Consider the following 72,089-nt stretch of genomic DNA (forward strand, 5'->3'; position numbering starts at 1 on the left):
TAATATTACACTCCTGGAAAGCAAGGAACTCTTGTTTCATATAACTATCAGTATCACAACTGCCTGGAATTCTTTCAGTATCAATTTTCTTTTAGCACCAATATTTGGAGTTATTTGAGCCAAATGTCTCTCCTGCCTAAACAGGACTTCATTTCTATAGCATTTTGTTGTGGAGAAAAAAAAAAAAAAAAAAAAAATTCCAAACATACAACAGACTTATTGCTTATACTAGTTTTGTGTTTTATTTCTTCATTTTTACAGTGATAATACACTTTATTATATGAATATAATCCACTTTTAATATTAAAAATTTTCTATTGTTCATCTGTTAGAGAATGCGTAAGATTTTCAAAGAATCACAAAATGGTTTGGGTTCGAAGGGACCACGAAGATCATCTAATCCCAACCCCCCTGCCACAGGCAGGGATGCCACCCACTAGATCAGGTTGCCCAAAGCCCCATCCAACCTGGTTTTGAACACCTCCAGGGATGGAGCATCCACTACCTCTCTGGGCAACCTGTTTCAGTGCCTCACCACCTCTGAGTGAAGAATTTCCTCCTAACCTCTAATCTAAATCCCCCATCTTTTAGTTTAAAACCATTCCCCTTGTCCTGTTATTATCTGATCGAGCAAAGAGTTGCTCACCATCTTTTTTGTTTTGTTTACATATTTCTATGCCCCCAGCTTTTGGAGTAGCTGAGCACTTCACATTAATTACATTTAGCCTAGCAAACATTGGAAATGATGGAGTTCTAGCAGTCCTCCTCTACTTTATTTTCCCAATAGATACGGACCCAGTCCCAGACAAACAAAAGTTTTTAAGAAACTTAACTGCTCTTTGAAGTGGATTTCCTCTGCTTTCAATAGAAGCATCAAGCCTTTGTGGGTCTGGGCCTGTAAGTCTTATCCAGGACAACATACAAAACCTGTAACAGTTTGCTATAATGCTATGCTATGCAGGCTATGCTGTATGGTACAATGCAGGCTGGTATCCTAATGATTTGGATATTCATCAGCTTTTCCAAGACCTGGAAGTTAAGGTTGTTTTGCAAGTTTGGTCATCGATCTGCATACTGTGATAGGCAGACAATTATTCCCTATGCAGGGAAAAAAAGGTGTCTGTTTCAAAAAAGATAACACATTTTAGACACTGAGCAGTACCATTCATCATTTTTAAACCTGGCATGGCTTAAGATTTCAGCATTAATCTTCTTGCCAACGTGTGATATCAGACAGTCTCTTATGCCCTGTCTGATTGCTTAAAATAACACATTGCCATTCCTTTGGGGTTACACAGTTACTTAATGTTGGTATAAATAATGGCTGTGGTTTAGGCTTCCACGTAAGATGCTCCATAAAGCTCCCTAGGCCTAATTTCATAAACATCTTCAGAACAGCAGCACCAAAACTGAATAAGACGCATCTTCTTCTCCCCCTAAAATGTCAGTGTATTTGTCAGAGGAAGTGTGGTCAATGGAAAGCATATCTGCACGTTAGGAGGCTGAATTTCAATATAAGGATGTCACTACTACAGCTGAAGAGAGAGCATCTACTGGACTAAATAGCATTACATGGAGATACTTACGGATTAACCTCCTGTTTCACACTGCCTAAAGCTTTTGCTCTCAGGCCAGCTTTTAGTCCTGGTAGTTTCTGCTTAGAACTGCATTATTTCAGAGTGTATTCTAATTCACCTAGCAGATACATGAATAAATGTACTGCATATTAGGCAAGGCTTTCACGGTAACAGACCACATAGCTGAATATGGGCAGTAAATATTTCTTCAGTCCAGAAAAGCAGTTTTCACTGGTACAGATTTGTCCAGCACATTTCCCAATCTAATCAGCAAACTCAGTATTTTAGTTTGCAAGTGTTCTATTCTGTTTTGGCGAGGTCAGAAAATTCAGCCCATTCGAATTAGATCAGAGCCAGGACTCCGCTACTGCAGAAGAGATGACACTGCTGAAGGACAAGCTGGTGTCTGCAAGAGCTGAGGTTGCTCAGTAGGCTTCCAGCAGAGTTCAGCTGTTTCCAATGAAGTCTAGCATCTACAGGACACGGTAAATAATATGCTATGCTACTCAATATTAAAGTTTTATAAAAAGAAGGAACAACTGAATACCAAAATTAATGCCAAAAAAAAAAAAAAAAAAAGAACCAACAGATGCCTGGAGGTGAATTCACAGGAAATATCACCAATTAACATCCATCAGACTCTCACACTGTATATTCAGTTCTACACATATGATGTCTGACAGCTTTTCAGGGTACAAACAGAGCTCATATTTCTGCACAGATGTATGAAATGTCCCTCTGTACTGAAAGGATTTTATTTTTAGCAAACCAGTAGTTTACTATTGAAGCAAAAGGTTTCAATCAAGCAAATTAGACATTCATTCAAGATGCCAAATTGGAAAAAAGAAGCAGAGAGACAAAAAGTTTCTTGTTTGGATGAATTTCCAGATGATGCTATTACAATGTTCTCCTCCAGATTTTGTTACTTAACTACTTCACTATTCAGTTCAAAAAGTATTTCCTCACCATTTTGCATAAACAATTCCTGGTCCTAGAGTCAGTGTAATCCCAACTAACAGAAACAATGACAACAACAACAACAACAACAACAACAACAACAACAACAAAAACACAGTAATGCAAAGGTACCTTTAAAGCTGCTATAAGCTTCCTTAAACAGTGGACAGCAGTGGAGAATTTTACCTTACATCTTGTTTATTGATATGGAAGTGCTGACCTCTGTAAAATAATGTATCTATGACTACAAATTCCCCTGGTGACAAGAAACTCCTGGAAGGTGAATCCAGGTAATTCTATTAGACTAAATTCAGTTCTGTTGTTAAGTGGGGACACACTAATAATTTGTCAACAGTTCTCTATTCATAAAGAAGAAAGTAAAGATGTATGATTATGCCTCAAGCAAATGAGAGTTATTATTTCTTATAGAGGTTCAAATGTAATTGTACAGAAATTTATGTCTCATGTGGTCTTTTAGCTTTGATTTCAGTGCTTATGTTCTCTACAAGCATGTTGTTTCATTCATCCAAGCAATTTTCTCAAGTAGTGAGAAGCCTCCCGACTTTAATTTTATTTAAGCAACATTGGAAATAATTTTTCCATGTCAAGAAAACTGTCATTTTTAAAGTCTTCCTATTAGTTGGGGACAAAAAGGAAAAATCTCTGTAAAGAGACAAATACTTTTAAAAAGCTGAAAAAATGAAAATCAACTTAAGCATCTTATTTAGTAACTGAAAAACATTTCATATTAAACTTGACTTTTTATTTTACTAATTTGAAGCAAAACAGTTTCAAAGAAACCAGATTTTCATCTAAGAAAGTTCTACTTCCAGTTTTAAAGCAAAGGAAGCATATTTTGAATGGAAAAAAAAAAAAAAAAAAAAAAGTTCAAATATTTTCTGTCACGAAGCTGGATTTTTCCCCTAGTTAATGTTTATTTTCTGACTGAAAGACCTATAACATTTCATTCTAATCCTATGGCTCAAATAACTTTCCAAAATAAATGTTTATATTGTCTTCCAAAATCAGCTGTAGGAAAAATTAGTACCAATCCTGTCTCTCGTCTTCTCAAACTGTACCTGCCATTCCAGCAGGAACAAGTAGTCAGTCTCATCTTAAAATCCCTTTTCCAGATTTGCATTTTCCTAGAAAAGTCTCTTCTTCTAGACCAAAGAGCAGAATAAACCTCAAATGATTCCACATTTTGAAGTAAGACATTGCTTACCTGCTAGTTGAAATAAATGAATAAATTTACCTGAAAGTATAGATTTCATATATCTTTGCCTTCAGTTTGAGAGGGCAGTCAAATAATATTTGTAACATTTTTCTGTACTTTCAGCAGATGGTTACCCTCAGGTGTGAAGTTACACTTAGTTGTTAACAACTGCACTAGATAAATTGCTATCTAAGTTGGATCATACAGAACATTACTCAGTATTATTAAGGATATAGAACTTCAGGAACTATGGCAGAGGCTTGTGCTTATACATAACTTTTGGGTTAACTAAGTGATTTTTTTTTAAATATATTTAATTAAACTAATACAAACATCAGATAGCTAATCTATGTAACACAAACTTGCTTGTACGTGCTCAGGACTGTAAGGATTAATCAGACTCTAAAACTGATAAGTGTCGTTGTACAGAGGCAAAGAGAGCAAGAAATCACACTGATTTACTGCCAAAACGTTGTCTCTCCAAGTCAAGGCTGAAGTCCAGGAGCAAAGGATACTTTGCTTTTTCACGCCTGGAATGCATGTAGTTCCCAAGGATTACACTTTAACAGAGTTTATTAAATAAATACATACATACATACATCACTTAGCATTTATTTAGAAAGTAGTTTTACCACAATCGTCCTATTTCAGAGGGTATGATGCTGACTGCAGTTTAAACCAGAATTTAGAGTACAGGTTAAAGGATGCGAGAGGTCTGAGGACTGCCAAATATTGGGGTGGATTGACTAGTATGGGACATAGACTGAATGTATCGTTTGATTCTGTATGAGTAGTAACGTGTGTTACTTTAATTCAGAATATTTGGTAGAATGAAATACCTGATAGAAGGAAAAAGATTCTTCTTGAAATTACTCAAAATGTAACATTTCTGAATAAGTAGAAGAAAAAGTATCACAGAAGTATGGATGCAACTTCAGCTTTTCAGGGCAATATTGTTGCAAGATTTTATTTGCAGAAGAGACAACCACAAGATGGCTCCTTTCATGTTATGCCAGCTGGAACAGAAACCTATCCTGATAACGTAGGCTGCTTCGTCTTTTCACTCTTTCACGAAGAATTTAAATGCCAGGCACCATCCTCTCTTACAAAAAGCCGGTGCTACAACTGCATGATTAAATCACGGTTTAGAGAGGAGCACGCTCTTTCTTGAATGAGTAAGGACCAAAACCCTCAAATGCAGCACCTAATCTCACTGAGCAGGTTGAGGGTTTCAAGAACACTTGCCAGGCTCAGAAACAGACATTTCACACACTTCACCTTTCTCAAGATTTTTGTTTGTTCTCTTTGTAAGAGCAAATGACATTTTTTCCCTTTATTTATTTATTTATTTATTTATTTATTTATTTATTTATTTATTACCATGGAAAGATTTCCAGATTATTGAATTGTAAAATTATAAATTGGTTTATTACCTCCACATCTGGGTAAAAGCAGTCAGTTCACGGGTTTGTTTGTTTCATTTAACATTTAAATAAAAATCAGGTAAACGCTTCAAGCTTCCATCCAAGTACAAATCAAAACAGTACGTAGAGTAATTAAGAAAATGTTGTTCTTGACGTAGGAAAGTTTGTTTGGTGTGAGAGGTTTATTATGCCTAATTGCACAGACTCCATGCCAGCAATGATGAATTCCAGGAGTGTAATGTGCAATGCTCCATGGTATCCTTCCTCTGGATGCAAGAGATGAAATTTTCGTGCAGTCCTTAGCATTCTTCAATCTCAAAATGCTGCAGAGCACAACTCAGGTAACGTGTACAGGTTGCTTCCCCCATCTCTGAACCACAGGAAGCTACTCACCATTGCAAGGGAGGAAGACAGCATCTCTAATGAAATACCAGGAGGAATTCAGGGAGTCATCATGTGAATTACTTAAAGAGCAACTTGAGCAACACTCCTCCACACAGACATGCATTTTTTTTCAGATGAAAGATCATTCCTGCATGTAAGTACTCAGGAATTCACTTTTATATTCATCCTAAATGTAAAGATAAATAGAGACATCGTGATCTTTTTATTACTATTATTATTATTTATTTATTTTTAAGACAAGGACATTGAAGGACCTTTCTATTTCTGTCGTTTATGCTCATTATAAATGGAAATGGTTTGATGCTGATTTCTTACAGAATTATGTTTTGTTTTGTTTTGTTTTTTACTACAGTGCTGGTATTTGGTCTCTCAAGAAACCTTAACTTTCAGTTAAATCTCATAAGGAATGTGGAAAAATGAAGGACAGTTTGTCAACAAGCCAAAAAACATAATTAAATCCTTCACTTGTTAGGCACTAGACCTCTGTTAAGCATGGCCCAGATGAGTCACACGTATCAGGAAGAGAATAGTTGCGTGGAGGCAGAATTGACAAAGCCTTATGATGAATAAGGTCACTCTTCCCAGGCTCATAAAAGATGGCAACTTTACAACTGTAGCATAACAAATCTGTTTTTATTTATTACCAACAAAATCACATCGTTTCCTAAGTAGTGAACTTTTTTTTTAAAAAAGGCTTCTTTATGCATGAGTAAATGTTTTTCTAATGAAATCTTGATATGTCTTGCAACCCAACCCTAGTTTGTTTAATAGTGAGATAGCTTTTCTCCAGGGAAAGCAGTAAGAAATGGGGGATGGGAAAGGGAGAAATTGGCTCTGGCTACAACGAGCAGCTGCTCTTGCTACTTGCCTGCAATGGAGTAATACATCAGTAATTATTTGAAAGTCAGACAGATTCCCTGCTTTCCTTGCCAGACAAAACTCTGAGAACTGAAGACTGGAAAGGAGGATAAAGGACTTTCAGTTTACTGTTTTTCCACTCATGGCTTTTTTTTCCATGTTAGCAGCTACTGCTGCTATTAATTTTCTGGTCTTTGTGCCCTGAGAGGCCTCACATACTATGCAAACTTAGTTTTAGCACTTGAGCACTAATGCTTTTATGTTTATTAAATTAACTTTTACAAAACATTCCAGCTGTTTCTACCATTAACTTCCATCTGAAAGAATAATGTTTATTTCCTATTCTATTTTAGGAATGATCCCAACAAAACAGTTGGTCTTCATGGAAGAAAGGTGAAAATAGCAAAAAAATCCACATAAGAAAACATTTCAAGTGGTACACCACTCAGCTGTGGTTTCCCGTGCAGGCAGAAACAGGAAGTAAAGCTAATCTTTGAACTAGTCCCTGAAGATGATGAATCAGACTCTATTTACACTAGGAAAATGATGGAAAGCTTCTCACCGTTGCTAAAACAAATTCATGGCATCCAAAGAAATGTCACATTTTCATCACGGTTGACAGAGATCCAAAATAGAATGAATAATGAGTAATGTCTGAATTAGTTTGTCCTTTTGCAAAATCCCCCTCTTAGATTCCCGTTAGGTGAACAGAAGGAAACATAATTAGCTAGTGTAATGCCCCACTGACCCAAAACTGGACTTGGGCAGCAAGGAATTCATTGCCCAACAACCTCCTGCAAAGACAGGCTATTTTAAGGGGTTTGGGACCAGATAAAACGTGAGGAACTCCTCGTGCAACTAGGACGGTCAAAGCAAATTATATTTATGGAGGATCTGCTTGTCAGAAAATACGTGCCTAATGTAGCCTAAGAAGCCTGTGGACTTCCAGGATAGATTAGGTCTGTACAGGCACGGCAAGGGACCTGTGTAAACTGATCACTTTTTGCTGCAGCAGCAGCTGAACACAGAAGAACACTCTTGGGCATCTCAAATGGAACTAGACTCACATGCACGAGCATGTAAATAAAGCCCTAAATGTTAACCAAGGCAAGTTTGCCATAGCAAGGAAGGAGGGATTTGAATGGTACTATGTATTCAATGAAATTCTAAAGCTGGGGGAGAGGGTTGTGTGGCTTTGCTGTGGTGGTGGCTTTTTTGTTTGTTTGTTTGTTTTTAAGAAAAATACCTGACATCATTCTGCATGAGTTGTCATAAAATGCTCCATCTTCAACCTTTCTGCAAAGAAAAATGGGCAAATATAATTTATTTGTATCAGAATGGCAAAGAGAGGACACTGAGTACATTACACAGTTGTGTAAAACAGCAAATCATTTTTCACACAACACTTTAAAATAATTTATTTAGTGTCTGAATGTATACTTACTAGACTCTATTGAAAATTCAAGAAGTCCTCATTTACAGACTATTTTCTTTCTTAACCTTTAGCCAAAAGAGAACAGAAAAGCAAGCTTACCTAAATTAAAACCAATCTCTTCCTCCACCCTGCTTTGCCTATAAGCTCTTCCGTGTCTTTTTCAGTTTCTTTCTTAAGGGAAATTTAGTTCTGTTTCATTCCTCAGCAAAACATAAGACCCTTGGACTGACAGAAACTGAAATAAAGCTTCTCACTTCCCTTAAAAGACCAGGAATAGAACTGAGGACAAAATTAATGCAAATAGGCCTGCAAATAAGGTGTGTCTTTTTTTCTTTTCTTTTCTTTTTTTTTTTTTTTTTCTGAAATACACAAAAATATGGGTGACTAAACATAGTGGATGAACACTTCCAAGTCATAACAATTAGGAACATATTTTGTTGTGTATATAATACAGTAAGCATACTAGCTATTGTATTCCGTTAAAGAATTCTAGTTTATAAAACACACTAAATGCTAAAATCTGTCCTCAGACAAACCAGAATATGCAATGAACCTGACACATTTTTATATATTAATGCTTCCTTTTTTTTTGTAAAGGAGTGTAAATTACAGTTTAACCCACGACCATCGATTTCCTGACTCACTCTACATGCACACAGACAGTAACAGCAGCTATATATGTCAGGGAAACCACACCCATCATCTGGAAAGAAGTTGGAACTACATACAGATTCATATTCTCTTTACCTGAACTTTTGCACGGAAAGATTGTCAAAAATATGTTTAAGACTTGTACTGTTCAGTACAGAGGGTAACTAGGGTAATGATAGAGAAAAGAATGAATTAGAATGTAACTGTAATGAAGAGTAAAAAAAAAAAAAAAAAGTTAAAACCAGAATTCCCATGTCCCATTTCACAACATATGACAGCAGTTAAAGAAAACATTTTTAATTACAATTTAATTAAATTTCATTTAAAATTAATTATCCTATGAAGCCCATTGCCAAAATATATTACAGAAGTCAAGAGGAAAGCAGAATATTAAAAATGACCTATTTTTATATTTTAATGGATAATTAATCACAATAAAAAAACAGACAGCTATGAGTCTCCAAGTTATATGCAAACTACAAACTGATTAAGGAACCAGTATCATATGGTGATTACTACAGTTGTCTATTTTGGAATATCTGGTGTAGATGACTAGCAAGGAGATAAAAAAGGTTGACCTCATAACAAGGAATCTACTCATGAAACTTGAGATCAGAGAATCCCAGAACTGTTGAGGCTGTCAGGGCCCTCTGGAGGCCCCAGCCCTGCTCCAGCAGGGCCACCCAGCGCAGGCTGCCCAGGCCCATCTCCAGGCAGCTTTGGAAGGCCTCCAAGGAGGAGACCCCACAGCCTCTCTGGGCAGCCTGTGCCAGGGCTCCTCACCCGCACAGCACAGAAGTGCTCCTGGGGCTCAGGGGGAGCCTCCTGGGGGCCACGTTGTGCCCAGGGCCAATGGTCCTGGCACTGAGCACCTCTGAAAAGAGCCTGGCTCCGTCCTCTCAGCACCCTCCCCTCAGACATGGATGAGATACCCCTGAGCCTCCCCTTCTCCAGGCTGGGCAGTCCCAGCTCTCAGCCTCTCCTCACAAGAGAGGTGCTCCAGCCCCTCCATCATCTTGGTGGCCTCCCTTGGACTCTGTTCAGCATGTCCATGTCACTCTTGTACTGGAGGACCCAGAAGTGGACACAGTGCTCCAGAAGTGGCCTCACCAATGCTAAGTGGAGGGGAAGGATCACCTCTCTTGACCTGCTGGCAACATTTTGCCTAATGTGACCAAGAATACAGTTAGCCTTCTTAGCAGCAAGGGCACATAGCTGGCTCACGTTCAACTTCTTGTCCACCAGGACCTCTAGCTTCTTTTCTGCAGAGCTGCTTTCCAGCTGGGTGGCCCTTCTCCTTGTTAACTTCATGAGATTCCTGTCAGCCTGTCGGGGTCCCTCTGGACAGCCACAAGGCCCTCTGGTGAGCAAAGATGCCAGAGCTCAGTTCCACCAGCAGGATTTCTGCATGTCGCTGTTAAAGCCACTTCCCCTCACAGTGTTACACTTCCCCATTTGTAAGAGATATAACAGCACACGACTATCTTGCAGGCAGTGCTGGAAAGTAAATACGTTAATGACAGTGTCTATAAGGAAATTAGACAGACCGCTGTCTTTATTTGGTATGGCAGTTTCCACATGACAGTAAGAAACAAAAACCACATGCAAATCTTGAATATGAATCTTCAGTAACGCAATATTTAATTTTTGCTCATCTTCCCCATAACCCAAGTTTTAAATATTCATCAGTTTTTATGACAGTTACAAACAATACACGAGTGACTATAAATGTCAGTGCTTGTACACAGCGCAGTGAAAAACAGCTTGCCTGTTTTCAAACTAAGAAACTGTTTTCTTTAATACCAGCCATTCTGGTAACGACCATTTTTATAACGTAAGCTGTTGGTTTTTTGCTTCCTTCTTTCAACTGTGCTATCCTATGGAACCTTTGTTATTTAGTCCCAAAACAAGTCAAATGGTTAGCATCTGCCTAGAGAAGTTTGATATGGGAAATAAAAATCCACATAACCCAGAAACAGAAGTGTCTATAGGATGGTAAACTCTTAGAGCTTCAGCTGAACGTTTTTGAAAGGCAAAAGGTGAGGGACTGAACTGAAAATTGCTGTAGCTGGAAGTACTCCCTCCCCTGGACAAAGCACTGAGCTTTTTGTGCTTCAGTGTAACCAGCTACAAAAGGGCTCGTTTGTAATTCATCCTCCTCTACACATTATTCTGACATTTATAACTTGACAGCCTTGTAGAAATATAGTATTTTATTTTGGTGAGGTACACACAGAATAGCTAAAAGGTGTTTGATGATCAATTTCACTTGATATTAAAGAAAACCCTTTAAAATTGTATAGGCCTCCTGGTACTTTTAACAAAAATTGATTTGCAGTTCGTTTGCCTCAGGACATGATTCCTGGCTTGCATCGTTTAATAGTGTGTACTGAAAGAGAAGTATCCGTCGATTTTGGGGGGATAAATGAATCTACTTGGATTTACACAAACAAATTACCATCAATTTGAGTTTACTACTGCCTGAAAAGTGTCTTGCAAATACTTTTGACAGAAAATAATTGGGAGCAACAAACAAAAGTTTCCTAAGGCTTCTGTGGCGTCAGTTACTCAAGGACTGGTTTCAAGTTGCAAGTAAAAATTTGGCACCATCCCTCGACTCGGCCCCTAACGAAATTATCCTTTGTTTTGCAACCCATTACGTAGCACAGATCCACAGCCATCTCCGAGCGCTGGAGAGCACTGAAATCAGCCAGAACGCGCTTTCTGCTGGGGATGTGGCGTGAAAACACCACCATACCTATATATCCTGTATACAGGTTATATACACCATACCTATATACCCTGTATATATATACCCATGGCAGGGGGGTGGGACTAGCTGGTCTTTAAGGTCCCTTCCAACTCGAGGTGTTTTGTGGTCCTGTATATCTGCGACTAGGTGATCTTTAAGGCCCCTTCCAACCCAAACCATTCCGTATATATTCCTATACATTGTCCTGGCAGCCCAGCGCCCACACCAGCAGCCCCGCTAGGGGTCGATGAGGCACGGCTTTGCCGCAACCTGCTTCAGTGAGTACTCGGGGGGGGGGGGCATTTTGGGGGGCAATTCTGAAAGGGAAGGGAAATCGGGGGCACAAAGAGGGGGGTGAAGGGATGAGGGGAGAAGGAGGGGACTCCTGCCCGCCTGGCTCCTGCCCGTCCCCGCCCTCCAGGGGCGGTGCTGGCCGCGGGTGCCCGCCCCGCCGCCTTTGTGCTCGGTGTCTGCCGGCCGCCGGCGCCGCTCCCCGCCCGCTCCTTCCTCCTCTCTCTCTCCCCCTCCATCCCGCTCCCCCCCTCCCCTCGCCCCCCGGCGCCGCTTCCCCCTGCCCTGCCTCGCCCGGCTTCTCCTCGCCCTGCCCGCCATGTCGCTGGGCGCCGGCCCCGAGGCGGGTTTCTCCAGCGAGGAGCTGCTGACCCTGCGCTTCCCCCTGCACCGCGCCTGCCGCGATGGGGACCTGCCCGCCTTGTGCGCCCTGCTCCAGAGCTCGCCCCGCTCCGACCTGGCCGCCGAGGACTCCTTCTACGGATGGACGCCCATCCACTGGGCCGCGCACTTCGGCAAGGTGGGGCCCGGCGGGGGGGAAGGAAGGGACGGGAGGGATGGAGGAGGAGGAGGAGGAGGAGGAGAGGGATGGCGGCAGCCCGGCTGGCGCGCAGCGCATCGCGGCGCCATCTTAGCCCCTTGCGCGCCCGGCCGGGAGGCGCCGCCGCCGCCCCGCTCCCCTCACAGGGGCGGCCGCCGCCTGCCCTGGGGCATCGCCCTGCAGCCCCCCGAGAGCCCTGCGTGAGCCCCCCAAGCCTCCGAGCAGGGGCTGCGGGCTGCTGGAGGAGGCTGCTGGTGCCTTTACGAAAATAAACGGGTTTATAAATAGCCCTCGTGGGATTGACGCGCTCAAATAGCTGCGAATCGCCGTCTGCAGGAAGGGGCACGCGCGAGGAGCCGGCTACCAGATTTTTTCCTAACCACCTTTCTTTGAATTATCTTCGCCTTCAAATCTGAGTGGTGTCTTAATTTCTTCGCTTTACATATGCTTTGTCTATTTATAACGCTGTGAGCGTGCCAGCCCGTGCAGGATTCAGGCCTGGAGGGTGTTTTTTTTCTTCCTCGGCGATGTCTCATTTCTGATTTTTGAGGGCCTTTTGTTCTCGTTCTCCCTCCCGGTCACAATATATTTCTATTTATGTATTGATTGTCTGCCAGGGAAGGAAAATGAGGGTTACTTAGGCGGACATAATGCAAGTACATTAAGAGATGCATTTTGTACCCTGAGTGATTTGATCTGCGGTACCCAGCGAACATTTTAGAAGCACGGCCGAGCAATCCTCTGGTCTTAAACACCACCACAGCAACAAACAAAAAACACCTTTCTCTCTATCAGAAGCTAATCTTCTGTGTTCAGAAATGGGGTGCCATAAATTTTGACCTGAAGTAAGCTGATACAAAACGTGCAGATATTGAATTGGCATCAAAGCTTTCTGCCTGTCGTGCATTTATGGTTCCGGTTTCCTTTAACCATTATCATAGGATTATTTTTTTTTTGCATGCACGTGGGAGTCTTGCTTTTGTCCTTCAAGCATGTGCCTTGTTTTGTTTTGTTTTCCTCGAGTATTTTTAGCTTTCTGCCAGCCGTGCTAGGATACGTGAGCGCTTGTGCACGTTCTCTTCCCGTCAAAGAGACTCTTGCAGAAAAAGCTGCTGAAGGGAGCGAGTCGTTTTGCAAGCTTGTGTTTGTTCTTAGGTATCCTCATCAAATTTGATCTGTGATGTTGTTTTGTTGCTGTCGCATGTGAAATGGGCGGGAGCGTTTTTCAAGTGAAATGAAACTTGTAAAGACGACACCGGCTACAAACGTTTCGATATCACTTTGCATATACGTATTTTTAAAAAGCTTTGTGGCTGAGCAGCTTCAACGTACGAAAGTCATCTGCACGTTTTACAGTCTTGTTAGGTAATGTTTTCCTTTGAGGCAGGGACTGTGCAACAGAACCCCAGAGCGGCCGAGGTGGGCAGGCACCTCTGGAGGCCGCCTGCTCCAGCAGGGCCACCCAGCGCGGGCTGCCCAGGCCCACCTCCAGGTGGCTTTGGAAGGTCTCCGAGGAGGAGACCCCACGCTGTTCCAGTTCTCAGTCACCCTCCCAGTGAAAAATGTGTTTGCCGATGTTTGGGCGGAACCGCCAGTGTTTCGACACACTTGAAAAGTTCCAGGGTTGTAATTGGATCTCAGACTTGACTTACTTTGTGTTCGTTTGGCGTAGTCATAAATCAACCTTTCACAAGCTAAGGGGCGATTGCCAAAAGTGAAACAATAGCTGCTTTTAGTGGACATCCATATGCATGTCTTTATGTTCTTATTCATTGTTTTTTTGTTTTTTTTTTTTTTTTCAAATTAAGATTGATCATAATTGCAAACAGAAAGTTTTCCTGCCTCTTCAAATATCAGGGTCTTACAACTTTAACTCCTAATGAACGTTTCAAAAATTACTGAACAAGATTCTTTTGCTGCAGTAGTGGTTCTTTGTTGTGCTAGATTTTTTGGGGTTTGCACTTGGTTTTCTTTGCCTGCAAGAAATTAAATGGCACCAGAACTTCATTGCTGCTCTGGTTTAGGACACTTCAGCAGCATGGTCCATCAGACACGAATGTTTCTAACTGCATCTCTGTAAGAGACTGAAATGACAAAACTAATTTAGCTATTTTTGGGAAGAAGTACTTGTGGAACAACTTGCCTCAAGCAAGTCTAAAACAATTCCTACGCATAGACGTGCATGCACACAGAGCATCAGTCTAGGGTTGGTGACCTTTAGCAATCTGTGGATGTTTCTTCACTTCTTTCACAAGCTGTATGTAGAGGAAAGCCCCCCTTACATCAAAGGACAACGCAAAATCACTTATAAACAAAGCTGTAGAACTGCCCTCCTGCACACGGTTGCAGATGTGCAGATAGGGAAGTAACAACAAAAGTTCCATTGGAGATGAATATGCAAAAGATAATACAGCTTTTTATTGGGGAAATACTGATCTAATACTAGTCAACAAAAACATGGTATCTTAAGACTAAAAAAAGACAGTATTTTTCAATAATTATATAGCTTACTGTGAAACAGACCTGTAGACCTTACAAGTAATAATTAAAATACCATCAGTGTCCATTAAAAATAGTAGGTAAGAATTCCTGGTTGCAATATCTGATGTTATGGTGACAGTGTGGACCTCTGTCCATCCCCTCCTTCTGGAAGATAGTACGGATCATAGATGGTAGCACGTCCAAATGTACTTGCCGAGTTGAGTATCTGTGGTGGAGTTTACATTTTCAGGGTTTTTCCTCACTGCAGAGAAGTGCTTATATCCTGAGAAGTAAATTAATTCCCATTAGAGCTGCTGTGTTCAAATTAGAGTTAATTATATAGCGCCCTAAATTACCCTGATGTTATGCAGATTTTCGAGAAGATGGGTCAGAATGTAAAATGGTTAAAAAGCTACCAGGGAGGTAGAAAATAAAGGGCTTGTGTTTAAAGAAAAAAAAAAGTCACTGCTGATTCACTTTGTTTTATGCTTATTTTCATTTCATTTTTCTCATTAACTGCTCGCACGTGTAATTTTTGCTTCCTTTGATTATATCTTCTGGCTCGTGCTCTTCTCCTACTCTTATTTTTGCCGTTTGACTGTTTACATTAAAGGAAGCAAAACAGTAGTAAGTACATTCTGTTTCTTGTGGAACAAAAGTAGCGCAGATAAAGCACACGTTTCTTCCTTGGTACTGTGCCAGCATTGTGGCCTATATGGAGGCCCGTCCGTTGTCTCCGTTCAATCAGCTTAACCTCCAATTTAGGTAAAACAATACAGTGGAAAAAATCTTCTGAAACGTTATTCAATGAGAACGGACTTGCGTGTCCTAATCTGAAGCATAAGTATTCTGGCGGGGCATTGCCCTTAGGTATGTTGCCTTTTTCTGTCCACAGAGTAATTTGTAATTTGCCTCGTTTTTCAGTAGCGTAGAAAGAAGCAGGCGTTTCTGACAGCCACTGTGCAGAAGAACCCTGCTTCGGCTTTTAATGGGAGGAAGCCTTATCTTCAGTGTTAAAACCCCGTAGGAGGTGGAGAGGTGGAGATACAACGGAAAAAAAGAAATTAAACGTGAAGTTAAAAATTTAAACTCCAAGTCCATGGTGACGCATAGGCGTTTCATAAAGCAGCTTCAAACAGTGCAAGATGAGACAGGGGCACCAGTTCCAATATTTTTCCCCTCGTAACTGGCAAGCCGTGATGTCCGTGTAATTAGGGAAGCTGATGCAGCCCAGTTTCTGTAGAGGATGTATTCTTCCCTCAAGCTGCAGCGCTTTCCTGAAAGCGTTTGCAAATGAATTATATTGAAAGATTATTTTTTTAGAAAACTGTCTGAATTTTACTTTTGCTTGCAGTTATAGTAGAGAAACACTTTGGTATAGAAGGTACTTTTTTATCACATCACTTATTAATGATTACAATTATTAGTAATTATTAAGGGTTAACAGCAATATTAGGGTGCTAACTTGTAAGCATGAAGCCTTACGGGTATCAAATACGAAGTTTATTTGGGTAATTTAGCATTGGAATTACAAATTATCTTGCACCATTTTTACTGTATTCTTTTATGTGTGTATATATATACATTTTTTTCTCTTTTTTTCAGCAAACTTACTTGTTTGCTTTTGAAAAGATACTTTTTTCTTTGGTAATGTTGAGATTTATGGAGCCAGAGCTGTTAGCATTGTGAAATCTCAGTTCCCCTCCCCCTTGGACACTTAATCAATGGTATGTTAATGGTACTTTTACATCAGGTCCGTTACTGTCCAAAAAAAAAGTGGTTTTGTATATGCTGCAGGATAGAGTTCATATCTGTGTGTTTGAACTATACAGGGGAAAAAAATACAGCTGAGGTGCACAATGTAGCTGAAAAACTATCAGAAAATACTGCTGTGGTTGGTCCTGTGCATGTAACTCATCAGCGTCAGGAAGTTACAGGTTAAAAAAAAAAAAAGGACATTGTACAGAGGCAGAGAAGAACGCTGAAATGGTGATGTTCGTGCCTCTACCCATAATCAAGCTGCCAGCTTGCTTTTTGATGCTTTGTCATCACTTCTTCATGAACAGATTATTCCCTTGCAGTCCTATAGCTAACAAACCTTTCCTTTAATTAACCATGCGAGGCTGACCAGGAGATTTTCATTTCACGAAAGCAGTGCCCGGAGTCAGTGTGGAGCTTCTTTGTTTTCACTGCCGCATGTGTGTGCGGGAGGGGGGCGGGGGGGTGTTTGTTTTTTGCCCACAATAAATGGAAGCCTAGACTAAACTGTTTGTTTTTTAGCATAGTGCGTTCCTTTTCCTGTCAACAAAAGGGCAATGGTGCTGTGGGACAGGAAGGGAGCTTTGTGTTTTTGGCTATTTTTGAAAGTTGAGCTCATCACGGCTGCGGTTCGCTCAGCTTCTACAAATGTTATGGTGCAAACACTTAAATATAGTAGCTGGGTATCGGATACTTCTGGTTAGCAGGGTAGGAAAATAAATCGGAATATAGTGTGACAAAATACTCTTTTTCCTTTTAAAAAAGGAAAGAGTATAGCTGGTTTTGGTATAGCCACAGAAATGCATGCTGCTTTTAACAATCCTTCAGCTATAATAGCAGGAAAACAGTCAACATAACGTACTTCATGTATAGATTTAGCATAGTAGTAATGATACTGGTTATTAATAATCAGGTTCTTCTGTCACTTTCAGAAGATACTAAAGAAATTTTAAAATCTTTCTTGCGTATTCTGGTTTTCTTCCCTCTGAACTCTCCTGAAAATAGGTCTGCGTATCTCCTAACAACACTTTTGTTTTGGCAAACATTAGCTAATAATGTCTGTTTAGTATCATGTTTGCTGCTTTGCCAGATCAGAAACTTTCTGCCTAACAAAAGTGAGCCAAGTAGCTCTTCTGGTTGACACTGAGGTATTATTTGTACTCTCTTCCCCATCCCAAAAATAAATGTCACAATCCCAAAAATAAATGTCAGAATTCAGTGCTGGGGATGAGAATTTAATATTTTTCAGGTACGATCTGTGGCTGGGGGTAGCAGGAATAAGGAGGAAGGGGAAAATCCAGTGTTCATGTTCTCTCTTGTTTTGTGTCCACTTAAATTTTGCTAGTAAGCTTAACTTTTTGGGGTTTTATTTATTTAGCATGTGCTAACCGTGTCATAGCATACCTGTGTAACATTTTTTGGGTTTTATTCCCTCATGTCTTTAAAGCTGGAGTGCCTAATACAGTTAGTAAGAGCCGGAGCTTCTGTAAATGCCAGTACAACACGTTTTGCTCAAACACCAGCCCACATTGCTGCTTTTGGAGGACATCCACAGTGCCTGAATTGGTTGATTCAAGTGGGGGCCAACATAAACAAACAGGTATGGTTTAATGTGTATTTCATGTCTGCATATAATTTTGGAAGAAGTGTCTTGGTCCTGTTTTACAGTGTGTATGATCCTTACGTTCACATACAGGTAAAACACTTTTAACATCCCCTGAAGTCAAATAACTTAATTGTTGGGTACAGGGCTTTGTGATTATTGCAGAGGTAGGGCTAATAATTACTTTAGGCCACTAAAGGTTTGGAGAACGTTTGGTTGAGGAGCTGACATCTTTCTCCCTGAACAAAATGGTACCACGCTGCTCTGATGCTGGCAGCATTACCAAATGCTCTGGTATTTTAATGCATCTTTAGGGGAAGGAAAAAGAGAGTAGTGAGAAACATCTTACTTAATATGTAAGAATTGGAAAATGAGCCAGTGAATTTGCCACTGCCTACAGAACCACGAGACCTTTGTGGTCCTTGATTTAGTCATACGTCTAACTAGTAAAATCTAGTAAGACGTGATTTATTTTAAGATGCATTTGGTTGCATCCTTTTTTCTTTCTTAGATTATTTCCAAAGCTTTTCTAGTAATTTCCTACAAGTAGATCAGAAACATGTACTTGACTAACAAAGAGAGAATGGGGGGTATTTGTTTTTTTAATTGATAATTTCCCCTTACTGTTACCATGGGTATAGATATCAATTTATTTTGTAATATAGAGTATATTAATACAGTAAAAAAGCACGTAAAGGACTGTTACACTCTGGTATGGTAACAGAATCAAGTGCTTAAAAACATGCATTTGGAGAAAATGTTTCCAGTACTGAACGGATCTATTATGTGTGCTGTGCATACATGATTTATTCCCTTACAACAGTACTTCAAAATATGATTTATGATGTCCTCTAAGAGTAATTATTACTGGAGCATATGCATTTACTAGAGCTGTAGTACAGCACAGCATCTGTAAAATCTGTTTTGCTAAACTTACATCATACTTTTCCTAAAATATTTAATGGCCAGAGTGTTTTAAATGCAGTAGAGTTAAGCTAAGACTGCTGAAGAACTTGAACTTTTGCCTTTCTAGAGTTGTTTTTATATATTTTTTTTTAAGTTATGCAAAAAATAAGAAATGGGGAAGTTTGTGTTGAGTTTTCAGACAAGAAGGCTGGTGCATTGAGAACAGCTGTGAGACACCAGGAGAATTATAGAAACAATGAAGGTGGCTGGATGCAGAGGCTATAGATCGCATCTTCTCCTTGATACCTGACAAAAGTAACTTACACACTAAGTTATTGCTGCCTAGTGGTAGAATCATCAGAAGAGAAAATACAAGAACTAGAAATGCATCTGGAGCCCAGGTAAGAACGTAAAGAAACTGTGATTAGAGAGGAAACATGGCATGCACAGAATAAAGATGTACAGATATCTGCTAAATGAGAAGAGAAGAATGAATGAAAATGAATGAATGAGAAGAATGAAAGTTTCCTGCTAAGAGGATAAAGAGAAGAACTGACCAGTGAGGTTGAAATGGAGTTGAAGAACAAGCTTACTCTCCTGGAACATCTAGTGGGTGAGGTTGTAACGCAGAAGAAAGTGGTAGCTAGCCCCCAGCAGAAGAGGAGAGGAGTACAGAGAGAACTCTCCATGGGCTGAGGGCAACGTGCAGATGACTGTAAGGGAAAGCAGAAGGCAGCATGACATGCAGTTAAAAGTAGACTGGTAACCCATCCCGTCCTAGAGAGGGCTAGTCGTAGTGACTAGCCAGTGACTCAGGAGTCTTTATAAATCTATGGCCTGTCATGAGAGCAAATCTAAATAATAGGAAGACCTAGGAAGACTTCAGAAGGCAGATTTAGATACTGACAGGCAAAGGGTGCCAACATAGACAGTACTGAGAGCTGATGATGTGGAACCCTTGTATGTTGTTAATAACAGTAGTATCAAACTACACTTTTTTTAAAAAAAAAAAAAAAAAAAAAACTTTTTTGACCCCACAAAATAGGAATTAAGCATACAAGAAGGAGGTATTTTAGATCTGGTTTGATAAAAGAAGAAATCTCTGGTTAATTCAGAATGACAGTGGAAGCAAGAATAGCTCTTTGTTAAGATGCAGCTGGTCAGTCACACTGGTTTCACGTGCACGAGCACTGAAAGCTAGGCAGCGTACCTTTGTGACACCTACAGCAAAGCAACCCACAGATAGCTTGGAATGTTTCACACACGAGTATGTAAAGCACAGTGCATGCTTTGCTCTCCCCAGTTCCTTCCAGTTGTTTATTGAATTGCAGTCAAAATCTACTATTCTCGTTTGATTTGCACTGCTTTATAAGTGATTCTAGTTTCTTATTTAATTTCCAAGCTCTTCCAGGTGATTATCTAGGGCTTCCACCCACACTTTGGAGCTTTTGGAGCACTATTTCCTGATGTGTATTTTGTTTATTCCTTCCAGCTCGCTGACTGATGCTGTACTTCAGACAGACATAGTCACTGGCTAATGCTTGTGTGAGGACAAGTGTTCCATGGACACTGGATACAAAACACATGCTGAGAAAGATCTGGGAATACTTGATATTTAAACTAGTAAAGCTTTCCTTCCAAACTGACTCCTGGTCACTGGCTACAGACTAACCAATCACCTCTGGAAAAAGAAAAGGATAGCTTCTGAAAAGGAATCTCCTCGAGTCTCTCAATCCTAATGTAAACCTCTGGTACTCAGTAGAACTTGCATACGTGCTTTCTCGTATCTGCCCTGAGGTATTGTAGCCCCTGCTGCCTGCCCTGAAGTTTAGGAAAACATTAAAATGATTATCTCAGTGCTGGTGACAGTTGCCTGGGACCTTTCTCAGGCAGCAGCAATGAACGACAAACGCTGAAAGCTGCTTGTCCCAACTGTACCTTGCTCTCCAAAATAAATTCTGTGAGTATATCCCGTGATGTCCAGCCTTCTTGTATAACTGTATGTGCTGGCTAGAATCATGTCTTTTTTTTTTCTCCTGATTGGCAGGCAGTACTTACCCCTAGTCCTTCCCCCCACAAGGGTCACCGTAAACATTCAGAGAAAGCCAAAGTGCCAAGCAATATTCCTGCCTGTTTCTACCTGCCACTGGGTGCAAGAGAAAGTCTTATTTCTTTTTATATTCAGTGAGCAGCGCCTGCTAATAGTTTTTAATATTGTGAGACAAGACCTGCATTTAGCTTCCTGCCTGCTTTAGTTCACTCTGACAGTGCAAAGCAATTACACTGCTACTTCCATGAAGTTTTATCCTTGTCACAATGCAGACTGATTCTGTGCTGCTTTGCGTATTAGCTTCAGATAATCATGAATTCTTCCTGATAAAAAGCCTGTTGCTTCATTTAAACATATTTTCCATCTGACCTCAGCATATCAAATATTTCTACTGTATGTTGTCTTCGTTGATTGGCCAAGAAACAAACAAACAAACAAAAAAAATCATGTTGCCTGCCTTGAAGGGGAATGATAAGAAATATTGCATCCTTACAGGTGATGTTAACTTACTTTTCATCCCACCAGTTACCGTAATTTGGTAGTGATGGCAACCAGATTTAGGAGGGGTTAGACTACCCAAACTCTCAAGAACTGTAAACACACTAATACCCTTGGTGGGGAGGAAAAAAGACTCATTCCTTTTGTGTCCAGAAGGAGAAACCATCATGAATTCAAAGCAAATTTTTAGTGAAGAAAGAGGAAAAATGTTCCATCTCCTCCAGCTTCTACTTTCTAGCTTCAGAAAGGACAGAGCCCTAGGTCTAAGAAGTCTGAACACTTTCTGGAAGTGTGATCAGTTGATAGACTTTGACATTCGATCAGCTGAGTAAGGAATGGAGTTGGCTTTTATTTCTTGTCAGGTAAAATAATGCTGTGTTTGGACATCAATACTAGAAGTATTGTACAAGTGTATACATGGGTAAAAGCCTTCGGTGTAAATGGTCATGGGAACATTTTAAGAATAAAAATTTACAGGTAAGTAACTTTTAGATGAAAGAGGAATAAAAGTACCAGTGAGTGAGATTAATTGAATCGTATCCAGGCACTGGGAGAAGAAAATAGGAAGTTTGCTCAAAGTTGAACTGGAAGATCTTAAAGCCAACAGAAATGTAGATCTCAAAATTGAGGAAAAATTCTTTAGACTGAACTGGGTAAATACAAATATCTAAAAGGGGAATTGGAATAAGCAAAGAGTTTGAGAGAGATTTAATTCGTAGAGGAAATGTCTGAGGCTAAGCAGCATAGTGATGAAATACAAGCTGAGATTTACTGAAGAGAATTTAAGCCAAAGATATGAAAGACCCAGGCATGTAAATAAAAAGAGTAAGGAAGGAAGAGCAAGATACCTATTCAGTAAAGTGAAATAGTCAAATGTAATCCAGCCATGACCCCAAGCTAAAGAAAATTAATCAACAACAACAAAAAACCTGCTTTTGTCTTCAGAAAAGGAAAAAAGGCATATGGAAGAGATGAGAATGAAAAGAAACATGAAAATGTGGTAATGTGCAAATTGAGCCAAGCAACCTAGGCACTGTTCTTAGAAAAAACTTACATTGTTTTTTCTTTTTAGTACCATCCATCCCAATTGTTAAATCTAAACAGAACTGTGCTCAGTCTCAGAGCACTTTATTTACCTCTACAGGTAACTTTGGATGTGTTGAAAAACGCATAAATTTCCAAGCCATTTTCAGTGGAACTAATATATATTTCCATTCAATCTAGATCATAACCTGAAGAGAATTTCTTTGTTTGCAGAACTAGGAACCTATTTCAGATAAAAGGGAGAGCAAATAGTTTTGGTCCTGTAGTAGAACTTCAAAAGATGGCAATGAATGCTAGTGAAGATGGAAGATGAGGTGCCGTAATTAAAAGGAGTGCTCTAAGAATCTAAATTCATATATTCTGATCTGAAAGTATTTTCTAAAATCTTTAGCTTTAGAAAAGAGGTGCATGCTTTTCTGTGCCAGTGACTGAGAAAAGCCCTTCTCAAGACATACATTCTCTTTCTGAGATACTAACCCTTTTCTGGTTATTGGTGACACATCTATTAACTGCTACAAGCTCAGCTTATTTTTATAACGCCGTGGTGAGGAGCTCTTTTGCAAAGGTCCTTTCTTATCTTTCTAACATTTCCCTCAGCAGTACTTCGTAATTCAGCTATCTAGATCTTAACTGGGCAGCACGCTAGATTTGTGGGTCTAGTAAAGATTTTTGTCATCTGTGTCACGTGCATTGGCAAGATGAGCTAACTTGTCCTAGGCTGAGCTGTGTTTTGATGATTATCTTTCCAGTTAGGGGTAGGGCTGTAAATACTAACGCTGAACAAAATTGAGAGGCCAATCACTTCTTTTCTACACGTTCATCTCTCTAACAGAAGGGGAATGGAAATAATAACAAAATGATGAATCGAAGACAGCTGCTACGATGAGAAATGTATTACACTATTAGGAAAATCCTGGATTAATTAGTGCCGGATGAGTTTCCGTGTAGACAGTTAATAAAATTGTGTCCTCCATTCAACGTGTCTGTCTTCCTGTAATTTCTAGAAAAGTTATAAATAGGAGGAATTATATAAAGTTCATTGAAAAGCAGTCTTCTATCCATCAGCTCCAGACAGCCATTTTGGAAGGAGTGTATGGCTCTTTCATAATCGCTAAGGACCCCAAGGAGTTTTCTGCTTTTTTCTGTCTCCAAACTCTGTCAGCCTCAGCAATTTGCCTTAGTTTTATAAGGTAAAATTTGTCTGGTACCATTGCTGTTCCCTGCTGGGGATGCTAGGTGTATCACTGTTTGGCTACGTATGTCTTAAGCAATGGGAAACTTGCTTACCCTTAGTGAATTTGTAGCGTTATAAAAATACTTTACTGTAAAATAAAATTGGCAAATAGCAAATTGAGAGTGTATGAAACATAATCCAAAATTAATCTTCGAGTTACATTTACATGGTCTAGAAAATGGGACTGAATTTTTCAGAAGCTTGGCAGACAATTTAAAGCACATTACCTTCAGTCAGGATGGTGGTAGGATCATATTGTGAATGTGTTCGTGTTTCAGATAGAGCTGAAGCGTAGCCAGAGCTGCAGAGCTAAGCGTTGAACAACACCATTGTGTGTAAAGGCTGTCAAGTCGGTAAAGGTGTTACGTTACTTTAATAGCTAGTGTGATGTTTTAATAAAAGAAACAAGAGGGAAGCAGAATGAGGTACACACTCACAGACGATATTTAATGTCAGTGGAACAGGCGGTGAAGTCTGTTCAAAATTTGGGAAGGAAAGGAGGAGGATGGGGAGGAAGGAAAAGCTTGCTGTGCACTGGAAGTGTTGAGGATGGAAAAAAACATAACCAAACTAACTGAACATCTACTTGCTACCCCAAGACCATGTTTCATTATGAATTCTTCTCTGTGATTCCTAATACCTTACTATTAATATCAATTAATAATGATTAAAATTAAGTATTAATTTAATTAATAATAGTTGTTTAATCGCAAATCCTGAATTTCATCTGCATCCTGAGGTCGTGATGCATGGAATTCACCTGCTGCTTACCAATTGCATTCGTAAAATTGTGTAGATTTTTCCCTGTTACCTAACTAGCTTGTAGAGAGGGGTTGCCTGAAAAACAAAATGCTTTTAATGGTTAACACTAATGGAATTTAAATGAATAAAAGTAGACAGGAAAGTATTTAGGACACATAAGTCAAACGTGCATGTCTCAGGAGAGATCTGGCCTGGCCTGTGAGCACTGGGCATGCTTATGTTACAGTAGAGTTATTCACAGATACATCTCACCTGGAGGGTGTTTATTGTGCAGTGCAGTACTGGGTAAGTGTGACAGCGGGGTTTGAAAGCAATAGAGTCCCACAATCGTGGCCATAGTGCTTCTGAATTTGAGATGGCTTGCTTAGGGCAAGGTGCTGGGGAATGAAGATGCTAGGAAATAAATATTAGAGTAACTTGTTCCACTAGGACGTACAGATCTCTTTTTTAACAAGTCTTCCTTCGTGTGATTTTGCTGATTACCTAGTTATTAGCTAAAGGTATATGCAAGTCAGATGCCCTTATCGTTGTTCCTAAAAGTATGTGAAAGCCTACTGCAAAATTTAAAATACTGATTAAGTACCTGATGTATTTGCTAGCTAATAAATGCTGCTTTATTTATATATATATATCTGCTTTCTTAATTAAAATGAGTAGTGTAAAAATAAGATCTTTTGAAAGATTATGCTTGACAAAATGTAGTTTGTCTTTACAGGATTATGTTGGTGAAACTCCTATTCATAAAGCAGCACGGTCTGGTAGTGTGGATTCCATAAGTGCCCTTGTGGCTCACGGTGCGCAAATAGAGTAAGTGAGGTGTTTTTTTTTTTGTCGTTGTTGATTGTTGTGTGTTTAGCTGACTAACTTAGACCGGTAAACATAGATACTAATACTAGAAAGAAAAATCAAAACAGCAGACACATGATTAAAAGACAGCTAGACATGTTCAACTGTAATAAGGCCCAAGATGTTTTGCATGTCTAGTAAAGTTTATTTAACTGAAGTTGTACCAGTGTGCTACATTAGTATTGCATTTATATGTGATATATTAAAAAAGGGATCTCGCTTCTGTGAGATGGCCCCAAATTATACACCTTATCTAGTATGTAGTTACTTGTACAATTAATTTACACCTTACACTGGTGAATAAATACAGAAAACAATGCAAAAGCAACATTATGTGCAAAATAGCATCTCTCTCACACACTCTTTGCAGTTAGTTTAATGCTGTTTGTTAGTGTATTGTGTATATTTGCCCTCTTAACTTTTTTCTTTAAAGGTTTATGTACTGCAAACACATTCAGAAAATCTCACAAACTTTTGCAACTTACAGCATGGACAAAATGGATGCAGTTTTCACCTAGAAATGTTGAGTATAAGCTCTATGGCTTATAATAATGTAAATACTTTAGAACTTTGTTTTAATTAGAACTAGCCTTTTTTATCTTAAATGGTAACTAGTTACTGTATTTTAACCTGCAATGTGATGAAACTATTGAGTTGTAAGTCAAATAAGAATCGTGTAGTTAATTTCCTGTTTTACCCTTTGGTTTCCATCTTACTGTTTTTGTAATGCTGCCCTGATTAATCTACCATAAAATTTAACTTTTTCAATGGTATCATAGAGTAGTCAGGAAATAGAGAACCTTTAAAGTTAATAGTAATGAACAAATTGCTTTAGATGAGAGATTACTTCATAGAAAACTTACAGTGAGGTAACTCATGCAGCTGGCAAGGCCAGTTATTGACAAGTTCATGAAAGCAGTTGTAAATTCATAAATTCCCATTTTGCACTCACTTCCAGATGTGTTAAGATAAACTTGGATTTAAATTTACTGTGGAATTGAGCAAACCTTAATTATCATCATCAATTAGTATGTAATCTTGTGATTTTTCAGAAAGCTTCCAATCAAAAGAGAAGTTGCAGAAGTGCATAAACAGCATGAAATGAGTGACTTGAGTCTGATGTAAATGAAGAGAAAGTGTTACATCCATAGAGATTCAAAATTAGGAGCGGAATGGCTGAGGTTGGAGATGTGGCTGCAACTTTAATTTACATACTGGAAATTTGGCTTTTTTAATGTTGTATTTGCAAGCTCTAGTCAAAAAACTTGGTATGTGTTTCCAGCCTTTTGACTTTTTTTTATCAGTTTTAGGAACAGGAAATCACTTGAATTTGCAATTTTCTAACTTTGAATTGCATCTGTGTTAGAGTAGGATAGACTGGTCTCAGTTTCTATAGGTCCTAACCCATAAATGGAGCAGCGTAAATGTTCCTCATTTGGAGGAATTGGATAAAAGTCTGCCCCTGCCATCTGAGAGAGAGTTAATTGACTGATTAGGGTGAAGGTTTTATTCTGTAGAACGTAGTGCGCAGGCTCAGGATGTTAAATTAGGCTAAATCCATAGGTACAGTTCTGACATTGATTAACTTTGGCTCATCTGGGCTTGAAAACTGGACCCATATCTCTAATGGTTATGCTGATTTCCTGATTTTTGTAGCATCTTGAAAATGTAGGTGCTCTGAAAATTTTGTTTTGTGGCTTCAATTAGAAGAAAAGAAGAAAAGGAGAGGGCCATTTCCATATATTATAGTTCTAATTAAGATATTTTAACTGAAATGATCATTGACTGTATAGGACAAAGGCAAGAGTTTTACTAAATAGAGAACTAAGCACTAACTTAAGACTACAGTGCTGATCTCTGCTGATGGTGAGCATGCCCTTTTTGTGGAGGTTAGATTTTCTAATGCAATTTTGTCTTTATTTCTTCATACAGTTATGGTATCAAAATCTAGTTATGTGAAGATGCAATGTCCCTTTTGACTGCAAATAGTCAAATATGCCACTTATCCCTGATATTTATAGTACACATCAAGTATTGCACCATCCCTTATATAGTTCTATGCAGAAAGTAGAATAGGGATGCTAAGATTTCATTATTACACTAATAATAATCAATAGTGTAATATTGCAAGAAAACTATTTTCTATTTATGAGTGATTATTCAAATACTGCTGTTAAAGTAAGTTGGACTAGTGTAATATTCAATATCAATGTCTGCCCTGTTCCTGCCTACTTCACTTGTTTGTTTATGTTGGAAGCCAAAGAATATTGACAGTGGTCCAGTAAGGATAAAAGTAATCGCCTGACTTGAATTGTTCTAGTTCACTTTATTTCAGGTTTGTTAGTGTATTGCTTTTGCAGAGAAATACAATATGTTGCAGTCTCTAAATTTCATGAAGTTGTTGCATTGTTTTTCTAATTGATGAGAGAGAATTTGGGACTCTATTCCTGTGTAAATTTTTTAGTAATATTAAAAAATAATAACTGTACCCTAGTGAAAATATTTTGATTTTTTTTGTGGTATTTACCTTCTCATTTTAGCTGAAGCATATTCTGTGCACAGTATGTCCTACAGCCATAAAAATGGTTGCTCCACTAACTATGGTATTCATGGACCCTTGAAGAGGGGGAAGCAGGTGGTCACAATGTCCTCATATGAGTGAAAAGGTTTGCTGTGTAACTGACTTTTTAATGTGGATAGTACCTTTTAAAGTATCCATAATAACTGCTGGATTTTCACTGAAACGGCATAATTAATGCAATTTATGTATGGTTAATTGTGTATTATTTATAATGGTGACGAACAAGTGTCCACAGCTCTTTACAGGGAAAAGCCTTCTTGGTGCCATGTTTTGTTTTGCTCTTTTAAACTATTTTTGAAATGCTGGATATCGTACAGTTTCAAAGATCATATCACAGCATGTATATAAATGTAAAATTGACCTCTAAACACAGGATACTATTGAATCAAAAAAACAGGAAGCAGATGCAGCTGTTAATTATACTAATTTGAACTTAATTCTCTCATTCCTTGGCTGTTTCAATGCATTTCACTTGTGCATCATCATGTTCACCTCTTTTTGTCTAAAAAGTCTTCTGCAACTGTCACTCGAACAGTTGCTTATTTCTTAGTGAGTTGATTTAGAGCTAGGAGAGAAGTTTCAAATGCAATATTCTCTTGGGATTGAGATGCACCCTAAGGGTCAGGATGTGGCTCGCTATGCATCCATCCAATTGAGCACGAGTAGTGGCTCATCACTTCAGAGGTTTTTTTGGTCAAAATACTTGAATATTGGGATAGGAAATCTTCTTATCTCCTTACCACAAATCTTACAGTTTTTGGAGAAATCACTTTGTATACCGTGATGGGATGCTGCAAGACCCTGAAGAGTTACTTTTCCATTCTGGTTTCTCATGCTCTGCTTGTCAGGTCTGGGGAGAGTAACTGACGTGCTGGAACAAATAATACCCATGCATCTGTTTCTACCAGATGACAGACTTACCATGATGTTATAATTCTAGCTGAGGCAGATACTTCAGCCACTTTCTTATTAAAGCTGTCTTGCATTTGTTTAAATATGTAAATTCCTGCCTCCTATAGTGCCAGAAGCATCCTATCTCCCGTATGTAGATCTGCAGCAAGAACTTTACTACCATTCTTTGACAGTGGCTTAATTTTAATTCTTCTTTGCAAAAGTTCATGTGTCATGAGCTGCATTGTGATGCTTGTAAAAAAGCATCCTTAACTTCATTTTACTTTTTCACAACGGCTCTTCATCCTTCACAGCAGAAATCTAACAGATTCTTCTTAGTTCCTTTCGATTAGCCAATTGTGAAGTTCTTGTCGTACTTTTCTCTTTGAAGTGACATCTTTCACATTTTAATTATGACCACTCCTGTAACATCTCAGCTTTCGTTCTTCTTGTTTGCACTTTTGCAACTTTACATTCTGAAACTCAGTCCACTTTAGTGAACAGACAGAAGAATTTTGTGTAGATTTCATGAGCATTAACAGCAGAAATCAGCTATTCCTTTGCTACTTCTATCAGTTCCCCTTTTAGGGAAACTTGTGTGACTTGTTCCCTGAAACTGTCTCAGGGTTTTGACATCTCCTCTGTTAGCTGAGTTGTACTTACTACGTGGAAGTAGGTAATGTTTCATCTTTCTGGTTTTCTTCCTGCTTTCTTAAAAACTTAGCAGAGACTTGCAATTCTTTTTAGCGTGTGCTTGTTTTTGTTAGCTAGCTAACTTACTAACTTAGCTACCCAACTATGAATACAGAACTGCAGCCTGTGTGGTGTTTGAATACTTCTGAGTATGGCTGCAATGCCATTACAGTGACATCTCCTAACTTCCAAAGCTGTGCTGCTATACTGATTCAGCGTAGAAAAAGCAACATCCTACTGTCTTACAGTCCATAACCCCGTCTTGAGAATAGAGCTTCTGATTCTCACTATTTTTTTGTTTAGGAATAGCAGTTAGGTACTGTTTCAACAGAATTGTTCTTACCTGTTAATTAGTATATTAATACTTACATGATCTTTTTGGTACTTTTCAAACTGCTTCATACAGTACTCCTTTTACAAATCTGATTGCCAGCTCCCAATTCAGCTGTCAAACTTTTGGATTAACTACTGCTGCATTACTAGGCAGTATGGTATAGCTAAGAAAAATGTGGCTGTTCTGTTTTCATTATATATCAGAAACATTTTTAGGGCCTTAACCACAGTATTCACGTAGTTACTGTTCTGCAGTATGGAGGCTGCAGGCTTGGGGTCTCTTTCTTCCTTTCCCTTCTTATATAAATTCATATAGAGAGGCAGAGTCAAAGTGTTTTGTACATTGCAGTGGTGAAACTAATTCTGCACAATAATTACAAATAAAGCTTGTTAATTTCTTCCACGTTTGGTTTCATACTTGATTGTTGTTGTAGAAGAACTTAATATGATCTGTGACCATGAAATAAGGAAGTAGTTTGGGTTAGTTTCGAGAAAGGATTTGGGAATACTGAAGCAGCTCATATGTGTACGGATAGCTAATAAATCAGAAAGTGGGAGAGGCTCAGTTTTAGAGTAAATCAGGATGGAAAAGTGTAGTTTTCACAGTTAAAGCTGTTTTGAGTAATTACAGGAAGCTGTGGCAAACTCAGTAGTTGCTGTTCAGTTTGAGAGTGGATTATTCTTGGTGGAGGTGGAATAACAATAGTAGTTGTTGACGTAAGTTCAGAAATAGGAAAAAAAAAATGTGAGAGGTGGTACTTCTTATGAGTAAAGTTAAATTCTTCATTAAAGCCATGATATTTTGTGACCTTTCTGGAACATAAAAAGGACACAGGATATGGTCCAGATTGATAGAGGAGCTTAGTCATTAGTGACAAGCCTTTGTGATTTATAACACTGGTTTCTTGGCTTTTCTTCGGTCCAAAAAGAGACGGATAAGGAAAAATGAGGTGTTACCAAGACTTTGAAGTCTTGATAACTCAGATTTCTGACAGGAATGTTAGGGTTTTTTCAGGGGCGAGTGATCTAACATTGTACATGTTAGGTACAATGGAAGAAGCGAGGGTGCAGTGTATTCCCAAATACAATAGTCTGCGTAGATCTGATGGTTAGTCCTGACATAGACAGTGGTAGTGATCTGCATGGATGCTGTGCTTGATCTGCTGGTACGTGTTGCCTGCAGAATTGTTAAAGCAAAGAAGTTGCAATTAACTTCTGGTGGTAGATACGTTGATTGGGGTGTCATTTGCTATTCTAGTTTGGATGTTTTCAGTTGACTTGATCATAGTTTAACAAGTGTCTTTGAATCTGGACAAAAAAAAAAAAAGTCAATTGTAGCATGGCCCACAACATGTTCAGGTTGGTCAGAAACAGTTTTCTTAAATTGTGTGACTTGTGCTACAGGTTATATGAGTTGTATTTCATTGCATGGAGCTTAGCAAGTCGTGGAAAAGCTTTGGAAGCTAGCACTTAGGGAGAACGTTACTACTCTGTTTGAGATCGATTCCTTCTTTCTGTTTAATGAGATGTTTTCAATACCTGGTAGATAGTTTTGTTTTGTTTTGTTTTTGAAGAAAGTCTAAGTTGAAAATGCTCTGTGAAGCTCCTTTAAAGTGGTTTTGTACATGTCAGTAGTTTCTTAATCCAAAATATCTTCTGTCTGCTTGAGTAAGAGGACAAAAAAAAATAATTATGTAGCTTGAAAGGCATCCTATTCTCCCTTGTCACACATATTACTGGAAAATTACAATTCCATCCGATACCTTTAGTCCTTTCATTCATTCTTTTTTTTCCCCTCTTTTGGCACAAAAATACCTGTTTAAAATTAACTTACCTTTTTTCTTTAGTTTTCCCAAGGTCTTACTGTCTATGATTTTTATACTAAATCTCTTGAACCTTTTTCTGAATTTGGCAGACTTGAAAAAAAGCTTGCTTCCTTAATTTTTCAAGTTCTAGGTCAAGTTCTCTTGTCATTGCTTTTCAATTTATACATTCAAGAGAAATAAGGTAATTGTATTCGCTACCAGAGGCATCTTTGAGGACTCTGCATTACAACACTGTTCATCTTTTCAGTTCAGAGCTTACTCTGAACTTTTCCTTAGAAGTCTTCCATAATGCTTTCCTCATTGTAAGCAACTTTTTGTGGAGTTCCTGGTCTGTGCCTAGAAACATACTAGTAGCAGCGGTGATGGTTCTGATTTTCGTAGTTGGCTGGCTAAATAACTCCTCTATTGTCTTTGGACTTAAAGTGGCTGCAATACTAAAAAGAAGAAGCTGCTTTGGAATTCATTGTTGCTAGTGATCTAGGAAATTTCTACTTTCATTTGCATAGTGCAGGTCTTTTCTGTTATGCAGTGTTGCAAGCATGCTGTCATTTTAAGAGTTAACATGTTCCTTAATACCTTTGTGAGTTGTTTAGGAATAATTTCTTATGTAATCGAGTATAAACTCAAAAATGTTGATTGCTGCTAGCAGGCAAAGTCACACATTTCTTCAGATAAAAGTTTACTTGGAAATGTGGATCATTTCTACAAGATGCTCTGAAAATCTGAGTCCACTGTTCGAGGTCTTTCTTAAAGAATTTAAATTGGAAACCAAATCAATAAACCAACATCTGATGGTGATGAATGTAGGATTTCTAATTTGCATACCGTGGTTAATGAATTCTTCCTTGTGCCAGCATTTGCTCAGTTGTGAGCAAATGTGTCTTATATACACATGAGAGCTCATTACAGCTGCGTAGTTCTTCATGGACCATAATACTGATGATGAAACATCACCTTCTGATGATGAAAAATCATCTTCTTCACAAAGAAGAGCTTCCTTCTTTCCAATATGCTCACCTTGTTACGATTTTAGAGGATGTTCTGAAAATCTCTACCTTTGTTTTAAAAGGTCTAAAATAATTTCAGCTGCCACATGTTTTGTTGTGAAATAAAAACTTGGCACCAACTTGCGCCTTTGTAGATGCCCAGTTTGTAATTCTAGCGTGATTTTTTTGTAGCTGTCCCCAGCAGTGGCACGCATCTGTTTAGTTAAGAAAATTTTTTCTCTTGGTATCTTAAAAAAAATCAAAACTATTTTGTGACTTTTGTATTTGGACACCAAAGGGTTAAAACACTTAAAGTTTAGTATTTTAAAATCACTTTGCTGTAGAAATTTTAGATTAGTATACTGATGTTTATAGGAATTCTTTTCTCACTGTGGGCGTTTTCGTGTTCTGATCTCTTTTTTTCTTTCTCCTTTTGTTTTAATCCTTGTATCTGCTAATTTTTGTATAGGAATAGTTACTAATTCTCTTGAGATACAGCCTACTAAATTTAAAGTAATTGAAGCCATGAGTTGACTGGTAATTTTAATCCATTCTATATAAATTTCGGTGAAGAACTGACAAATTGGTTTCAGGATGAACGTAATGATGCTTTAAAGGCATAAAAGGCTTAGTATCTTGTTGTTAAGGTGGTCACATGAGAATGGCTTACATAATGAATAATGTGCTACAGCACTTTATGTTTGTTAATGTAACTTTTAAGCTTAATGTTGCCTGCAAATATGTGATCCCTTATGATTATAAGTTTCCTGTTTATGCACCATTGCCCGTTTAAATCAAACAGAAGATTCTGAAACTGTGAAAACTACACATGTCAATGTTTTACAGCTACGTAATTCGAATTGACTTGATTTTTTCAAGTAATCCTAGAAAGGGGGAGCATTCCATATAGAAACTGCTGAAACTGCCACAGGTGCTTCTCCGAAAACCTTACAGTTGTGGCATTGAATGTTCAGTATCGCTTCCTTTCTGCACACAAGGCATACTGTTGAGGTATTTGTTGCGGTGATTGGTTTTAATGCTAATCTAGGAATTCAGATATAGAATCTATAGATTTGCATGCTTTGCTTACCCTAATTTACAATTATCTACTTTTTTTTATTTGTAAACTAACAATAGATAAGTTGAGATCAGTATTTTTTAACAGATATTACATTGATATACAAAAACTGTGGTTTATTTTCTTAGATTGTCGCATGGCATTAACAAAAGCACAGTGAGCTGTAGGTGATGTAATCACTATTTAAAATTAGAGGAATTTTTTGCATATGACTGTTTTTTCAGAAAGATTGAATGTTGAATTTTTGTAGCAAATGTTTGTTTTGTTTTTCAAGGTATGTGACATTATAAGTGGAAGATAGAGTATTTCAAGTAGTACATATCAAAGACACAGAAATGTACTTGATTTTTTTCTTTCTGTGAGTATAAAAATATGAACAACTAAAGCAACTTAGAATCAAGTTTGTCTAAGTAAATTCAGTATAATTTATAAGTCAATGCAAGAAACACAAGTCTTTCTTTCTACAGATCCTTCTAAGAGTAATTTTTTTGAGTTATCTTGAAGTAAATCTTCCTTACAAGAAGGTACATTTAAACAATTTTAAGTTATTTTTTTTTGTACTCTCTGTACCTTAATCACAGTAGAATTATCTTCCATATTTTCTGAGAGCTTGTCTCAGATTTTTCCTTCCTTTAGGGAACTTGTCAAAACAACAAATTGTGGTTAGATTGAGATAATAAAAATCTCCCTAAAATAAGGCTAAATTGAAAGTTACCTTTGTGTTTCTATATGCAAATCCTGTTTGGTCAGGATATTTATTTATTTATGAACAATGATTGAGTTATGCACACAGCCTTTTTAAAAGCATTTCAGAAGTAGGGAATAACTAAGCATAAGCTTCAAGAGTATCCTCTTTATAGTTGCTTTAATTTGATACCAAGACTCTCAGATGAACTGGGACTTTAAAATGGGAGTTGTAATGTCAACTGGAGGGAGAAAAAAAAAATTAAAAAAAAAAAAGTTCTCTTCATGCCAAGATTAGTCAGTTTTGAAGACTGCCTGTGGACATCTCTTGATGGATGAAGAAATACTGGGTTGTAAGAGTGTTGTTTAAGCACTATAGAAGGTATGTGAATAAATGTATATACGAAAGTCAGAGTTCTAACTCTTAATAAACAGTGCGTGTTTTCAGTTCATTTATAAAACACTTGTCACTACAGAATTCAAGTGTTAAATGTAATCTGTCAAGAAACCTCAAGATCACCTACTTCTACTTCTCCATATCCAGATTTCCGTCAACTATTCTCATGGACCTTTTCTATTTATAATAACTTCATAGTATGAAAATGTATCTTTCCAATTGTATTTTTTTTCTTTTGCTTTGGAGTTAGCATCCCACACTTCCATTCTTCAAGGAAAATAATACATCTTTATCATTCCCAGCTCCTGGATTTTTGTCTACAAAGAAGGCTGAGGGTAAATAACATCATGCTTTTGTGATTCTGATTTATCTGCAGTAATAAGAGTTACATAAATACAATGAATAAACTATAAAGCAAAATGAAATACTGCCAAGTTATCTTAAGAGGACTCATTTGTTTTTCAAATATGAATGGAAAATCAAATGGAAATGATGCAAGGTTCGTGCTTTCTAAGCGTAGAGCGAATCAATTTCCTGACAACGAAAACTGCACTTAGTTCTGGGTAAGGTTAAGTCAGATATGTTTCTCACTTTTTTCAATTCAACCATTTATACATATTCCTGTCTGGAGTAGGTGCCAAAAAAAGAACAGGACACCAGAATCGTCTTTTAAGAGGTATAGTTTTCAGTCTGCTTTCCTGAGCTTCTCCACCTGTTTCTGTAGCTGGACTGACCTCCTTCAGAGACATCTACTTTTTTGGACTTGATTTGGAGAAGAGAGGAGGTTTGATGGTAAATAGAAAATACTGTACTGAGTCAATGAATGTGCTATTTAATAAAAGACTGTCTAATTGTAACTTGCATGTAACTTTTCAAGGCTTAGCCTGATTTTCTTTTCTTTAGTATGACTTTCTTCCATCCTTTCACATCTGATAGCTACTTCATAAAAGCATCTTTGGAAAATACCTGTCTGTCTAGCTTGTTACATGCTTGGTCTTCTTTCAGCTAGGTAGCCTAGTTTTGAGAAAACGCCTGAGAGGAAATACGAGCTTGTTTTCAAGTGTAGTATCTTAAGGGAAAAGAAAAGAGAAAGAGAGAAGGGGGGAGAGAGAGAACCTGCAGAAAAGTTCCTTGATAAGTTGTACGTTCTGAGTAATAGTTGGAGAAATAGTGCTGTCATATTTGACACATTATGAGAAGGAATAAAAGGGCCACTTACCTGAAGATTTAATATCTGATAGTATGTTCTCAGTTTCTTTGGCTATTTCAAGGTTAGGGTTAAAGTCAGCTCATAACTAGTACTAAAAGGATTTTTAACTTAAAAAAAAAAAAAATAAATAATCAAGGATGGGTGGAAAAAGTTTTTCAAGAAATATGAAACTTTGAGGTATTTCCATCCATCTTGTCCAAAGGATTGCATTTTTTTCACTACTTTTCTTTCACAGCCAAAGTCTTGAAGTTGGTTTTAGTTAAAGTACCCTTTATGTAGTCAAATTGTTCTTATAAGCAGCTGTGAGAAATTAAGGAATGTGCCTTTCATGGGACATCTCTAATAACTGAGGCAGTTGACAATTTACTTAAATACAGTGATTAGCTCTCTGAGTTTCCTTTTTTTTTTTTTTTTAACAATGCAGTCTATGTCATACATAGTCGGCTTAATATCCAAAAGAATCTTCAATTGTTTCTTCTCCCTTTTCACCTGATAGTTTGCATCACTGCAGTTCATAAGCAAGGACTGACATAGAGATAGATTGCACGTAAGAGATTGAACTCCTTATGCATCTTATACGTGGTCAGTGCAGTGAGCCATTTCTATTTTCCTTTCCAGAATAAAGTCTGTTTACATTAACAGCTTTTATATTAGCTTATGGACCTAGCAGAGCTAGCTGCTTCATTTCCAAACGCTGGCATCATTTGAGGTAATTTGAGATTCAGGAGAAGTGTTCCCAGTTCCTTGTAACTGCTGCTGCGACGGAGGAGTACTACTCGGATCAGTGCTTTTAAAGAGTGGTGGAGTAGATGGCTGAGCTTTTTAATTCTTTCTAGTATTTCACTTCAGGGTTTCTGGAAAGGCTGTATTGGACTGGATTTTGCCGTTATGCACTCAAAATCCTCACAGTTACGGCATTACTTCTTACTCAATTACATATTTTGGAAACACTTCTTGATGAATTCATGTCATAAAGCTATTCCAATCTGGTAAAACCGTGATATCTTTCTGATTTATGCGTGGGCTAATTGAGTTTGCCATATTTCTTGCAGTTATGATGAGCTAGTGTAGCATGGCTAGTTCTTTTAGCCATTTGTGTTGCCAGTGACAGGTTGTTTTTGGTTTTGTTTTTTGTTTCGTTTTTTCCTAGAGAAGGCTTAAAAAAAAAGCTGCTAAAGAAGTAGAGAGTTATTTTTCTAGATTAGGTTTCATTTTTCTCAAAAAAAAAAAAAAAAAAGTTTGTGCCGTTTCTGTTGACTTCTGCTTTTCTCCTTCCTGAAAATACTGGAATACAAGCACGTTTAAGTGAAATGTGAAAGGATTTGAAAGTCCTAGAATAATCAAGTTCCTATTGAATTCACGGAACTTGACAACCGAATGTAGAAGAATTCCTCATATTATTATTCCCACTGAGAGAGAGCAGAGAGAATTTTGCAGTTGTTTTCTCTTGAGTAGCAGTTGGCCAGCGAGTTTTTGGAGTCATCTACATCCCCTTTTATTTGACTTTATATTTTTTCTTTTTTTTTTTTTTTTTGTTTTTTTGCTAACTTCCTGACAAAGTGAGTTCTTGTGAAATTGTTAAATTCAGACTCAGATTTTTAAGAGAGAAATTTCTAAACTCTTAGAATCAAGAATATTACATCCAGTCTGCTTGAGCCCCTAGAAAATCTATGCAGTATTGCTAAAATACTTCCTTAGGACAAGTACTTTTTTTTGTTTGCCTGTTAGGAATAAGGCGTTTAAGAAGTGGGGAGGGGAGAGATCTATAAAATCTTACAAAGCTGATTACATATTGAAATCTGTCAGACATTAATTTAGATCTCATTTTTTTTTGTTTCTGGGAAACAAACTTTCTCAAAATTTAGTACATATAGCCTTACACTCTTGGGTCTTAGTTCGTACATCTCCAAATGCCTCTCGCAGCTTATATCACCATTACTTTGGGAAATGGTGACTTAGTCTGTCTGACAGTTACATCTTACGGTCTATTTTTTTTGTCTTACAGTCCATTTTTTCAAAGCAGAGCTATACTGTTCAACAACACCTGCTAAATGGGAGAATTATTATTCATTGGTGTTTCATGAAATCAGGTGTTAACACCGTATTGTTTTGGTCATGCTTCTACCTTTGCATATCTTTAATGTGCTCATTTAGATTTCTTTTATTTTCCTTTTTGGGCCAGCAAATTTAAAACAATTTAGACAGAATGGAGTTAGTCGCTTTGTTCAAAATCAATATTGAAATATTACATCTGTATTACAACACAAGTAAATGAGAACTGCCAGAAGAGCACTGAATACTGGTTAGCAGGATCCGCAGCAGGCCATCTGGTGTAGCCCTGGAAAGGATCGACTACGTTTCACAGAATTTCTGGCCTCATAGTCTGTTCTTAAAAAGAAGCAGGTGAAAAAACACTTTGGAGATTCAACAGCCCTAACCAACTTTATACTCTGAAACTTTCTCCTAGTGCCTTATTTAAAATATACTTAGCTCTTGTTAATCCCATTCATACACTGCCAGCGCTGGATGCACAGAACACGTTAGTCTCTTTGCAGCTGTCTGTTAGGTGTTTGAAGCTGATATCTCCACCTTGAGACTTCATTTCTTTTGACCGAATAGCTTTTTCAGTCTCCTAAAGTCTTGCTTTTTGGGATGCTCTTTGCTGCGCTTCTGGATTTTCACTAATAGTCCAAGTAAGTGACCACTTAAAATAGTCTAGAATTGAATGAGATTACCCTGATCTTCCTAGTTAATAACCTTTCTAGTTCTGTAGTGTTTCAAAGTACCCTTCCAAACCTTACATAATGTAGCTGTATCTATTTATGGAATTAGCCTTGCTGCAATAGTTTCTGAAGATCTGTCTGGTCTTTCATTGTTACAGCAAATAAATTGCAGTGTTCTAGGAAGTAAAGCTGAGCTTTGTGCCCTGTGTTCTTTGCGTGAGCTGGATTGAGTTGTCTTCTCCTTGATACAAGTTACAACAGAGGAGTCAGGTCTGTTCATCTTCTGAATTCTCATTCTGTGGCTAAACTCTTTCTGGACTTTTAAGTCTTAGACTTCAACTACTACAGTATAAATACTGTGTATAAACTACTGAAGCCAAGAAACAAAACTCCATTTTTCTGACTAGTTAGCTGTGGTTTGAAAGGAGGGGAAAAAGTAGGAAAGATTCATTGGCATATCTTTTGCTTCACAGTCTAGTTGTGTCACTTCTAGCCTTCTTGTTGCCAGTTCTCTGTGCTTCCTTCTGACAGGATCCGGTATGTCTAAGTGCAGACATACTGTATGTTTGTGTAAATACATGGCCTACAGCATTCTTGCAAATTAAACCTCCACAAGTCTACATGTCTTAATCTGGTTTCATTTATAAGCTCCTTGGTATATTAGGATGTTCAAAATCCAGTGCCATTTCTCTTGTACGTGGAAAAAGTCTTGGTTCAAATAACAAAGCAAGTCCCAACACTTATGATGTCACACACTTTGAAATGAGAAACAAACCAGAAAAAAAAAAAAAAAGAAACTATAAGCAAAGCATAACTAAGTATAGCATCTTATCTTTTTTTTTTTTTCTATGTATGTGTATATTTTATTGTTAGGAGGAACAGTGATGTTGTTGTTACCTTAGAAACCAGAATGCCATGGACAATTGCCAAGTCATGTTAAGTTTGTTTTGAGTATTTGATCTTTTACTCAAGATAGAGATTGCAAAATAAACTGCAGAAGATGGTAACGTTCAAGGCTTAAATTAGTCTGAAGTTTACGTAAAGATCAGGTCTTCAGACTATTTTAGAATAAAGCGTTTTGAGAAGTTTAAATAGGAAGATGCTTTTTTAAGGCATATAGTATATTGATTTTATTTTAAAGTGTTTTGTCTCCCAAATTTTGCTTAGAAGCCAGATATATGTGAGAAAAGTTAAGTTAGTTATAATACTAAGATTGATAACTAATTTCTTAATGGAAATTTGCTAAGTGTATGCTTTCTCTCATCGCCAACAGATAGATAGTCAGTAAGGGCAGCAGCAGCAGCCAGCTAGGTTGATGAATGAGTGTAATTCAGTTTCTTTGTATTGTACAGCTTGAGAAATGCCAGTGGCCTGACAGCAGCAGACCTTGCACATACCCAGGGCTTCCAAGAATGTGCCCAGTTTCTCTTGAACCTCCAGAACTGTCACCTGAATCGTTACTATAGCAATGGCACCTTAAATGGGGTTCATCAGAACGCAGGTCCCAACCCATTCAGTGGTGGGACAAGTCGAAAGAGATCCTTTGAAGACACGGAGTCTGCTGGAGTAAAGAAAGCTAGAACGGAAGGTGAGACACTAGAGGTAAAAGGGATGGGGTGACATTGTTGCCAAGAAAGGAAAATAAACATTTTAAAGCCTTTCAGACTGGATGTTGAGTATTATTCACAAACTCACCGACATACTTAAAATACATGTGAATACAAGAGGTAGGTAAATAAAGCTTTCCATCCTTTGAAGTATATACATATGCCATAAGATCCCTGTTAGCATCTTGGCATGTTCAGAAATTTCTATTTCCGGAGAGTTCTGCAGTTACACGATGCCAAGAATAACATGCAGAAGAGCAGCAGCTGAAATTAGCTTCTGCTCCTTCCTCAATTTCTTCTTGTTTTGGAGAGCAACATAATATTGCCTTAATTCACAAAGAAGCCCGGGTGTTCTGATGGTAATTTTCCATTTCGGGATTCATTCACACTTCAGAAACTGTTTACTAGGCAAGATGGATGAAATAAATGTGATACAAAAAAAAGTTTCTCAGTTGATACAGATTATATCAGTGACATTAAGTGAGCGTACATTAAATCCCCAGGATTTTGTTCCAAGGAAAGGGGAACGGATAAGTTACAGGAGGGTGTCAGACTAGAATGAGTCTTGAGGATTCATTTTCGGCCTTGTACGATGAGGATATCGCTGCTTCCCCTGCCAGCCGTGATGGGATAGTACCTTGATGGTTCTGGTCTTTAACTCCATTAAGCTCTTATTAAAGGGAATCCAGCATTCGGTATTCAAACCTCCTGTGTTATTCCTGCATCCAGCACTGGGAGAGGGACTTTGCAGGTCGTCACTGAAGCCACTTTCATCAGTTAAAGTTTATGTTGCTCTAACAGATGCGGCCTCCAGCAAGCCAAATAAAATGGGCTCAGCTGGTGCTTAATTCCAGTGAACAAGAGTGGAAATGAGGCCAAAACAATGCTTTAAAATTGATACGGACAATGTAAATGACATCAGTATTGTCTCTCCATAGTATTTAAGAGTTGTTCCTTCTGACTGTTCATAATCAGCAATCTCTTAGTTCCAGAAAATTCCTCCAATCTAGTCACGAGGTTGTGTTTCCCCCAAAATGTGCAGGAGTGGCACTGGGCTAGCTATTTTTATGATGTATGTTGCCAAGAAATAGCAGTATCTGCATTTCCTTTCAGCATAAACAGCTGCAGCTGTGGATGGGGCAAACAAAATATGTTTAAGTGAATGAGGTCTCCTAACCAAAAATGGAGACATTAGAGTAGGGAAGCAGTGTGAGTAATTCTTGAATTTTTTTACAAGTATAATTCTTTAAGACCTTTGCGAGCAAAGGGAGATGCTTTGCTGCATGTGCTTGAGGGTTTTCAGAGTAATTAAGAGGTGCATCCAGACTGTTGAAGCTGAAGTTTCTGATCAGATGTGTTTGCCTTCAAAGGCATCGGCATCAGTAATGTCTGTCATATTAATGCAGGAAGCCTGTTGGGGTGGGAATGAGTCACTGGTCTTGAGGCACTTTGTAAACAGTGAAGGTGAGTAATAAGAAGTCATCAATGTATTTTCGTGCTTAGCTAGCCTTTTTCCAAAGCACTACCAATTTTGGGGCAATTTTGCCCTTATCACAGGCACACTGTCCTCTTGTCCTTTCCTTTAAAGCTGTTTGCGTGGCAGATTCTAGATTTCAGAGCGTGCAGACGCCCTGTGTTTGCTGGAAGGGGTAGGGTTTTGATGGCCATACCCTGAGTTAGAACAATCCCTCCTTTGGAAAACCTATACATCGTGCCTTAACGTGGGACTGTAAGCAGCAGGGTTGGGAGAAATACTTGAGCTGTCCTGAAATAGCTAAACTGGGCAGGAGGCATGAGTTACGTACACATAATTTTGTTCATATGCACACATGTATACCTGCTGCCAGGCACACAGTATTAAAACCCTTTGGCCTCAAAATTACGCAACGCTGGTACATGATACACTGCGATGGAAATGAATTACTCTCTGCTATTGGAATATAAAAATGAGCACCATAAGCTGAATGTAACAAATATACATCTGTAACTACTCCTGTTGCAAGACAGCATTCAGAACGTACACCAGGTAGTTTGGGCTTAGAAACATTAGCAGGGTTTTATGTTTTATGTCCATTTTTGTGAAATCGGATCCAGCACCTTCTTCTCCCGGCTTCCCAGGCTGCTTGGTGCACGGGGTCAAATGCACAGGTGATGCACGCCGGGCCAACCCATCTTACGGGTGCATTTGTCACAGTCCCATCCCCGTCCACCTAGCTCCTGGCCCTTGGCAGGCTGCCCTGCGTGCTCCACACAACGCTGGCTCGCTGTGAGCAAGAGGTGACCGGCTGTATCAGCACCGTGGCTGCTGCCTGCCCTTTGTGGGATGGGGACAGGGAACGATGCTGTCTGTACCATTGGATGTGCCAGTGTGGAACTGCACGTCACATTCCTCTGGTTCGCTGCAGAATATGCCTTTCCCTTCCTAGTTTAGGATGATGTGAGGTTCACTGATCCGAGGCCCTCATCTCCTTTAAGCCCCCATGCAAGCTCTTTGGCCCTGAAACACGTTAGTGATTGCTGGAGGCTCCTTACAAACAAAGAATTTACCAAAATTTCTGTTGTGCACAAGGTAATGCGAGCTGACTCCCAGTCGACTGATGTAGCCCTTTAAAACATAATGCTGAGTGTATGCAGGGTACAAAAAGGCGTGTTAGTGTCGGTGTGAGAGCAGTGCGGGGTCTGCTGGGCTAATACCGGAGGAGTACCTCAGCTGGTAGCTGGAAGAGACACTGCAGTCAAGCCTGTCTGGCTTGTTAAAGCATTTCCCACAGCAGAGTACCCACTTTTTGGCTTTATCAGAAAAGAGATTGGTTTGTTCAGCTCTTGAAGGGAGCCCTCGAGCAGTCTCGTAGGGCTGGGACAGGGTTTTTGGGAACTGGGAGCCAAGGAGGGAGCGGTCCCGGCTGGCCAGGCGGACATCCTCTGGGATAGAGACTGCTTTATATCCATCGGGCATGCTGTAAAGCCTAAATGTGGGTAACCTAAATTCCTCTTTAGTCAACCTGTTAGTACATCAGTCTAGCAACTGATACACAGGTGCAAAGTCTGACAGGTACTCTGGTAATTCTCCATTTTGAGGGATGGAAATGACAGTGTAACTACTGAGCATTTGCTTATTTCCCATCTGGAATCTCAAAACACATCAGAAGCTTTAAAAAGCAAACAATTAAGATGTAAGGCCAGGCTGGATGGGGCTTTGGGCAACCTGGGCTGGTGGGAGGTGTCCCTGCCCATGGCAGGGGGGTGGAACCGGGTGGGCTGTAAGGTCCCTTCCAACCCAAACCTTTCTCTGATTCCAAGATTTCTATGTAGAAAGTTTTTGTTTTAATAATCAAAATACTGTTGGCTGAATGTTGAAGTGTGCACCAGTGACTAAGCTTGCCTCTTTTTTTCCATCAGCTTACAGCTTTGATGGCTTAATACCAATGATGAACGGAGGAGTTGAGGACGATGCTGACAATATGCACGTTGACAGAGAGTTTGCTGTTGTATCAGGTGGGAGTGGACAGTTTCCTGTTAACTACAACAACATTCAAATGGTTGAAGACACCAAACAACAGGAGAGTAGTTCTGTTGGACCAAAAGAAATTGAAATATACACTGTTTCTGCAATGCAAACGCCTTGTCGTTGCAAGAACCAATACGCATTTTATTTTTAAGTATCAGACTTAATCCTTTACTTTTGCACATTGTCATCTAGAGTCTCGAAAACCATTGTATTGCTGTAACGCCCACTATTCTGGGGTTTTAGTGGGTATCTAAAATTAGCTGTTTCATGACAAATATTGTAATGGTGAAAGAGAAGGTTTGTTAGTAGTTCTCAGATAAACCGAACTCGACAGTGGCTGTTTCACTTTTAACTTAAGGCTTGTATTATGTTGTGCCTTGCTTTTAATTGCCATGATTTCAGGTTATAGAAGATTCAGAAACAATTTAAGTGATTCATTTCATTTCCATTAAATAGATTTCATTGCTAATAAGACTTGATAGGGAAACATTGTAGCACTTATATATAGCTTTGAAAATAATACAACAACTAAGCTATATTCAAAATAGTTCAAAAAATGCTATATAGGGTAGTCTAGACATACGTAGTGTGTTTAAAATTTATTCAGACAGCAATATAAGTGCAGGATCCTGCTATGAGCAAATCTGTGGTTTTTAATGCAAATAAAAAGCTTCATATTGCTGGGCTTAAACTGGTATTTGGAACTAAAGTACCTTGGAAAATTGTTTGGACTTTGTACGTTGATCTTCATGAAACAGTCATCATGTCAGTAGTACTAGTGAATATTAATGGTCTAAGATTTTTTTCAGGGCTGCTGAATCAAGATGCTTTTGGTAACCCCGGGGTGTTCATAGAGTTACTATTATAGTGCTTTATCATTATTATTGAGAAATGAATTTCTTAGCGTGTTCTGTGATAAAAATGCTTATGCTTTGTACCACAGATCAGATTCGCCAAAGGGAATGATGACGGATAGATATTTTAATATATTAGAAGTAATATATATACATATATATACAGTCAGTACTTAAAAAGTAGATTATGATATTTTCCAGTGATAATTACCAAGTGTTCTTATTTATGGAAAAATGATTGTCTTTCATAAATATTCTCTCTTGCTATAGGTGCTAATTTTTAACAAGTAGTAACATTCTATAATTATCACTAGAATTATTCATTACCTACTTTTGCATCTTAACTAACAGTAGTGCCATTTTTATTAAATTTGATTTGGCAAAGCCAGCCTATAAGGGTTTATTTTTAACCAGTTAACATTTTGCACTTTTCAGTTAATAAACACTATCTGAAATTCCTTCTGTGCGTTTTCATCACTGAAGTATTAGCCTTGATGTCGTGATGGGTTTGGGTGCTTTTTTTTTTTTTTTTCACTTTCAGTGAGAATTTGTGGTTAGCCAGTTCAGTTGATGTGGTTATTTTAACTCATGTAGGGATGATACAGGAAATTCCGGTTAGTATATCCACCGAGTTACAAAGCTAATACATTTCTTGGCATTGTGCAGTGCTGTATGTGAAGTATCAGTATCGTAATCCATATTTCAAATCATGTCCATGCGAAGGACTAATAGGGAACCAAAGCTTCTGGTTCTTCCTTGTCAAACAGTGGTACTCATAATACATCACTTTAACAAAAACCCGATGTTTTATAAGTGTGGATAGTTACCCGCAGACTAATTATGGGCTTGATTTGCAAATACAGAGTAAATACAACCCTGTTTTGCACATAGGTTTATGCATTCATGTATACACAAACACATGTGCATGTATCCGAGCACAAGAACAATGTAAAATCTTTAAATGTCACCTTATGGGTCTGCATTTCTACATTTGCCTTGCTAATCTTTACCAATATAGATGTAACTTTTAAACATCCTTTGCTAGTAGGCATTTTTAAGGCAGAATATATCATGCAGCTTTCGAGCTAGTACTTTTGAGTACCACTGCAAAAAAATACATTTCAGCCGCGCTGCTGAAATCTGTTAATGGAAATAATAATTATTGTACTAATTACTAAATTCAAAAGAGAAATTGCTCTAAAACAGTTGTCTCTTTTTTTTTTTTTGCATGCACGTTTTTAGAATTTTGTTTCCTGCCATTAACCTTTTTTAGTCTTCTGTGCACTCTGCTGTTGCTATTGTATGGCCTTTTGCATGTGGATTGTACAGATGTTATTATAAACTCATTAAATATAAACCTGCTCACGATCTTATCTAGCAGGCTGCTAGATAAACTGAAGTACTTTCTGAATAAAGGAACTTTGAAACATTTTATATTAGCCTCCCAACATAGTATTTCTTTTTTTTGGCCTACTTCAGAGTATACCATGCTGTGAGAGATGAAAAGAAAAATAAATAAATAAATAAACACAGATTATTACTGAAAATAAAAAATAATAAAAAACAACTCATCACCCTCTCAGAGATACTCAGTTCTTGTACATATATGATCTTTTATCCCAAGAGGGCATTACATTTAGGATGGAAACAAGCCTTTTATTCCACCTTTCAAAATGCTGTCTGGAATGCTGCCTGCTACACTTGTTTCATAGAGTTAAATGAAATCATTTCTGAGCAATTCACCTTGTCTTTGAAAGATTAATACCAGTATATTTGCACATTGAACGTAGATAGATATTTCGACATCACAATCCATGACTAAAGCTTAGTGCTCAGCTCTCCTTGCTTTGAACTACCGATGTTGGTACAAATAAAGAAAGGGCAGATTTATTTTCGAAGCTGTGTATGGAAACGTTTTTAAGATCAGTGGAGTATAGTGGAGACATTTTGATGTATTTCGATTTATTCTTAATTTTTGGTGACAGGTGTATTTCTTAATGCAGATATGAATAGCAGTAGCTCCATATTGAATGCACTGACAAATGGATGTGCCATCAATGGACATTTGGATTTCACCGCCGCACAGCAGCTCAGTGGGATGGATACCAGGCATGAGGAGTGTGTAACAATAACACCTAACGGCATCATTCCTGGGATAACTTCTCCCGGCAGGCATCGAATTCATACCACTAACGGCACCGAGGAGCCGGAAAAGGCCATGAATAACCCCACTGATATGTGTGGGTCCCTTCACCTGAATGGAAGCCCGAGCAGCTGCGTTTCCAACCGGCCCTCGTGGGTGGAAGACCCTGGAGATACTTTGCACTATGGACACTACCATGGTTTTGGGGATACTGCTGAAAGCATTCCCGAGCTTAGTAGTGTTGTTGAGCATTCCAATTCTGTTAAAGTCGAACAGAGGTATGACAACACTGTCTTAGGCACAATGTATTTGTACCACGGTTCCTAGATCGATGACCTTTGTATCAAACGCATATTGAAATTGCTACCAAATGAATCTGGGGGGACGAAATCCTCACATAGCATTAAATTTGAAGATTGCAACTTATTGCTATTTTTACACTTTGTTTATATGAGAAGTAAACCTTTAATTTGACAGCCTTATACAATAGTTGTAGTTTGTTGCATGTATGGGGCTTATTTAGTGATAAAATAGGTGCTGTTACGATGGAATGGTTATTATTTTCATTTTTTATGGAATGTTCTGGTTTTGTATTTTTTTATTTCTCAGCTTGTGAACACTATCTTTCCCTTTTTAGAGCTGTTTCCCCTTTTATTAAAACAACGTTTAAATGAATTTTGTGAAGAAAATGTTACATATGTGCATACTTAGAAGTAAAGATTTTCCTTTTCCCTATCTTCTGCTGAAGCTATGGTAGCAATATCAATGCCAGCTATCACTATGCAAGGTTGAAAAGTGGCAATCTTACGGAGCTTCTCTGACTTTACGGTTTTGTACATTTGTTCAGTATAATTAGATGTTCATCTTTACATTTTTTGAGCGAGTTGTTTAAAAACGCGGAGACAAATTTTGGAAAAAGTTAAGCATTAACTTTTTCCGTAGCATAGGAGTGCTTTTTGTTGTTGTTGGGCTCTTTGCATTATAGAGTGGGAAGGTGGGTTGCCTATGTTCAGTCGCAGTTGGGTGTGCCTCAGGTTAGTTCTGAATTTGTGGCATCTTCCTTTTGCTTCTCCTCTTTACGTGTATGCTTGATATTTTACCATAGCTCACAGACTGGAGGCATGTTGGCACTGTTCTGCTTTGTATGCAGTTTAAAATTACTGTTACTTGTTAGAGAATTTGCCAGGTCAAAATATTTGAGTTTGACTATCTTGGATATACATTTATTGTCCTTTTTTTAACATGCTTTGAAAATGTAATGTTGTGTACTCTGGGCTATGCTCATGGATATACATTGTATTTAAAGCTTAATACACAAATCAGAATTCATATAAGTGCACTATACGAGCACTAATAATATAAGTTGCTGCTTTGTGATATGATAAATGGAGAGTGGGTGGGAAGAATATGGTAAATGAGATAAGCCCTCTGAATTGTGTTGATTTTTTTGTTTTGTTTAAAAAGGGACCTTTACAATTTGGATTTAAAAAAAAAATAAACATATTACATTGTATCTGAAGACCGTGTTTAGATATTATATTTTGTTGGCAGTTTGAGCAAGTCCTTAATAGGTTTTAAATCATGTTTCTCTGTGATCTTTCTCAGTATAACTGTAGAACTGCTTAGTTTTGTCAGTGTGTGGAAGCAAATGTGAACAACTGAGTAAGTTGTCCTTGACTGAATCACAGAAACACACAGTAGATATTCTGACTGTAAAGGTTGTATCAGCCCTGAACTGCAAAAATAGCTTAAAAACATTGGCTGTCTGATTTTCCTGGAAACTGTACTCTCCCTTGAACATTTTCACATAAAATGGTACCGACTGCAGAGGAGTCAATGTTTTAAATACACTTTACACTCTGTGCGGTTCACTGCCCGATACCTGCGGTGTATTCAGATGGAGAGCTGCATTCTGGCTGAGCTGCACTGGTAGGAAAATTGACCAGGCATTTTGCAGATTGTTGGCCAGACCAGCAAAACTCCACGGTGCCTCCTGGAGACAAACAAGATGATTAAAGAAAGGTGAATCCCACCTGAGACAAGCTATTTCTGGCATGCATGTGCTTGAAGAACTGCATCTGGGCTGTGTTCTTAGATTGAATTTGCTGATGTGGTGCCTGGAAGCACGTGCCGTTGCCATCATGCTCACACAAGACATTAGCTTAAATTTGTTGTGCTTGGCTTGGGGATTTTTTTAGTATTTCCAGAGCTTGCTGCATGTGCTTCATTGTTTTCAAATAAATCAAAGCATCTTGTACTAATAATAATCACTGTCATCTTGAGTACTTAGCTATAAACTGAATCTTCAAGAACTTTCTTCGGGTATCAACTAAGTTTGCATGTGTCTGTTCACGTTAAAATTTTAGATACATGACTCTAACATGACAAGATTTGTACTCTGTAAGACACGATCTTTAAAACAGTGTACACTCGGGTTTATTTTACTTGCTTTTCACATCTTCACCTTAAAATACTTTGGAAGATGGCTGTGTTTCAAATTTGAAGAGAGGGCTTGCAGCTTTACTTTAAAAAGCACTTCTTGTGAGTTCATCTGTGTGTGTGTGTGTTCAGCCACATGCTAGTAGACACATGATTTCAAGGTGTGGATCTGTTGCCAGGCACAATGGAAGCTAAGTATTAAGTTCTAATTAAATGCAGAAGACCAGTGAAGACTGTATGACATACGGCCATATGACACTGGCAGGAGAGGAGTTACTAGATTAAGAATTTATACTGTCAAGTGTGGACCTAGTTGTAGCAGGTATAGTCATGCCTTTCTACACGGAATCACTGATGACGCAGATGCATTATTTTAAAATATCTTACTATTAAAATCACAGAATCACAGAAGTGTAGGGGTTGGAGGGGACCTCGAGAGATCATCAGGTCCAACCCCCCTGCCAAAGCAGGTTCCCTAGAGCAGGCTGCCCATGTAGGCATCCAGACGGGCCTTGAATATCTCCAGAGAAGGAGACTCCACAACCTCCCTGGGCAGCCTGTCCCAGTGCTCTGTCACCGTCACTGTGAAGAAGTTCTTTTGCATGTTGGTGCGGAACCTCCTGTGCTCCATCTTGTGGCCATTGCCCCTTGTCCTGTCCCCACACACCACTGAAAAGAGGTTGGCCAAATCCTTCTTGTCTCCCAGACCTCAGGTATTTATAAACATCAATAAGATCCCCTCTCAGTCTTCTCTTCTCCAGCCTGAACAGACCCAGGTCTCTCAGCCTTTCCTCATAGGGAAGATGCTCCAGGCCCCGTATCATCTTTGTGGCCCTCCGCTGGACTCTTTCCAGGAGATCCCTGTCTTTTTTGTACCAGGGAGCCCAGAACTGGACACAGTACTCCAGGTGAGGCCTGACCAGGGCAGAGTAGAGGGGGAGGATCACCTCCCTTGACCTGCTGGCCACGCTTCTTTTAATGCACGCCAGGATCCCATTGGCCCTCTTGGCCACAAGGGCACAGTGCTGGCTCATGGTCAACCTGTCGTCCACCAGGACCCCCAGGTCCTTCTCCTCAGAGCTCCTCTCCAGCAGGTCATCCCACAGCCTGTACTGATACATCTGGTTGCTCCTTCCCAGGTGCAGGACTTTGCACTTGCCCTTGTTGAACTTCGTGAGGTTCCTCTTGGCCCAACTCTCCAGCCTGTTGAGGTCACTCTGAATGGCAGCACAGCCCTCTGGCATGTCGGCTTTGTATCACTGGCATACTTGCTGAGGGTGGACCCTGTTCCCTCATCAAGGTCGTCGATGAAGATGTTGAACAAAGTAAAGCAAAATACTGAGGACTTTTCTGGTTTTGCATCATTAAACCAGTAGAAAAGTTCTAAAAGCCTGGTAGGGCTCACAAGCCGTCTTCAGGCCTGCATAATGAAGTTTCAGATGCTGTTAACAGAATCATGGGGTATCCTGCATTGGAAGGGACCTACAAGGGCCATTGAGGCCAACTCCCGGCTTCACACAGGACCACCCAAAAATCAGACCGTGTATCTGAGAGCATTGTCCAAATGCTCCTTGAACTCCGTCAGGCTTGGTGCTGTGACCCCTGCCCTGGGCAGCCTGTCCCAGTGCCCGACCACCCTCTGGGTGCAGACCCTTTCCCTAACCCCCAGCCTGACCCTCCCCTGTCCCAGCTCCATGCCGTCCCCTCGGGTCCTGTCACTGTCCCCAGAGAGCAGAGCTCAGCGCCTGCCCCTCCGCTCCCCTCGTGAGGGAGCTGCAGGCCGCCATGAGGCCTCCCCTCAGCCTGCTCTGCTCGGGCTGAGCAAACCAAGGGGCCTCAGCTGCTCCTTGTACATCTTCCCATCCAGACCCTTTCAAGGCTTTTATCAACAGAACATTGGTTTATGGGATGCTTTGTCTTAGCATTGTTTTGGTTCTGGGAATGGTTCTCTGAAACTAAATTTACTTTCTAGATTTCCGCTTTCACCTAGATTTAACGCCATTGCCCTTCCATGCATGTCATATGGAATGCGCTGCCCAGTTACTGTCAGCATCCTCTTGGTTGCCCCCTTGATTGATTGATTTTGTGTGAAATTTCAGTTGGATTTTTTCCAGTTTATATAGATGTTTTTGCCCTAATTCTCCCCAAATGTAACTGCTCTCCTCTTTTGTTTTTCAAAACTATCTGCAAAGTTTGGGCAGAAATATAAATAATTACACATTCAGGCAATAGTTTGATATGGAAAATTTAGCTTGGTGATGTTGGAAGGGAAAAACATTTGTTTTGGGGGAGTTTTAGACATCTTTAAATACTGTTGCAGTCTTTAATATTTTTAAAGATTTAGCCCATGCTTACAGATAAAATATTAGCCTGGAGTTCTAAAAATTGTGAAAGAAGACTATAACTTGAAATACATCTATCAGATTAGATGACAATCGGGAAAGGATTTCAGACCCTGTGAAGTTTTCTAAATGTTGTTCTTGCACCTGATTGTAGTAGGATCTTGATCCCTGTTCAGATTCACATTCCTTGAGCTAGCAAACAATTATAAGTCTGTTTTATTATTTAACAAACTATCCTTCTGCAATCTGAAATTGTACCCCAGTTTAATATTTATAGTCAAGTGATAAATCAGTAAGGAGTTTCTATCATTCAGATCATAAATGTAACACATCTGAAAGAGCTACCTCATAAACATCAAAGTCTTATCATATAAATATCAAAGTCCTATCATCATAAGTCCTGAGCACAAAACAGACCTAGAATTAAAAAATAATCCTTGCTGTCCTATGTGCAGTACAAGTTTTTATTGGTAATGCACACATTTTGAAGTACAGCCTCACACATCTCTACACTTTTTGTCCAGCCAATTTCTTCCAGCCTGTGAAATACTTACTACATAGTTAGAAATGGAAGAAGAAAAAAAGAAAAAAACAAAAACAAAAACAAAAACACATCCCCCAACCTTTTTCTAGCACTCCTTCTCCAGCACGGTGCTGTTCACGCCAGCACCTCCAGGGCATTAAGTCCTCTAAGTCCCTCATCCCCTGGACACTGGGCAATCAGCAGCAGTGAGTGAGGCAGCTGGAAGAAAAATAGTAATAAATTTAAAAGTACTATAATAATAATAATAATAATAATAATAATAATAACAACAACAACAACAACAACAACAACAACTTACGTAGCATTCTTGTATATGAATTTTGTTCTTATTTGGCTCTAACTCTCAGGTATGTGACAGAAGAGATGGTGGTGGAAGAAGGCACCCCAGGAGCACTATACCTGCTTGCTGCCACTGGCCTGGCAAACACAGATCCACAGGGCAGGAAAGCTTTGAGTCCCAGCCCAACCAAGAAAAGAAAAAGAGACTTGTGTGAGTAGGGTTTGCTTTTCCTGGCAAATGGGAACTATATTTCTGCCATGCTGCTTAATGACTCCCAGATATTTCACACCTTCCATTCCCTGAGCTTTCTGTCTCAAAACAGTGACCAGACACACACTGCTGGCTTCACAATGGAAAAGAAAAGGGGAAAAGAAAAGGGAAAAGGAAAAGGGAAAAGGAAAGGGGAAAAGGAAAAGGGAAAGGGGGAAAAGTCAAAGAAGAAAAAGAAAAGAAAAAGAAAAGAAAAAGAAAAAGAAAAAGAAAAAGAAAAAGAAAAAGAAAAAGAAAAAGAAAAAGAAAAAGAAAAAGAAAAAGAAAAAGAAAAAGAAAGAGAAAAAGAAGAAGAAGAAGAAGAAGAAGAAGAAGAAGAAGAAGAAGAAGAAGAAGAAGAAGAAGAAGAAGAAGAAAAAGAAAAAGAAAAAGAAAAAGAAAAAGAAAAAGAAAAAGAAAAAGAAAAAGAAAAAGAAAAAGAAAAAGAAAAAGAAAAAGAAAAAGAAAAAAAAGAAAAAGAAAAAGAAAAAGAAAAAGAAAAAGAAAAAGAAAAAGAAAAAGAAAAAAAAAAGAAAAAGAAAAAGAAAAAGAGAAAGAAAAAGAAAAGGAGAAAGAAAAAGAGAAAGAGAAAGAAGAAGAAAAGGAAAAGGAAAAGGAAAAGGAAAAGGAAAAGGAAAAGGAAAAGGAAAAGGAAAAGGAAAAGGAAAAGGAAAAGGAAAAGGAAAAGGAAAAGGAAAAGGAAAAGGAAAAGGAAAAGGAAACGGAAAAGGAAAAAGAAAGAAAAAGAAAAAAAAGAAAAAGAAAAAGAAAAAGAAAAAGAAAAAAGAAAAAGAAAAAGAAAAAGAAAAAGAAAAAGAAAAAGAAAAAGAAAAAGAAAAGGAAACGGAAAAGGAAAAGGAAGAAAAGAAAAAGAAAAAGAAAAAGAAAAAGAAAAAGAAAAAGAAAAAGAAAAAGAAAAAGAAAAAGAAAAAGAAAAAGAAAAAGAAAAAGAAAAAGAAAAAGAAAAAGAAAAAAAAGAGCAAAGCGAAGAGGGAAAGGAAAGGAAAGGAAAGGAAAGGAAAGGAAAGGAAAGGAAAGGAAAGGAAAGGAAAGGAAAGGAAAGGAAAGGAAAGGAAAGGAAAGGAAAGGAAAGGAAAGGAAAGGAAAGGAAAGGAAAGGAAAGGAAAGGAAAGGAAAGGAAAGGAAAGGAAAGGAAAGGAAAGGAAAGGAAAGGAAAGGAAAAGAATTACAACAGTTATGACTCCTGACACTTGGAGAATGTATCCAGAAGTTTTGCCCCAATGAAAATCACATGTTTTCTATATATAGCACCTGGCCCAAAAAGCATAATGAATGCTACCTGTAGGATGACAGTAGAAGTAGCCATCCTCTCTCTCCAGGAAGCCCCAGTTGTAACGAGTAGCTTTGTTTTGGTGCCGTGGGACTCAGCTGCACGCGCTGGGCTTTGTGGCCATGCCCAGGTCATCAGGAGCCGTCCTGCTGTCCATAGTGCCAGCGGCAGGGCCACACGTTCGGCACGATGGTTGGTCCCTGGGCCCATCACTACCCTGACCAGTGCTACACAAGGAAAATGACTGGATGCTGAACGCTGAGCAAAATATTAAGTTGCGTAGCATCAGTCATGTTTCTTCTTGCTGGGCTACAATTGTAAGTTAAAGAAGGAAAACACATTAGTGTGAGTGTCTCGCCCTGCACAGGCAGGATGTAATCTTACTACAAAGGAAAGAACACGTTAACATCGCTCTTCTCTCGACACTACTGAAAGGTCAAGCATTGTTTGCAGGTGCTAGCTGGCAGCTCGGTCACACCAAACACACATGGGCTTTCCTGTGACGGCTGCAAAATTAATGGTACCCGCAGTTTTTGCCAGGTTTCATTCTGGGGAGAGAGGCTGGGGTTTGTCTTTATTTAATTCTCATTATTTCTAGAAGGTGTTCGGAGCTGGACTGGATCCTCGGCAACATTTGGTACATAGCTTGGCATCCCCATCTTCTCTTTTTTGTATTTGACACATTGTATATTTTATAAAAATCAGTACCAAAAAGACAAAATATAAAGATCGGGTAGGTACTTAATGTAAGAAGAAACAAACTAAAGTATAAGCATGATGCAGAAAAACATTTCTTTCAATGGTAGCTCCTGGGTAGTTCAAGCAACACTCCAAACAACAAAATATCAACACAACAGCAACACAAACAATAAGATAGCCAACTAGAAAGTTCTGTAAATTAAAGTAAATGTAAAACCTTCAGGATTTTTTTTACATATAATGCAGCTGATAAAATGCCTAGGGATTTATTTATTGGACTGCATTCATAATTAATGTTTCAAATCTGCATTTTCAGCTGAAATTCTAGTAGGGATAAATCATGGAAGTGTCTTCCATTCCCTGACAGATTGAGCACTGTCATGCTAGAGACTGTCACCATTTGCCAGATGGATTTTCACTCTCCGTCTTGGAGCATCATCCTGCAAAGGTACAGATTGGCTTTGCTGACAGTAGCCAAGTGCAACATTTGTGTAAAGAATTTATTGTCACAGAGGTGGAGGGGATGATGGCTTTTTTGAATGCATAGCGGTTCTTTTGTTGTGTGCACAAGCAGTGCTGCCTCCATCAATAAACATCACTGTCCTGTGCCTTCTGGTAGACGGCACTTATGCAGGAGGCAGAAATCCTCCAGCCAGCGTAGTGGAGCTCAGTGCCCCGGTGACGTTGTGGATCTGGACCAGACGGCTTCCCAAAAACAGCGAGGGCCAGGGGAGCTGATGGGCACCTGGGCACTGCTTGTGGTGGCCTGAACCTGGGACACCAACGTGACACATGCCTGGACCAAGGAGCTGCAGAAATGCTCCTGGAAGTTGTTGTGCAGAACTGGTTTTAATCTGAAATGCTGATTTCCAGCTTTGTTGTGTTTCTCAGGGTGTCAGGGTGCTGCTCAGACCAGCACTGCACAACCCCAGAGGGACAAGTGCCAGCTGGGAGCTCTGTAACCAGGTCAGTGTGGCACCAAGCCCAAAATAATACGCCCTGTTTGTTAGGTCTGGCAGTACTCTGTCTGAGGTTAAGCCTGCCGTGGCCTCAATAGTAAAAGGCAGAGCAGCTGAGGGAATAATCCTGCTGAACCCAAAGCCAGGAGAATAAGATCTTCCCTCAGACTAAACTTGCTCAATGAAAGAACTGATATTCACACGGGTGACCTCTTGCACAAGACAACTGAGCAGTAGGACTAAGGAGAGCAAATATGAACATGATCTCCTCATACTGAAAGACTTCGAGGAAATGGCCACTGAACTCACCATGCAGTGAAACAAAAGGAGCACAAAGGTGGCCTCCTGAATATGGCTGGTGTTTGAGAAAGAGATCCTCAAGGATTCACCAAAGCTTTTCCAGTGTAGAAGGACATATCTGAAAATACAGTATGACTGGAGGCAGCAGAGATTTCGGGAACCAGAAAAGGAACACAGGCCAAGCAAAATGAGGTGATGAAAATACTCAGCTTGTTCTACGGGTCTGAGAGCAAAGTAGTTACCTCTTTGCCACAAATGGTATCAACAACTTTATTATTGCTAGCGAATTTTCAAATTATGAATAAAACGAGTTGTTCTATATCTGCCCTTTTTATATATAGCTGTCCTATAGAGACCATACTATGCAAACCATTGGAGGATTTCAGTATAGATGTGCTCCCACATTGTGTAAATTCAGATGCTAGACTCAAAATTTATTTGTACCAAATCTGAGCAATTTATGCAGGCACAGGCATTTGGACGTTTTAGATCATAGCCTGGCTCTGATAGGAAAACCACTTAAAATTACAAAGGCTGAAATCTACATAAAGCAAAACTACTTTTGAATAAAGATAAATGCTACCAGAAATGGTATTCAGTTAATGGCACTCCAGGGCAATGCTTGACACCAACTTATGCTATACTCTCAAACCTGTAGCTTCAGGTGTACTACTTCTGGGAGCAGCAGAAGGAGCAGCACAGGGAAAAAAAAAATAAAGTAACAGGAAACTTGAAGACCAAAGTCTGCTATGACCAGCAAGATAAAACCTGTCCAGACTTAGAGCAGAGTTACATATTTCACAGCTGTATGTTTTCAAAAGGACAAAGCCCGCACCTGGCACAAAGGACACACAATGCTCCTATTGCCTGATAGTGTTGAGTTTCCCTTTGGTGAAAGAGCAAATAAACTTGCCCAATCTAAGCCCAGCACGGGCTTGAGGAACTGTAAAATGCTTCTTACTGATGATCAGCAGCAGAAGTTTGTGGGGGCTGGTGGGCATCAGGATGTCTCCAAACCAAGCGATCAGCACAGTCTCCTGCCACCGTGCCTGGGGCAGCATTAAAGTGCCCGAAAGATGCACAAATACTGCACGCACAGCAAGGCCGACTGCTGTAAGGAAGGACAGGAAGGCCCTCCATGTCCTCAGGTCTCGGGCAAGTGTCTCCTGCAAGATGTAAAGGGCAGCCAGGGCCTGCTTGGGGTGCTGGCTCGGGGTGTCAGGGCAGGCAAGGCTTCGCTCAGGCCCTCTCCCGCACCCCCACCTCTTCATCCCCACGTGTCCCACCGTGCCTGCCCCCAGGAGGAAGACAGTCAGCATGAACTTCCTTCAGTTGTGGCCTTCTGGCCCACAGCTCAGCCCCAGCTCAACTTGCATGTTGGAAGTTGACCTGTGCTGCCTGCCTTGGCCATCCCCAGCCAGCCTGACCAGCTCCTTCAGGTCTCCTCCTTTCTCTGTGGGCTCTCCATCCATGCTGTTCTTCGGCCTTGCCTGTGGAAACACCGCTGCTCTTTCCTGCCAGCCCACACAACTGAAATCATCTGGTCAGGATTCAGTCATTTTTCACTAACTTTGGTGTCTCTGGTTGTCATGTTGGACTTCACCACCTCTCTGATATCTTACACTGCCTGCCTGTGTGCACCAGTCATCTCTTGCCCTAGATGTTGTTTAAATTCTGTGTTTCGATGGCGTCTAGCATAGTGAAATCTAATCTAATGGTAAGTCTTCCAGGAGTGATAGCAATAATGACAACAGCAGCAACAACACTAATAAGTTAAGAAAATAACCAGGGACTCATCTACTCCACGGTACGATGGGACAGGATGCCACAGCACACAGCAGCAATTCCAATATCTGGTGACAGTAATACTGTGATGTATTTTTTTCCTCCTCCTTGTTTACATGCTCTCCGTAGAAATGTTTCTGAAAATATCAATTAATACAAGTGTTATTAATTGTGTCCCATTGTGACTATTTGTAAGAAGAGGCTGATTTATTATGTGTTTAAGAAAAGCCTTTGTCCACATCCTACCCCTATAGTATGTCAGGCTCAAAATCTCCTTTTTTTAACCTCACCTGAGGTCTTATTTTCAGATCCCCTTCTGATTTCCAGTCAACATGAACAGGTTGGGTTATCTGTAGGTACACTATTTCTTGCCTGCAGGCAGGACTCCAGCTCTGCTCTCCCCTTCCTCCTGATTCTCCGTTACATCACTCCGTGAGGGTGTGTAAGGCATGGGCAATGCCCTAAAACTGAAGGGAAGAGACACGAACAGAGACATAAAAACCAAAACTGATTATTCCGCACTTTCTGGGGAAATGTGGGGAAAAAGAATAAGAAATAAATAGGGCATATAAGAAATAAAACCAGAAGCCACTTCAGAAGTAATCTCCAGTCACTCCCGTGATCTCCACTCCTGAGGCTTACAAGGAGCTGTGCTGGTACAATAAACTCAAAATGCTTTGTAACTTCAGCCTCCTCAAAATGGTGAAGGGATTAAATTGGGAAAAGGTTGCGAGGAGGAAGGTTTGACGCAGGAGAAAACTGAGAAGAGACAAAAGCAAAGTGGGGAAGGGATTTAATGAGGCCCCAGCAAACGCTTTGCTAGAGGGGAAAGGGCTGCACACTCCTACGCACCGCCTCGCCTGCTCCGCATGCTAAAGGTGGGTTTTGGTGCGTTCGGGAATCTTTGAAGGATTGAAATCATTGCTCGTAGTGGAAGGGGAACGCTGCTCAGCATGTGCCCAGTGTAGCATTTAAACAGCAGGAGGTTTTTGTCTTGCCGAGCGCTGCACGTTGAGCGTGCTGGTCGAGTTGGTCTCTGCTTGCACCTGCGCTGCCGCTGCGCACAGCAGCTCCGGAGCCCTCTTGAGAACCTTCTCCACGAGACCACTTTTTGTTGTCAGTGGGAATGGCATCGTGCCAAGGAGCTTGCTTTGGCTTGCGCAGGGACTTGCAGAGTGCTTTTTCTAAACAGTAATTTGCTATGCTTTAGAGCACATGGACTATGGGAACATATGGGCCTCTCTGCACAATTTGGATGCTAGGCAAACAACTCTTCGTAAGGAAAGAGATAGTACTGTATCAGCAGAGAGACGGGCTGAATGCTGTGGCCAGATCCCAGAACAGAGCTATCGAATTAGGGAGCTACTGATTGAACTACAACTACAGTGAAATGGGGAGTAAAGAAAGAGGAAGGCAGGATCTCATCAAATTCCGACTCGCTAAATAAAAACAGCGGGTGTTAGTTGGGGTGTGCATAAAAGCCAAATCCCTGGAGAAATTAGCTGCAGTTAGCTGAGGAGGCTGAAGCTAGAAATGCGCTTCCTATTTTAATGACGAAATGAGCGCGAGTGTGAACATCCATTTCCCACAGCCACCAGGGGCAGGTAATGGCTCTCCGTCAGAGGAGCTGAAGTCAACCTGCCCGGTGCTGTGGGAAAGCAGAGGGGCTGCAGGCTCAGCCATCTGCCACGGGAATGGCCAACACACCTCAGTCCCCCAGACACAAGCAGTAGTGATCACATACCAGCACCTCAGACTGCCGACTGAAGAGGCCCATCCCTCACTTTGATAACCCTTCTATGGGCCTCACGAAAGGCTGAATTATCCTTTCTTGCTGCCATGATTAAATGAACAAAACCAAAAGAAAGCTCCTTGGGGATCTTCATGGATTACCAGCTGCTGTACTCATCTGCTGACAGGTGGCTGTAGCAAAGCATCAGAAAAATATTTTTACCTGTTCATCAAGCTGCTAACACAACTGGTTTAATTCACACATACACCAGAGTCCAACCACATGCTTACTTGGGATGCAAAGTGTGAACCACACATCATTTCGCTGTCTGAACCCCTATTGTTATGTGGGCAGTTTAGGTGAGGCACCTATTATGACAAAGTTTGTGCATTTTTTCCCACATTTCAGTTTCTGAATATTCAGTATTGCACATGTGGAGGGTTACCCAAACGGCCACTTCAGTCTGAAGCCCTGTGTTTGTTCACAGGATGAATAGAGCACGTTTACTGGCAGATTGCTCTGCCCTCTAGTCTTTCATGATAAGGCAACATTATGGACATGATAAGGCAACATAATGGAGCAACATTTCCTGTGGCTGTACAGATCGTCCTAGCCTCAGCTCTGAGGCTGTCCTCAACCTCCAGTCCTCCATCCATCCCTCACATGTATTTAAAGCCCTGTCCTCTGCACATCTTCTGAAGCTCTGTGAAGATAAAAGGTATCAACCTGCAACAGACAATGATGAAACCTTCCTAAGGTTTCACTATCATGTCAGCTGTTGATGGAAATTAAAATTAGTGTATTTATATCAAAATAGGGCTGGAGTTCTGACACTCAGCACTCCCATCACTCCTGCAGTTGGAGTAGGGCAGCTACTGGGACGAAAGGAGATGCCCAAACAAAAGCCTGCTTGTGCAGCTCTCATGCATGTTACTTGGTCTATGTACACCTCGCTGAACCTGCGAAGAGTTTTTAGTCAATTTGGAGGTAATGGAGACAAAAAACACCTTCTAAAACCTCAGCATAAAGACAGCACCTGGGATGTATTTCTGCTACCTGATGTATATATTTGTTGGAGGTAAAGTTGGATGTGAACTGAAGACTTGAAAGAAATTAGATTACTTGAGAGGGTACTGTAATTGAAAAGAAGAGAAACGTGTGTGCTCGAAACAAATTTATTTACTACCATGGGAGAACTGTAATTGAAAAGAAGAGAAACTTGTAGAGCGGAGCATTTGAAATTGACTGGAGAGGGAGAGAAAGTATGGGGCTCCTGCTCTCTGAAATGAATTTCTTGCTTGATTTGTAGTACCAAACTTTGGAAACATCTATACCAATTAACTTGAAAGTGTAAGGCTTTCCCTAGGGAGTCAGGCCTTACCATGTAGGGATAGAGAAATAAGATGCTTTAAGCTTGTTCCTTGGCTCTTACACAAGGTGGAACAAGGCATTGACTGGAAAACAGCTGATGGCAGCCCTAGGTCCAGATTTCAGGTGCAACGTTACCAGTGTTTTTCCTCTGCCTAAAGGCCCAGTTATTCCTAAAAGCTACGTGGGGATAAAACTGAATTTGCATCATCCTGAAATGAGTCATGAAAACAGACTCATCTCTGAAAGCCCCATTACGTGAGCAAACAATGCTGTTTGCTAGGACTTGGCAGAAAAGATGGCTTGTCCTTCTTATACCAGTAGACGCCAAAAAGAGAGGAGTCTCACAGCACCACAGGGACTTCGCTGTAACCAAAAGAGTTGGAAATGTCCTTCGTGCCCTGCCCAACATGTAGCTCAAGTAGTTACTGGTTTGAGATCTCCTCTCGGTGCCATGGTCACACTGGGAGCTCACTGGTGCTCCTGCAGCCCTCACACGTGGCGAGTGCACTAAAGACCATGCGGGGCACTGGAAGCTTTTACTGGCACCTCTGCAGCCCTGCGACACAGCTACAGGCATTGTCCCCTTAATAGGAACCTGCCAAAGGAACCTGCCGAGGATGCTCATCATAGAGGGGGCTCTTTCCATCTTTGTCTCCATTTTTTTTTTTTTTTTTAAGAACACAATGAAAAAGAAACAGATGCACTGAGTCTAGCTCAGGGATGTTTTTATCCAATATCATATGTTCCCTGATACAGCTTTCTGACCTTTGACAACTTCTAGCTGGAGGAATTAGGACTTTTACTTCTACGACATCTTTTGACAATGAGCAATTCCACAGCTGCAGCACACACTGTGTGAAAAAGTGCTTGGTTTTGTTTATTTTAATCTCATTCTCTGACTGTTTCATTTGGTGACCCTTAGTACTGTGAAACACAGTGAACAGATTTTCTTATGCAGCACACAATTTTGTAGAGCTATATCATATTTCTCCTCAGTCATCTATTTTCCAAGCAGAGGAATCATATTCTGTTCAGCACTTTTTATGAAACAGATCTATAGAGCAAATTCTAGTTATTCTTTGTATCTTTTTCTTCCATAACCTTTTGAGATGAGAAGACGGTATATAAAAAGAGGACACATCATAAATTCACCGTATAATGATGTAGCCTATTTTGTTGTCTGTTCCCTTCCTGGTAATTACCAACAGTCTCTTTACTACTTAACATTGAACCAATGTTTTCAAAGAGCTATTTGCAAGCACTGCAAGATCTTCCTTAGGTGTGAGGGGACATGGAGATCCCCTTGTTACATGTATGTGTGTAGTTAAGATTGTTTTCCGCATGTGGATTACCCTGCATGTAATAAGACCAACTTTCATCTCTGATTTTATTTTCCAGTTACTCAGTACCATGAGATCCTTCTGCAAGTCTCTGCAGTTGGTTTTAGTTCAAATAACTCTGATAGTTTTGTAGGGCCAGAAAATCCTCTGGCTTCTCTATGTATGTTTTTTTTCCTACATCACTTACTGGTATTTTGAATGGTGTAGGTCACAACATGCACAGAGGTGATTCTCCCACCACACAGAGGTAATTCTATGATTCTAAGATTCTCCCACTATATCTAGCATTGGTGCGGCCTTACCTTGAATATTGTGTGCAGTTCTGGGCTCCACAATATAAAAATGATATCAAGATTATTGAAAGCATCCAGAGGAGGACAACAAAGCTGCCAGAAGGGCTTTGGGGCATAGATCACAGAATCACTAAGGTTGGAAGAGAGCTCCAAGACCACCTGGTCCAACCACCCCCCTACCACCAATGTCACCACCAAACCATGTCCCCAAGCACCAGGCCCAACCTCTCCTTGCACACCCCCAGGGACGGTGACTCCACCACCTCCCTGGGCAACCCGTCCCAGTGCCTGGCTGCTCTTTCTGAGCAGAAATGTCTCCTCATTGCCAGCCTGAGCCTCCCCTGGTGCAACCTGAGGCCATTCCCTCTGGTCCTATCACTGCTTACCACCCCAGTGCACTGAGGCCTCACTTCAACAGCAGGTTACCTGCCCAGGGATTTGGCAGCTCCACATCTGAAATCCCTCATTTTCCCAGCCAGAGCATCAGCTATTCTCACTGTTTGTTCCTATCAGGTAGGTCCAGATTTCCTTCTACCGGCACCTTCTTTTGAGACAGAGCCATGGCCTTGTCTTCTGCAAAGAAAGGGGTATTTTTTGTGTACACGCAAACTCCAGCAAAAGCGTCTGTAGGTTTTATGCCCTCCAGTTCTGAGGATTTTTCTTTAAGTCTGCCATGGCTGTGGTTTTCCCTTTCAGTCTGCCAGAGTTCATCTTTTTTTGAATCACTCTCACCAGGAGATGTCATCCATTTTCTGAAGGAATTTATTTACTTACCTTATAGTGGTTATCTTTACTGTTTAAAAACAGGCAAGTGTACCTTTTGGGGGCTCCTTTTTGAATCTTTTAATGTATACCTTTTCCTTTCATCCTCTGATGCAGTGTCCATAAAGCATCTCTGTCCCACCAGCAATCACTTGATCCTTTCGGATTTACTTTTTAATATGTGTACTTATTTACACGTGGTCTGTCTCTTTGAAGTTAAACATTGTTGTAAAGACTTTTTTTTTAGTCTTTCCACTCCTGTAAGGGTGTTTATATTGAATATGACCCAGGCTTAGCGCACTGTTCAGGATTACACTGAGGATTGTATCTTCTGAGGTTCCTGGTGACTTGCTGTGACCAACTCTGCATGTGGTGTTTTTGTTGTTTGTTTTTTTTTTTTTTGTCTAACTATTTAGTCTCTGTACCATGCTCTGTCATGATGGCTCCTTGCCTGCGTGGGAATCACAGAAATATATTGTGTTCTCTCTCCTCTCAGCCTCTCTAACCTCCCTTAGCTTTTCAGAATCCCTATCACCATCTTGGCCAGATGGCAGCTAGCAAAGCCCCAACACTGTAGCGTTAGGCAGATACGAAACTCGTATTCACAGGAGCCCTGGCAGCCAGCTGAGACACTGCCACCTGGTTGCACTCTAGGATATTTCCTGGTATTTCCAGCACCATTCCCCAGTTGGAGCAAGGTCCTGCCGAGTCATTCCTGAATGCTCTGTACCCCAAATGACCACTGACTGAGCCCAAACCCGTTGCTCGTGCACCTTCAGCAGCAGTGTCTGGAGCACAGCAGAGCCCACTGACAGCTCTGTGGGACAGTTTTCTGGGGTGGAAGGTCTCCTGACTATTTAAAGCTCATCAGACCAAAGCACGGGCACCCTCTGGAAGCACTTTAAAGAGCAACCTACAGCACTTGTTAGGGCCGATAGGCTTGAGTCCCTCCCGTACATCCCCTACAAATTGTATTTGTGGTCATTATCTGGCTCAGGACACAGGAGCATCTGTTTCACGTGTATCCTTCAGGCAGAAACACTGCACCATTAAGCTAACAGCTGGGAATGGGCATTGCAATGGGGGTTACTTTATTCTCTCTCTCCTTTCTTCCTTTCTTCCTTCCTTCCTTCCTTCCTTCCTTCCTTCCTTCCTTCCTTCCTTCCTTCCTTCCTTCCTTCCTTCCTTCCTTCCTTCCTTCCTTCCTTCCTTCCTTCCTTCCTTTCTATCTTCCTTCCTTCCTTCCTTCCTTCCTTCCTTCCTTCCTTCCTTCCTTCCTTCCTTCCTTCCTTCCTTCCTTCCTTCCTTCCTTCCTTCCTTCCTTTCTTTCTTTCTTTCTTTCTTTCTTTCTTTCTTTCTTCTCTCTCTCTCTCTCTCTCTCTCTCTCTCTCTCTCTTTCTCTCCTTCTTTCTGTCACTAATACAACAAGTGGTCTATCACAACCTGTTCTGCAGTGTCAATGCGGAGTTTCTACACACCAGGAAAAAAGAGGTGCTGCTTCCCACAGAGCAAAGCTGCTGGTTTCCTACAAGAGTGCTCCCTCTCAGCTGCTTCATTACCGATGTGATAGTCTGACTGCACTGCTACTGGGGCAAAAGCTCCTTCACTGACACATCAGTAGTCTTTAAAAGCTCTCCCATAGGTAAAGTGTGCTACCTAGGGGAAAATCTTAATGGATGCAGGCTGACCACCAGAAGATGGCCAATCCACACCACAAGATACCCATGGTATGAAACTTCATCTGTTATTAGGAAACTACATGGATTAACTTCCTTAAAAAAAAAAAAAAAAAAAAAAAAAAAAAAAAAAGGCTCTTAAGAAATGCTTAGTACCAGGTTGTTTTTTGGAGGGCTACATTAGAAGATGAGAAGTGGCCTCGACACTGTGAAGTCTCTCATGGGAAAGAGAGGGTGCTTACTCACCAGATCCATAAGGAAAATGATCTGATCCTGCGAGAGGGAGGAGGACTCATGCTGCTCTGTGGAGACACCAGTCTGCAATTCTGTACTGAAAAGCACCACGGGGAGTCTTATTGCATTCCTTTCAGCAAGAGATTGAAACCTATGGCTTCATCAGGGAAGAGAGGGGGCAACCTCTGGCTGCAACAAAGCCCATATTTTCCTGTAACCTACGTGAAATGAAGACGGACCTGTTGTAAATCTGTCACTTGTTTGCCTTCCACTGTAACATTTGAGAAATTATTCTATATACAAGGCAAAATATCATTTTAACAGGAACAAGTTGTGTTTTTTAATTGAAAGTTGCCCAGGTAATTCACTGAGGACAGCTCTGAAGCCACCCGGAGCAGAGGTGGGTGGTGAGCTGTTCACTGACACCTCCTGCATCCAAAATGTGCTGTTACAGCTCTGTGGGGACATGGCAGAGGGAAAGGCGGGCACATGGGATTGAGGCCAGGCCTCCAGGGTGGGAGTCAGAGCTGTGAGAACCAGGGCACCTCTCCAGTTGTAGACCTGGTCTACATCAGCCTTCTAATCATTGGCTTTCCCCATGCCAGCTCTTCGTAATGAAGACCAGCTCTTCATTAAGCAGCAGCTCCAGATGTTTCCATCCCAGAGCAAACACAGCATCCTTGTCCCATGCACCTCACGTGCTGTTTGCTCCTGGACCTGGCTGGTGTGCAGTGATCCAGCAAAGGCAGCCGAGGTCCATCCCTGCCCAGCATCAGGGGGAGCACGTGGAGCATCAGGGACTTCTCGGGCTGCTCTCCACTTGGATGAAGCAACCAAGAGAATATGGAAACTGCTGTTAGACCCATCCTTTCCCTGCACAGACAGATCAGCTCATCCTCTCCTTTCTTTTCTCATCTGCTGCTTCTCCCACAGCCTAATCTAAGGGCTGCAGAACTTGACTCCAAACTGCAGTCTTGGTACTCAACATAATACAGAGATCTCCTCTTTTTTTCAATTTTGATCCTTTCACCAGGAATGATTAGTGTGCAAAAGGGACAAAAATTAAACAAATGAAAAATAGCTTTACTTCTTTTGTTTACTTGCCTCAAATTACATTAGAATTGAATTTTAGAGGCCAAGGCTGGGTTAATACAACTCACCACTGATGCCTTTGCTACCCATTATTGCACCAATTTCAGAAGGAGAAATCTGGAAAAATTGCCGAGGGAGATCAAGAACGGTCTGATGTGAAAAAAAAAAAAAAAGTGAGGCTGATTGCCATGGTGACTTTATTACTTTTTCCACTTCCTCCCAAAGCGTGCATCTCCCACGAAACTTGAACACCGGTGCTTTGTGAGCACCTCCTGGCACTCGGTGTGTCCGGTCAGGCATCCATGCTACCGACAGTCATGTGCAGCCCCTGCAGATACTGAGGGCATCACATGAACTTCGGAAATAGAAACATATCAAAGGTCAGGCATTTTAGAGTGGATAAGTTGCAAATTTTTATGCAGCTCAGGAAAAGGTTTCTGCTGCAAGCTATTGTCCCTAGGAAGAGAAACCAAAAAGTGCCGTCCCCGAGGGCTCCTTTTGTGTGTGTGATTTGTGAAATGTTGGGAAGTCAGCTGACGGCTGCGAATTGCTTGGGTCTCGAGAGAAGGGATAAATAGATGAGAGAAAACGAGCACATTAAGGTCTTTTTGCTCAAACAGCTCACATTTAAAAATACTTCATTAGTATTCTCGCATAGTCAAAAAAGTGATGTAGGGAATGGCTAAGCACCAGCCCAGTACAGAGGTGCTTACATTTGTAGGGCAACTATAACATTCCCAAGTGCAAAGCGAAACAAAAAAGGTGAGAACGGGATCCCTTACTAAAAAGACGTTGTTTGAAGTAAAACCCCACGAAGCCGGGAGAACAGCTAAAGAGAATACAACAGCTAAAACAATCTGCTTGCTGCCTTTCCTTTGTAAGCAGGCTGACATTTTATACTTGCTTAACATTTTGCTTTCATCAAGTAAACCTGTTTGTCTTCCATTTTGAGTCTGGTCTGGTGAAGAAGTGATGTTATAAGGAGCCAGGAGCAAACTGCTGGATGGGTGGCTTGGTGTCCAGGTACTTCACAGCCACTGCTAGCAAAGGAGTGATGGAGCCTGGCCCGTGGTCCCTGCAGAAGTCTCTGATGAAGAGTGATGTGCCAGGGAGGGTTTTGTGATTTACAGGGATCATTTATCATCTCCTTGAATGTAAACAGGTTGGTTTGTACCACTGAAGGATTTGGACCGTGTACATGTCTGAGAGGTGTTTGTAAAATGCTGGTTTGGTGATGGTTAATGGTCTGACCTTTCCGACCTGGATATCCCCACTATTGACTGGGATGCTTTCAAAGTATTTTCCTCCAGCATTTTCCCTTGTTTTTGTTGTTCGTAGCTGGTTTTGAAGCCTTGGGGATGGCTGAAATACCACAGCTTTGGATTTTCCTGCCTTATGTTAGATAGCTTTTGCACCGGAGTGCTAACAAATTACCACACCATGACTTCTCGACCTCAGCTTTACAAATGTGACAAATTAGACAAAGCCAGGGCTGTGTAACCACTCCTGAAGATGGACTCGTGTTACGATATTAGTGTCACGTAATTCTTTCTAGGTCAGCTTTGAATGGCATTTGTGCACTTGTAGTGTAGGAATGGCTGACTAAAAATGAAGTCCTGGACTTTTACATGACTTGGCACAGCCTTATGGGCCTGAATGTCAAGTCTAGCTAAAAACGTCTCCAGGGATCAGTTGAGTTTTCAGTCTTCAAACACTTGTTCTAGTATCAACATCCCTTACAATTTCATTTTCTGGATATTTCTGAACAATCATGCTTTGCTATTGTGATCATTTGCCTCCTGAAAGTTTCTGAAGAGGCAGCTCCAAACCAACATTGTTGTTTGTTTTTGTTTTTGTTTTTGTTTTTGTTTTTGTTTTTTTTGGGGGGGGGAGTTGAGGACCTTTGAATCTCATGCTGTGCTAGTTCGCCAGGTATGGATCACACCACAAAGTACTGAAAAACCCATTTAATATCCAGTTCAAACGCTAACTTTGAAAATCTGTCCAGCCTATTCAGACTAGCATGTCTTATTAATTCATTCTCATTTGCAAATCCTGAATACATTTGGATATATTACAGCATATTTGACCACTTTTTAGGTGACATTGGGATGGATGGCATTATCTGATTTACTCACTGGGAATTGTGAACATATTCTATCACATTTCTCTATATTACTGCTCATTTCTAAATGCTCTGAACTAGTGGCACTGGGAAGACTAATTACTGTGCTGTGATTCCAAGTGTGTTGCATCAGTATTAATAATTAGATGCTTGATTTAAGATTAACATATTGTGAAACATGCTTGTATTAAGATACCATTTGTGGCAAATAAGGTACCAAGCATAGCAACACTTCTCTCCACAACATTAGAAAGTTAATCTGTTTTCTTTTCCTACATGGCCTGCTAAATCACCACTGCTTCAGCACCAAAGTTTCCTGGCATTGTTGGAAAGTAGGAGTTCGACAGGGTTGCATAAGGAGACGTGTAGGCTGAATGGCACGGATCGTAACGGAATGAGTTAATTCAGCTAGAATGACTCTTCATATAAGAAAGGATATGCCAGTGCCTGCACAGGTTTAACTTGGATTAAAAAATAAAGTAGCTGGGGTTGGTCTCTCTCTTTTCAATGGAATCCCTGAGCAGAAAGTTGTTTTACTCACACGAATGAGCCATCCTTCAGAGTGTGGGCACAGGGACAAGTGCTTTTTAAAGCTGCACAACTGTTTGCTTGCCCCGTTTGTTTGGAGAACAGCTTTTCATTTTGCATGACTGAGCTTGTAACATGCAGGAGGGCCCACTGCTCCAACGACGTTCTAGTTCTGTACAAGGAGAGGTGGGCACCTAAGAAGCACTTGCAAAAGCCAGAAAGATGACCTGGGGGCTGTGGCTGGAGTTTTACACGCAGCTGAGCCAGCAGAGTTATCTGAGGTTGGCTAAAAGGAGCTGATCCCCTGTCTCTTGTTGCTGGCTATGCTGTCCTACTGCCTGCCTTGCATGGTTAGCATCTTACAGACGCTCTCCCAGGCCTATTTACTTACTGAAATGGCAAAACCTCTCCTCTGGTTTTGCTTGCAAAGGAGCCTGGCATGTGGCATACCAAGCAGAGGTGGTGGGAGGAACCTTGGCCAGGAGACGGGCTGGGAACCGTCCCTGTTTGGCAGCGGCGGGCTGTTACGTTGGATCACGCCATCGTGTGAAACCTTACCCTAAGACAGCTGCAAAAGGAGGAACAGCACAGACGGGAACCTGGAAAGGAAAAGGCAAAGCAGCTTCTACCTCACTGTGACTTTTCTGATGTTCAGCGGCTCTGGGAAGCTACCACCGGTGAGAGGAGAGTGGAAGAGCAGCAGCACTGCATGCAGGTGTTGGTTCAAGGCAGAGCACAAAGATGAAGAGGCAGAGTGAAGACCCACATGGTATCTCTAGTGGGGTGTCTTTTCAAGAAAAAAAAAAATGGGATCCAGAAACAAAATACAGCTTCCTATACAGAGAATGAAGCACAAAACAAGCCCTCTGGGCCACCAGGAACTCATGGGACTGCCTGGGCAGTATCTCTGCTGGCTTCGGGAGCTGACTGCTGCAGGGGCAGTGTTGCTGCTTGGCTGTCCCCTTCCCAGTTCGTAAGCTGTGGTCTTTTGTTCCTCAGGAAAACAGCCCACAGGATATCCACAACAGCTGCAAGGACAAAGGGCTGTGCAGTTTTGGGGCAGGTTCCCAAACTGCCCCACGGGAAGTAACATTGCTTGCATGCAGCGCATGGGAGCTGCTTTCGGTAGTGAGGGATGCCTTAAAGGTGGAGCCTCCTGCCCAAGGGAGAGCATCAGAGCCTGCTGCTGCTTTGCCATGGAAATTTTAGTCCACAACATCTTGTTTCTCAAGAGACAAGAGGAAAGGGGCTCTCAAAGTAGCCTTTGATGAAGTGCTTCACATCAGAAAGAGAACCACCTTACAGTATCTTCTCCAAAACAGGTTAAGCAGCTGGAAAAGGCTAGATTAAAAGCGACCGCTTGGCTTTCGCTTAAAGCTTATGTGCTGAGTGCAGCTGCATGAATTTCACCCGCGATTCAAGGGCTGGCCAGCGACAAGATTAGTTAGGTTAGGGGAGAATACCTTGGTCAGAGCCAGAAATCCCTGATGATCTGAGGCACACTGGTCATAGATTTTCTCTTTACACTTTTGCTCTCTATCCCCCTGGTATTTCTTCAGCTGATATCGATCTATATGAGACGTATAAAGCAAATAACTGTATTTAACAGCCCTAGTTGTGAGCAAAGAGCTCTTAAAAATCTCAGAATGCGAATCTACAACGTTCACCCTCAGGCAGGAATCCCATTAATAATTTAAGATGTCTGTATGCGATTGAACAGCGATGGTAATTTTCAGCTACAAGGGATCAATCTAGCAGTGCACTCGAGATCTCTGCACGCTGTAGAGACAGCGCTTCTCTGGGCAAATTCCCTCTTCATATACAGGGAGCTCTGTAAAACTGCAGCAGTTTTTCTCTATGGTTTGTTTTATAAAATCTTTTTGCCAGCAGAGCTGCTGTTGGCTTGTCCTGCAGGTCTGATGCTCCTCAAATGTCAAAAGCCTCAGAAATATGGGCACTGGCCTCAACGTGGCTTCGTGGCTGGCAGTGCCAGATCCACACAGAGCTGGGTCACCTGCTGGGTCCAGTCCAGGGCACAGTTATTTACCAGCCATGGAAGGCTCAGGGGTGCAGTTACAGATCAGACACCTCACTGCTTCTGCAAGATTTGCAGGATCACACGGCCAGGACTCTGTGAAGCCTTGGGCCCAGGCACCCCAGGCTGCCAGTCCCCTACTCCCTGGCCTACCTGTCAGAAGGACACCAGGCTTGCTGGCACAGCAGGATATGAGGGGATAAATCCTTGGTGGGTCCATCTCCAAGATCAGCACAGATCCATAGGACACATCTCCACTGGAGGCCCTGCTGCTGCCCACGTGCTCTTGGGCTCAGCCACCACGTAACCAGACGTGGCTGGCACTGGAACAACAAAAAGCAGCCTGACAGACAAGGCTGATGGGGGAAAAAATAAATAAATAAATCACTTTTTACTGGATGTCTCTGAATTCAGCATGCCTCAACAAAGATTATTATCGCTAATTAGGCAGAGCATGCTAACAATGCTCACATTTGGAAGCACGGTTTCTCAATGAAAGGGAAAATTAAATAGGATGCCATCAGAGAGCTTCAGACAAAGAGAAATGAGGCCAGTCCAAACCAGCAAGTTTTCATCAGAGAATAGATGAATACATTAGGTAATTTATTTTGTTGTACCTAGAACATTAATATGCATTAAATAGCACCATGGTTTGCATTTCCAGAGAAAAATGGTTTCCCTCCTGCCCTCAGCTCTTTCTTTGCCTGGGAGGTGAGGGGCTCCAGCTATGCCCAACCCTTCCAGCAACCAGAGCTCCTCAGGCAATGCTGAAACACCTGGATAAGAAATATGGCCTGAGGAATAGGAAACCCTCACAGGTTCTTCACCCACTGCGGTGGTTTTACTCAGCTGGGCAGCTGAGCTCCACCACAACTGCTCTCTCATTCCCCCTCCTCAAAGGGAAAGGGGTAGAAAACACAGTGATGAAAAGGGCTCAAGGGTTGGGATAAGGACAGGGAGATCACTCAACAGGTATTGTCACGGGCAAAACAGACTCAGCATGTCTCAGGTCAGAGAAGTGAAGACATTAGTGGTGGAGGTGAGAATCAGGCTCACTGTTCTGCCTCTTCAACAGCAGCAAACTGCAGAACTGCATCTGGAATTCAGTTTGCAGTCACAGGCATTTAGGGTGCTCGGTGTCAAACACCAGGCACCTGCCCATTTGCTGCTACGGCAGAAAGCAGGGGACTGAAAAAAATGCTGCTGATTG

The 72,089-nt window shown here is 40.4% G+C and overlaps 1 protein-coding gene across 2 annotated transcripts; it reads left to right on the forward strand.

Annotated features, from left to right (window-relative positions):
• Positions 1–11,806: 11,806 nt before the first annotated feature.
• On the forward strand, positions 11,807–48,313 carry ANKRD10 (ankyrin repeat domain 10). Of its 2 annotated transcripts, none has more exons than XM_084295802.1 (6): positions 11,807–12,086; positions 17,794–17,946; positions 25,159–25,250; positions 40,044–40,279; positions 43,698–43,793; positions 46,646–48,313. In XM_084295802.1, the coding sequence occupies exons 1-6, from the start codon at positions 11,886–11,888 to the stop codon at positions 47,128–47,130; spliced, it is 1,263 nt and encodes a 420-aa protein (XP_084151928.1). In that variant the 5' UTR covers positions 11,807–11,885; the 3' UTR covers positions 47,131–48,313. The 2 variants fall into 2 exon arrangements, with proteins under 2 accessions (XP_084151928.1, XP_084151929.1); XM_084295803.1 differs by having other exon boundaries at positions 46,664–48,313.
• Positions 48,314–72,089: the final 23,776 nt, after the last annotated feature.

This window comes from Netta rufina (genome assembly GCF_964035555.1).
Source record: "Netta rufina genome assembly, chromosome: 1".
Lineage (NCBI taxonomy): Eukaryota > Metazoa > Chordata > Aves > Anseriformes > Anatidae > Netta > Netta rufina.

Coding starts and splice junctions, on each gene's coding strand:
- ANKRD10 (XM_084295802.1), top strand. CDS start 11,886: ATGTCGCTGGGCGCCGGCCCCGAGGCGGGTTTCTCCAGCGAGGAGCTG. Junction 17,947..25,158: donor GGGCCAACATAAACAAACAG/GTATGGTTTAAT, acceptor TTGTCTTTACAG/GATTATGTTGGTGAAACTCC. Junction 43,794..46,645: donor AGAGTTTGCTGTTGTATCAG/GTGGGAGTGGAC, acceptor TTTTGGTGACAG/GTGTATTTCTTAATGCAGAT.